The sequence below is a fragment of the Cylas formicarius genome, unplaced genomic scaffold (assembly GCF_029955315.1).
Source record: "Cylas formicarius isolate icCylForm1 unplaced genomic scaffold, icCylForm1.1 PGA_scaffold_3__17_contigs__length_32017465, whole genome shotgun sequence".
Classification (NCBI taxonomy): domain Eukaryota; kingdom Metazoa; phylum Arthropoda; class Insecta; order Coleoptera; family Brentidae; genus Cylas; species Cylas formicarius.
In genome coordinates, this window is record NW_026844326.1 from 10,477,250 (window position 1) to 10,549,338 (window position 72,089).

Here is a 72,089-nt window from a genome sequence, read left to right on the forward strand (position 1 = left end):
TAAGACCTTCAATTGGTTTCTGTTTAAGGCGAAAAATATGATCAGAAAGTTTCCGTACTTTTCAGAAAATTGCCCGCCTTTCTCGAAGCGTCTAATTTCGTAAATGCAGCATTGATTTAGTACATTGGAAAAAACACCCACATATAGACAGTGAATGGCTAAAATATGCAAAAAATTCATTGAAAGATCAGATATTGTATTTTTTGGAGTAAACAGAAAATATGCAGGGTGGGCCACAAGTAGATGTCGATAGCAAATTCCTTTTTCTAACTGACACATCATTTTCTGTGTCTGTGTCAAATTTCACCCATAATTTATGCAACAAGCGCTATATTTTTCTCTTACTTTTTATGAGCAAAATAATAAAAAACGAAAAGTTCTTAAATTGTCGTAATTACATTTCTGTCAGTAAAGGAAGTGAAAATGTAAGTGAAAAACAGGTAATTTAAAATATTCAGAACCAACCATTACAAGATCCATATTGAGTAAAATTGAGAGAAAATTTATAGAAACAGGGCATGAAAAAGATCGTCTACGTCTTGGTCGTCCAAAAAATATTGAGTACACAAGATTAGAAGTTGAGGACAATCACCATCGTGCATCTTGTGAACTAACTTTAGTCGTTCACTGTGTATATATAAAACATATACAAAAGATATACATATGAAGATATAAGAAGATAAGGTAAGTAAGTAATTTTAAAAATACAATGGAGTGGATATTTTTATTGAGGTTCCCCGAATTGCTATGTATCGTTTTCGGGTATTCCTTGAAGAGGGTTATAGATAAATTTGATATCACAAAAACATAATAATTTATTATAAAATACAAATTATTATTAAATAATGATAGATAACATGATAGATTTAAAACAATTTGATCGAATTTAATTAGTCAATTGACCAATTGACGGTTGAGTGATGTCAGGAACTTCCTCGTAGTTCAAATCCGACAAAACGTTGAGTAGGATCTTGGATCAGATTGTTTTCATCTGGGTCAATGTCGAAATTGTGTCTTACTAAATCTTCTCCTAATTTCCATGATATCTTGCGGGACCTTAGTAGTGACTGGAAAGTGAGGTCTTGGTGGATAGGGAGTTGTCTGTTGTCTTGACATTTTTCCCACTGTTATTATTATTTATTGTTATTATTGCAAAAGAATAAAGTGCAGAGGAGAACCTGTTATGCACATTGATAGTTATTAGCATAAGATTATTATACATATAATAAATATTTTGTTATTGCTGTGAAACAATACACTGTCCATGCGAAATTTAAATACAGTTAAGTTCAGCGCACACACAACATCCGGGGGTAAACTGTTCCAATAATCGAAAGTCCTGCTACTTACAAAATGCAGGTGATGCGAAGTCCTGCATTGTTCCTTTCTTATTTTAAATAGATGGCCACGTAGGCGTTCATCATTGGTTAAGACCACAAGGGGAACGTCATATGGAAATTGGTCATGCGCAAACCTATACATTTGAATAAGATCCCCTCGTTGCCGACGCTGACTTGAACGTTGACAGACTAAGTATTTTGAGACGGTCATCGTAAAGTGTATGTCTAAGTTGAAGTGACCAGCGCGTAGCGGCTCGTTGCACTCTTTCCAGAACATCATAGTTACGCAATAGCCATGGGTTCCAGACTGAGGAAGCAAATTCCAGGATGGGGCGAATGTAAGTGGTCAAAAGTCTGCAAGCGATGCGAGGACTAGGATTTTTTTAAATCGTTTTTGACAAAAATAACGCGCAGTTTGGTTTCTTTGCAATATTTGATACATGTACAGACCACGCAAGATCATTAGTTACTGTCACACCTAGGTCTATCTGAGAATCGACACTTGACACAAAGTTTCCATTAATATAATAGTTCACACCGGGATTGTTCTTGCCAACATGCAGCACAGAGCGCTTTTGAGCATTCAGCGGCAATAGACAATTTGAAAACCACTTGGAAATAGTATTCTCTGCAACACGTCCGCATGTGTTAAAAGATTTTCAAATAATTTATTGTCATCAGCATAAGTGCTCACATGAGAATCAATGTTGGAGAGCAAATCAACGGTATACACTAAAAATAGTACTAGTCCCATCACCGATCCCTGGAGAACACCACTAGGCACGTTTTGTGGCAATGAAAAAACGTTACCAATTCGAACTCTGAACGACCGGTGGCTTAAGAAAGCACTCTAGCAGTTTACGCAGCACTCCAACCTTTTCAAGTTTGAATAACAAGCGTCGATGTGGCACTTTGTCAAAAGCGAAGTCGAAGTAAATAATATCCACCGGATCACTTGAGTCAAGAGATAATGCAAAGTGATTCTAGCATGTCAATGTATTTGATATGACTGATCTGCCGGGAACAAAGCCATACTGCGATATAGATAAAATATGACAGTCGATCAAAAACGGTAACAGCTGATTTCTTTTCTTTTAATGTTAACTGTCAAGAAATTGAATAACAGCGCATCCTGATTGCGAACAATATTTGCAACCGTCCCAACTTTAGTTAAAAAGCAATTTAAATAAAATAAGGTTAATTATATAAAAAAAAGTTTCCGGGTCTTAGTACGATTAGTCGAAAAGTTGTAGCTACCGCACGAAAATTTAAGCTAAAAAAAAAATCGATTCATAAAATTTCCCATCAAAAATGTCTCTACAAAAATAAACGAAAACACGGTCGTCCAGAAATTTGCGTCACAGAACGTAGAAGGTGAAAATAATACTGAAAATACCCTGGACGCCGCACAGCAATTACCACGCAAACGTATCCCGAAGGGTGGCGAGATCAGGGAATTCTTGCGTAAAAAGTTTTTCAGTCGGGTTAAATTATTTTTAACGAAGTATCTCGCCTAGAAAACCCCCAAACGAGTTACGTGGCACATTGAAAAGGCGACTCATAACGCCCGAGATTTGGCGAGCACCATTTCCATTCTCTTTTTTGTTTCCGCCCGACTGAAACTTTAAAGAGTTAAACAGTTAAATGTCGCCGAAATACGTTTGCAATCAGAATTTAAATAGGACTTCAGCAATCAGCATTATTTGACGGGTGCAAGTGCTATAGTACTACGAAAAAATGTCAAACTTTGTCTTCAATTTATCCTACAAAACTTGTAAGAAAGAAATATTTATATTTTTTTCTCAAAAATAAAAATAAACACGAAAAAAGCCAGATGAATAAAGAAGATTGTTTTTTTTAAAAAAATCGTCGCTGGGCGAGGCAATTTCGTCGCACCTAGCGCGAAAAAGCTTTTTATTTTAAAAAGGAAGAGCTTCGCAGTTTGTTGTGGTAAAGGGTCGCATCATTTTTCTATCGTACTCCTGCGGACCACTATCTAACTTCCGCAAAATCGATGTAATTTTATTGAACATACACCCTGCATAAATGGTTTTTTACTTATCGCCGAAGTTCAAAGTCACAACAAACTTTGATAAATATAAAAAATTGTACAAGAAATAACGATTTTAAATTATACTTTTCGAAGTATCTCGCGCACCTTGTATGATAGACGAAACTTGAAACTCTCTCTCTCGACACAATATTCGAGACTGTTTAAACCAAATTATCCCCCATGTTTTATAGTTTTTCAGTCACGGCTAATAATTTATCCTCGAAAATGGCATTTTCAGGGTCTTTTAGATTTTTTTAACCATTATCGACACACCCTGTACATATTTGAAAAAAATCCGAAAATGAAGATTATAGCCCTGGATCTTCCACCTTTCCGAGTCCAACAATTTTCTAATATAGAAAATTGTATTCGAGAAAATAAGATTTTTCTCAAACCATGCAGTGGGCCGTAATAATCAATGACGTCGTCGCGCCTTGAGAGTCCCCGGAATAGTCATTTTCATATGGATTTCTCGAGCAGTATGTGTGATAGATGAAAACCGCAAAAAAAATTGTAGCCCTTGCTGCGGCCTTTGATACTATTTGATCCCATTAGTCATATTTTTTACGATTTTTGATTTGCGGTTAATAATTTACTCTGAAAAAGAACAATTTTCAAAGTTTTTTAGGTTTTTGGCAATAATTAAAAAACTCTGTATAAAATCTAAAAAATGCTTGTGCCAGTTAAAGAATTTTGCCGATCGGGTGAATGGTTATAGAGAAAAACATGTTTTTGTGGAAGCCAAAATTACCAAAAAAAAATTAAAAATAAAAAAAAAATACTGTGCGGTACTTAATTGCGCTCGACTTTAATAGTTTAAATGTGGATCTGAGCTTCTACTTCTCTGCCAAATCTGAAGTCGGTAGCTGCAAATTTAGTTATTATTATTATTACGTTTTTTAATATTGCACGGACTATCGCGAACACCCTGTACAATAGGTGAAAACCTTAAATGCAAAAATTTTAGCTGTGTTTGCGAGCTTTATTGCCTTGTAAATGAAACTGATATCTGAAACACATAATAATATAAATAACGATAATAGGGGGACCCATTTTTCAGTTTTTTTTTAATTTACACCCTGTACATTTTTGAAAAATTGTCAAAGAATAAATGTTTATACAGCCAAATTTTCAATGTGTTCTCGTTCAAGAATTTTTTCGGTTCCATAAACAGTTTTCGAGAAATTATCTTTCCCTTAGACCCTTGCAAACGCAATTTTCATTTTTTTTTAAATACTTACCTACCCCCAATTCGTCCAATTTCAATAGCTTCCGTTAGGAGACCAAATTCTATTTGTTCGCCAAATTTGAAGTCAAATTTCATACACTTACCGTGTTTCGAAAAAAAAAATGTACGCCGAAGCTTGAACGCATATATTATGCATCCCGTGGACGGTTAAAAAGGAGAAAAATTTGAAGCGTGTAGCTCAAACAGAGACGGAGAAATGGATCGATATCTTGAGTTTAGTGAAGAGCGCGTATGCTTTCGAAAAGAATCGATTTCATCGATTTTTCGCGAGGCGACTGCTACGCGGTTTTGTATTTCAAAAAAGCCACGTTTCCTAGTCCAAGTATTTTCCCATAGAGTAAATAGTTTTCAAGAAAATAATTCTTTTCTGAAACTATACAGCAGGCCGTAATAGGAGGAGCGTACGTGAACAGCAAATACAAAAATTGTAGCTCTTGATGGAGCATTTAATACTGTTTGAACTGATTAGCCATATTTTCTACAAATTTGGATTTACGGAAAATAATTTGCTCTGAAAAAGAATAGTTTTCAAGGTCTTTTAGATTTTCGTCTATAATTAAAAAACCAACTACATAATCAAAAAATGCCTGAAATAAAAGTTATAGCACCCAATGTTCCGCGTTTCCTGGTTAAATAATTTTGCCAATTGAGGTAATAGTTTTCGAGAAAATATTTTTTTATGGAAGACAAAATAACAAAAAAAAATATTTTTTTTTAAATACTTTGCGATATCCGAATGCGCCGAGTTTCAACATTTTAAATATGGGTGTGGACTTCTATCTGTCTACAAAATTTTAAGTCGATAGCGGCATGCTTGCTACATGTATTAATGTAGCACCAAATAAATTGAACACCCTGTACAATAGGTGAAAACCTTAAATATACAAGTTTTAGCTGTCCATACGGGCTATATGGCCATGTAAAAGAAACTGACTACTGAAACCCAACATTCTATTACCATGATTCGACGCTGATTCGTTCTGTACCAATGGCGGTCCCGTAGGACCTACCGTTACCGAAAAAGAATCGATTTAATCGATTTTGCGAAAGCTACAATTAGTGCAAAGAAAGGATATTTTTTGCTAAAAAACATTGATTAATAGAGGTCCATATATGAATGCTGGGAAAATGCGTTTTACAGGATTCTCTATAGTCCAAACCAAGAAGAATTCGGAGAGCTTTTTTTGAAGACGAAACACTCTGACTACATAACTAGATCCACCCCATATTGTGACCCCAGAGTGAAATAAACCGAAATACACACTTCTCATAACTGAAGTATTAAGAGATTAATTTAGCTTTCGCGGCATAAAGAGTGCGGATGACAATGATTTATAGAGGGAGTCAATATTAATAGACCAATTCAACCTATCGTCAATAGCGATACCGAGCAGATTGACGCTCGTGTCATTCGTAATATTAACGTTAGAGGAAACTAAAAGGTGTTGCGTTTTATTTCGGTTCAAAAGCAAGTCATTTCTACTGTTCAGTTCGTCTAGAGACGAATTTCCGCAGATAATTATGGTATCATTTGTAAATAGTGTGCACTTGATGTGCTTAATACAATGTGCAAAATTATTTATATAAATGAGGAAAAGGAGCGGACCCAAATCCGTTCTTTGCGGTTAAAAAAGAAGGGGTACTACCATCTACGCTCACTCTTTGACGGCGAGCATTAAAATAAGATTCGAAAAAAGATATGACGGACTATGACAAACCGATAGTAGACAACTTTTACAATAACAAACTATGATTGACACAGTTAGGTACTCAAACTAGCCTTTTACTGAAATACAACTGTCAAAAATATATAATGGGTGTTTTATTTCGATGTATAGAATTTTAAGTTGGCATTACTGTTCAAGATGGCGACCGATTTAACAGCTGTCAACTGATTTATTCTCAGTTTGGTGTGGCAATTCATCATGAATAGACTCACGCCTGAACAACGCTTGCAAATAGTGCAATTTTATTTCGAAAATAACGGTTCTGTGCGGAACACGTATCGCGCACTACGTCCATTTTATCGTCGACAAAATCGTCCATCAGAGCAGTTAATTCGATTAATCATGGAACGTTTTCGCACCACGTCTACTCTTATTGATAATTCGCATCCCCAGAGACGCCGTACGGTGCGTACAGAAGAAGCTATTGCTGCTGTAGAGCGTAGCACTGAGGAAGACCCGAATGAGTCCATCCGCCATCGAGCACAGGAATTGGACCTGTGTCCATCCACTTTATGGAAAGTTTTGCGGAAGGATCTTGGTTTACGTGCTTACAAAATCCAACTCTTGTCCAAAACGAAATTGCCGTTGTTCCCGATTTTCATAAGCGAATTTTGTTTAGCGATTAAGCGCACTTCTGGTTGAATGGCTACGTCAACAAACAAAACTGCCGCATTTGGAGCGAAGCTAATCCTCAAGTGTATGTCGAAACACCGTTACATCAAGAAAAACTGACTGTTTGGTGCGCTTTATGGGCTGGTGGAATCATTGGTCCGTACTTCTTCAAAAGCGATGATGGCCAGAACGTTAGAGTCAGTGGTGATCGGTATAGAGCTATGATTACTCTTTCATTCCTGAATTGAATAGCCATGATGTCCAGGAGATGCAGTTTCAACAAGACGGCGCAACATGTCACACAGCTCGTGCCACAATCGATTTATTGAAAGACACGTTTGGTGACCGCCTAATTTCACGTTTTGCACCTGTGAATTGGCCTCCAAGATCTTGTGATTTAACACCGCTAGACTACTTTCTGTGGGGCTATGTAAAGTCATTAGTCTATGCGGATAATCCATCGTTGTTTTATTGCAACTTAAAGTTCTATACATCGAAAAAAACACCCCTTACAATCAGCTAAAGATAAAGGCCTCATTAAACATTGCCGCGAGCCATTTGAGAAGTATCCAGTACTCTAGTCACAGGTTTGCGAGCGAGCAGTGATGCTATTTTGACGGTTGTCAATCGTAATATTCACGTCACTAGAGTTTTGAAAAAATGTACCAAAAAATTAATGACCTTAGAAAAAGTCGGGTAGGCTCGTAACTAAAGTCATCATATCATACTTATCGCATAATATGCTATTTTAAAGTGATATTTTTCGAGTTAAGATTAGGACAGATAATAACATTTTGTCGACCACCGGAAGACAATTTTTTTCCTCCCAAAACACTAGCAAATTTGTGTAAAATTCAGGTATTGGTTCGGAGAATAAACAGAAAACAAAACTATTCTAAACCTTAGAATGAATACAAAACGCCAGTAGACAAAATAATATAATACCTATAATAATAAAATGCATTCCCTCCCTTGGTATGTATATGTATGTATATTACTGCTATCTTTTTTAGGTTAATTTTGAGAGAGCTTTTTTTTTCACCACCAACCTGAAATACTTTGACACTGACTGCCATTGTTCATAAAAAATTAAAATTTTGTCGCCGGTGCATATAATATTGTAGTAACTAATTAATAAACAAGTTTGATATAAGGTTTTGCTGAATTTATATTATAAATTTTTGATACCAGAACCGCTCACAAAACCACTCTATGAAATCGCGAAATTCAAGTTTGACGTATTTTATGTTGCTAGGTGATAACACAAACGCGTCTGTCTGTTCTGACAAATATTGGATTATCAAGTCATGCACTCGGACTTGTCATCACAATTGCATTCGGAAAAATGCAACAAAATGATTTCGGTGCTCAAAAAATGTCACAGCGGGCATCCGATTGGAAAGTTTTTGGGAATGTGTAACGAGGCCTACAATCAAATGGTTAAATGTCTCAAACAAGAACGTTTGGCGAGACGGGAAGAAAATTGGAAAAAATCACTAGAAATGAAGAGACGAATACAAGCAACTTTGGAACGAGAAGAATAAATTCATTGAAACGGGCGACTGGAACCTTAGTACCTACCATTGTAGTTAGAATTAATGTAAAAGTTTATGGAATGCAAACATAAAACAGTTATATATCTCTGGTCTTTAACCTTTTTTATTGGGTTTATCACATTACTATTTACGTCATATGATAGATATCGAGGAAGCCCCGAAACAAACATCCACATGAAACTACTGGATGTTCTCGAATGCAATGGAATTAGAGGGCACTGTATTGATAGTCTTCACAAGCAGTCAAACATTGTACTTGTGTGCACCTATATAATATATTATGTTACCTTTTAAAATAAGACTGATACAATAAGTGCATTTTTAAAATGAAATTCATAAATTTATATTACAAAATTGAGAATTTAATTCTCCGTTGTTTTGAATTATAGTTTGTTTTATTTTTGTTGGATTACTTGAGTTTAGTTCCTAAAGTGGAAGCATCATAATCATTCTTCAACTTTCTGAAAATCAATGTTAAACTGAGGTAGAAAATTAAAAATAAATAATTGTGTTATTGTTCAATAATATGTGATTGGCAAAAATTTAAACATTTTATTAGATCTTAGTTAAATTACAAAAAACAACGGTATCAAGTTTAAATTTAATTAATTTTAATTAAATTTAATATAAATAAATAACAATAAATAAATCGCAGTCTGGTTGGGGAGAATTATTCAACGGGTTTAACCGAACGGGCACCCTGTATTATAACACTGAAACCCACGTCCAAAAACTTGTTCCAACTTTGCAGCTCGTCCGCTGTCATCGAACCGCCAAACAATTCCATTAGTACTTCCTTCAGCTCCTGCAAATAAACCCGGATTCAATACCACTCCATTTCGTATGATAAAAGGTATTTTAAACTTCAAACACACAACACTCGTTAAGAGCGCTGTTCAATCATGCATATAGGGTAATTCATAAATCTCTTAACTGGAGATCCTAGACACCAGAATATTATGATTGACATCAACATGTCTCTTATATTATAATAATAAAAATTATAACAATTATCAATTTTTTTTGTGCCATTCACCCAAATAATTTTTAAAATACAACGAAATTTATATTTATTTATTTATATTTATTCATATTCAGCGTTACTTCGCCATAGCGTCGTTCTGGGAACCAAATGGAGATATTATTGGGATTCAACGAATCGCCAAGTATCGTACTCGAATATTGCTTGAACACAGTTATAGGTAAATTGGATATCACAAACGCATAATAATTTATTATAAAATGCATATTAGTATTAAATAATGACAGATAACACTCTTTATTTAAAACATTTTTTGAATAGTCAATTAAGAAGTGGTCAATTGAGCTGTCAATTGACAACTGTCAATGAACCAATCCCAATACAAGTTGTATATGACCGACGCACTTTAAAATCTACCTTGAACACTCTCTAAATATATGGAAGAAAAAGTGCGCTAATATGGGTTTCGAATTGCGAAACACAACACTAATATGCACTAAGAGTTTCTGATGACCAAGTAGTAATGGCTCAATCAGAAGAAGACTTGGAATATATGACTTGAAAACTATTGGAGAAGTATCAAATATGGGGACTAATAGTTAATATCGAATAAAATTGAAATACGTGATCTGAAGATGGACCAAGAATAGAAAAGAGTGACAAACTTTTAGTGCTAGCAAAGTTCAGGTTAGTAGGGCAAATGTAGAAACATGCCCGGAAAATTACCTTCTCTACGAAATTTTTACCATAGTAGGGTCACTATATTATTTAATAGCTGTATGGTCTGATCACATGACTAGAGAAAGAACGAAAAACATATACAACACAGTGAATAAAAGTACACACCCGTATAACTAAAAGGGATCAAAATAAAATACTGCCCACATAAATGGATGCATAGTGAAGGCCGGCGAGAATATCAAGATTGAAGGCAGACACCACAATTATATCGGAGAACAAAAACAACGTAGAATGAATATAAAATACTACCATTACAAGTATTAGAATGGTCACCGCAAAGACGAAGAGGAAAGTCAAAGAAAAACTGGGCACAAAACCTCAAGTTCATGGAGTGTCTATTAGAAGATGACTGTCATGATAGGAAACATTGGAAGTTAAGTATCTTAAGGCGACACCAAATGATATAAAATGATCATATACTCATACAATTAAAAATTTGGAGCTTATTTGGGCGTGCTCCTAGCGGGCGCTAGTTTCACTTCCATAAATCGAATATATTTTTTCTAAAGTTCGAAGTATTTCTTTGTGTAGATGTTTAAAGATGAAATTTTGCTAATAGTAATAAAAGCAACAAATCAAATACTACCTCAATACATTCTACAATACATTTAAATTTATTATATTTATAAAACATCCACTCGCCACCACATTTTCCGTTGCCAGTACGAAAATCTGAACTCAATACCTGAAGGATTTGGTATACGCTAAAGAAGTTCATTCTTTGCAGGAGTTGGGGCAGAAACTCGAAGGAACCGCAAATGTTTTTAGAAATACAAAAAAATTTTGTTTTACATTCAAGAACAATTCTATCATTTGCTTTGAAGATTTTTTGATTACTGTTACGAAAATTATTTGCAGATTTCTTATTATTCCCAGCATGTAATGTAATGTAACGCAATGAAAAACTGACGGAGTTAGGCCGGCGAAACAAAAGTACCTTTTCTATTAAAAATTGAACGTTATTTCCGATTTTAATGACGTAATAACATGATTGAAAAAAATATGATTCGATTTATCAAAAAAAAGCGTCTTCTGGGCGAAACGTTGACATATGCTTCGTAATTGTCCATAAAGACTTCTTCAATTAATGAAAAAATTCAGAAACCAATGATATTTGAAGCCATGTTGAGCTCAATCATAACAATTTAGTACCTACTGTAGAGTTTACCAGTTCTTTATGAATCACCCTGTATGCGCAATAACACAAGCACGTTATGTACCCAATAGGACATTTCTTGAACCCCGCGTGGAACGTGAGCTACGCCTTGCTTTGAAAGGAGTTCCTGCAACAACTCAGTGTCCCCTACGTTATTGACGATCGCAGTGAATGCATACATCAGACTAATACAATGAGCCCTAAAGCGTTTGTTTTTGGGCAGTTCGTCCCTGGGAATGTCGCGGAAAGGGAATAATTTTTGGTAGTTTGGGTACTTCATGAACAATCTGGAAATACAACCCTTCTCAACGTATTGGACGGCTTATTTCTCCCGGGTTCAGTGGTCAAAACGCATTGACCGGGAAACACTTACGCCATGAAGATAGCGATGCCAGATTCTGCGCTGTTTTGATTCAATTTGTTCCAAGTGGATGAGATAAATCGTCGATCTTTGGAGGTCAAACCAGTCACTGGATCGGGGTCGTCGCTTCTAACATCGGTTTCCCATAGTAAACTTCCCACAGCTCCCATTGGCTGTAAAGAAAACGTATTCAGAGAGTCTTAATGACCAAGTAATTCGTCAAAAATAACTGTTGCAAATCATGTCAACCAGTATTTCATCAACCGAAATTGCTCAGTTTATTGCACTAGAGCATAAAACCGTTTAGGACTTATTTAAATCATTTCTGGTTGCCAAATTATTTTGATTTGTCTTTGAGAACGATTTTTACGTTAGCAATCTGATAAGCAAGTTGTTGAGTGTATAAAATATATATTTTGAGTATATATAATATATAATTGAGTCACGAAAGACTACAAGGTCTCATCCAATAACGTTTTCCCATTAGGATGGACACAATAGAATTGAACTTCCCAAACTGAATCAACAACCGAATCGTAATAAACAACAATACATTATTAATTACGTATTCTCTATTGATAATGCAGGATTGTCGATGTTATGTCAAGGCCCACATACTATCAAACAACAAATTACTGAAGACTGAAAATGATTTTCAAAGTTGTAAGAGCTGCAGATTGTTGTAGATTATATTTGTTTATCGTTTTTATTACTTTTAGTTTAAATTTTTTCCAAATATTTTGTAGTGTTTTTGTCATCCCTCAAATAGCAATTATCAAACAACGTCAATACCATCTTGACATACCTAAAACATTTAATAAAAATTCATTTCACTCCTCCAATGACAAACTGAAGAAAGAAATTAACGACGTTCTGTGAGACTTTACTGAAATCAGAAAGGAATTTAAAGTACTTTTAACCTATCAATAAACCAGGAGGTTTATATATGGTGTGCTATTAGTGATGTCCCTTGAATCTTTAGTTTCTGCTTGACCGTGAGACAGGAATTTTAGTATGTAACACCTGCTAATAATAATGTAATGTAATTTTCTTAATTATTATTGAAATTCATTGAAACTAAATACTCTAATAGTTATTACAAGCTTATAGCAGACATAAATGTATATAAATTATCGAGAATTGTTTGAAATAATATACTACATAAACCTTATAAAATATGGAATGTGTCGCATTTAAGATCTGTCGGCTATCTAAGTAAACACAGATTTGACATTTTGCACAATCATGCGAAGTTATTTGAGAGAGTTATTCGGAATACAACTCTAATCACATATACCATATTTCATGACAAAATTCGCATTTTTATTTTTTTCCATTACTTTGGTCAATAAATTACTGGAGCTTGGAAAGCAAAATCTCTACAATATGGTCAATTTAATTCATGTAATTTAAATTCTTTAGTAAAATAAATAAGAGTAATTTATTTTGAAAAATATAGAATTTTTAGTAGGCAACTGATCAAATTTAACGAAATAATTAAAATCACAATCTGTCAAATGTCATCTCGCTCGACTATTTTTCCACTTATTCCAATACATTTTTCAATTCTTTTACTATGAAAATCATGATTTTCCTAAACTTAATCAGTTACCTACTAAAAGTTATTATTTTCTTAAAATAAATTATGTTAGTGTTATTGTTATTGTGTTATAACACTATTAAATTGACCATATTGTAGAGATTTTTTTTCATTACATTTAAATTTAACAAATAAAAAAATCAACTTTTTTAACAATTTTGTGTATTGACCAAAATAATGAAAAAAAAAGGAAAAAAGGGATTATAATGTATTACAATCAATGGTTCGCAATAAGCCGCATTTAAAATTTAATCTTTGGTTGAATATCTTTAAAAATGTGAACTACCTACCTGTATGAAACTTCAAATTTGTATTTAATTAGATAGTCAAAATATAGCGGTGTTTTCATCTTAAATGCGACGCACTTGTACAAACCAGAAACGGCGAATGCCCACCGCAATGTAATTTTAGGAAAAAACTAGTTTTTCCTAGGCAAATCAGTTTATAAGAAACGAGGAAAGGAGCATATATATACCAAAAACTGAGTCAGGAAAGTATGATAATATGATACAAGATATAAATAAACCAATTTGGTCTGAGTTAAACTAGTATTTGCAACAACCCATCATCAAAGATGAATCTCTCAATTTTTGTTAATTCTGCATCAATTTATATATCGATTCGCATCCACCTGTAAAAGCAACTCTTATTTCACCCGATTCCTTACAATTATGTTCTATAATATTCTATAAAATTCCTAGATATTCCACGAAATATCTAAATGAACAATAAGAAGAAAACCTGGATTTTATAGATTGATAGATAGATAATTACTTATTTCTTCCAAATTATTTCACAAAAAAACATAGCTAAATGGCATGGCGCAGTTCCACGGATCATTGAAAATAAGTTTTAAAAAAAAGTATTTCCAAATGATTATCTGTATATTCAAATAAGAAATAGAGATAAAAACACATATTAATCTGAATATCATTTGAAATTTACAATTGTGCAATATTTGACATTTCTCTGAGTACAGGTGAGTTTACACCTCTCAAGTATCAGGTTTGATTTATACCTAGTGACATAATCATGTTTGTCTACCAAATCGATAAACATTTCTCTGTTTTTAAACACAAATATAAAAGAATGGAGTACATACATGCCAACAAAGTGTTCACAACTATCACTCTATCAATCATTCGATAGATACTAGATATACATACAGATTTTTCTTGTGGAAGCAAAATCCCGCAAACATTGGAAAAGTTATTCCAAAATAGAAGTCCATATCTAAATCTAGAATGAATGAAGGCATGGTAAGTACAGTGCCGTGCTGCCTTAATTTTATACTAAAGGTAAGGTTTAAAAATTTTGGCGACATCATCACAATATTCCGTTTTATTGCTTTCCCTTGTAGCGACAAAAAATATCTAAACTTGAACGTGCGTAGTTGAAATCCCACCCAAATCCGCCAATTCAAGCCCGGGTCGAAATATATAAACCTTTATAAATATTGCCACAATTTCGCCGAATAAATATCAAACACTGACCGTGTATACTTAAGAAATTATTTGTTGGTTAAATAAAAATCGAAATACCGACGTCATGATCCACACAATCGAATTGGTTCTGTTTACAGGGGAGGGCTTCGCCGCTAACGCCAATTTAAAACGTTATTTTCATTCACGCCAGTATCATAATTACGTAGGCGCAGTCGAAATGACACACGGGAATTCCGGTTCAAACTTTTAATTGGAAAAAGGTTTCTTGGTAGTCCGACGGACATTCATTAGACATTTTTTAACAGCGCAATTCATTTATTCGGTTTCAAGGTAATTCAGCAACGTATGTATTGTTGTCGCAAATTAAAAAGCTGTTAAAGGTAGAAATCCATTTTCGTTTACCTCTTTCGATTATTCACCTGTTTACTGGCAACAATAATTTGAAAACAAGCACTTCATTTATCGCGAAGTATATTACAACAGGGTACAAGTTTCGCGCTAGTTTTCCACCAAGAGTATAACGCTGCATGCAAAGCAGTTCTACATTTAAACTGCCTACCAAATGGGGAAATTCGCTATATATACCTACATCGTTTAAGAGATTGCGGTTAATTGCATTACATTGTGACATCGTCTGCTGGGTTTTCGCATACATATGGGGTTCATGGTTCCAACAGTATAGACCGAAGGTTCGTGGACAGTACAGTACAGAAAGCAAAAATATCAGACAAATTACAAACTTTTTAAGCGTTTCTCCTTTGCAAATATACTGGATGTTTCAAAAAACGTTCGGTGGACTTTTAGGATTTTAAAATAATGCCTCAAGAATGTAAAAAGGGGCGCCAAAAATTGTTTTTTTTTTTGCAATTTCTGAAACGGATTGAGACGAAAATATGAAATTTAGTCTATATGATTGAATGGACCATAAAGTAAAATTTTATGTTGTACCGTGTAGCCCATTTATAAAGGACGCCGGCCATATCTCAGGAACTGTTAAATCGGGCAAGAAAAAAACTGGTTCATAAAATGACTGCTAGGTGGCGTAACCTCTACTTTGAATTGAAAATACGGGGTTTCTCAAAACTATTCCAAATTCACCTATATCAACATTAGTTTTAGCGTAATCTATTCTAAATAAGGAAACTTTTTTGTTTGAAACATTTTTTTCTACCTCTTCAAATTAGGGGTTGGAGAAGGGTTAAATATTGGTTTATAAAAAGTTGAATAACTTTTATATCACTGCCGTTTCCACTACTTTCCTTGTTTTTTTTTTAGGCTCTTTCATGTTAGCTAAAAATACTTATACCATTATATTTAAAATTTTCGAGAAAATCATAAAAATAGCTGTTTTTAGCTAAAAAAAAGTTATTCTACTTTTTCTAAACCAATATTTGACCCTTCCAACACCCAGAATTTGACGAGATAGAAAAAATAGTTCAAACAAGACAGCTTCCCTATCTAGAGTAGATCACGTTAAAACTAATTTCGATATCGGCTAACTTCGAATATTTTATATTTTACAGTGCAGATTAAGTAGTAGAGATGCTAATGATTAGTTTGCCCATAGGGATATTTTTAATTCTTTGGACGAAAATTATATATTCTTTTAAAATTTAATATGCAAAAAATATTGTTAATTGTTATAAAATTACATTATGTAACCAGCAGGTTTTATGAAAGAATCAAAGGCATTTGTATACTATATTTCATTTAAGCATCTCAAACCGTTTTAGAAATAATGAAAAAAAAGAAGATTTTTAGGGTCCCGTTTTAAATATTCTCACACCTTGCATTATGAAAATTTCAATCCTTTAAGCGGTTATTTGTATACAGAATATACAGGTATGAAATTTTTGGATAGATTACTTATTGGAAAAGCTGATAACTGCTCCTTATATGACTCTTTGCGCAAAATTCGGTGCCACAAGCGGCTCAAGTCAAAAAAATTTTATATGATGCCCATAAATCAGACAAACGTTTATATCGCATCCAGTTTTCAAAATAAAATGCTTATATCCCGAATTAAATTTGCTATCAAAGGGTTAAGAAAGTCAGACTTCTGGTACAGTCCAAAATTTAGTATTAAACAGACACACAGAGGAACAGACAATGCTTGGAGTGTTAATGGGCGGAAAATAAGGACAAGGAAGTATCTAAGTAAATACTTAATTAGGTACAAACGAAAATGAAATATTGCTAGCAGGCATTTCGCTCAACTAAAAGGCAATTTTTATTTTTTTTTCAAGGCGAATACCGTCAGAAAAAAGTAGATTGAATATGTATGAGAAGGACGTTTTCAAATGCTCTTTTTGATACTGTGGCTCAAGTAAGGAGATCGCGTATATGGAGATTCGAATTATGGACATTTGTCCGAAATCTAATTTTATTGTACAGTCTGACTTTTTCGTCTAACCACATATACCAGTCTAAAACAGAAGTTCTCAACTTTTTGAATGTTATCTAAACAATGCGTGTTACAGTGAGTTGTTACAATGATTAAACTGTGATAGAACTAGATTATCGCAAAGAAACCTTTTAGTATTCTATCAGACATAGTGACGCAGTCCATTTTTTTTTTTGCAAAGAATTTAGAGGAAGCGGAGAAGGGTCAAATATTGCAACTTCTTCAAAAGGACAAAACAGAATTTTTTATAGAGAATGTTCCGTTGCTTTTAGTATTATCAATTTGATTGTCATTTTCAAATATCGTCACTAAGTAAGTAATTAATCTCTTTCGGAAAATGGGGTACCTAACCTAAGTATGGATGTTTTGGTTGGTTGACTCAACAGCCATCTGCTTCATCAATTATGGAAGCGAAAGCTTTCAGACGAGCGATAAAACTTATTTTCTCATACATAAAATAAAAACATTGTGGCAAGTAAATTATAATAATTTTACCTATTCCTAGAAGGGCCACAGTCCTTACACCGCAAGATTTATGTAAGCCTTTTTTACTAAAGTGCCAAATCAAGTAATATTCACTTTCACCTAGAGATTTAAATAATATATTACCTAATAGCGGTTAACCGCGATGACAAATTCATAAATATATTTTTAATTAAAGGAAATCGAAGGCGTCAGCAAAATTCCGTTTTAAGAAGAGCAGACCCCACCTTTCAGTATTAATGTACATACATACTCATATGGATTTCAACACGGAAAATTCTTCTATCCAAGTAGAAAAAGATTATTTATAAGTCATCTTATCCCAGGTTTTTAACATATTTTATCATTATTTATTTAAACCGATTAAAAATAAAATTCACAGACCCGGCACAAACTCCGAAATACCCTTGTTTCAGCAACTCCCCAGAATTTTTATTTTCAGATTTTCCTAATTCGATTACTTACAAAAGGGGCCCCTAAACACACGGGATCAAAGGGATGTTTGTGTGCGTTTGTGAACAGCAAAAACTTCGAAAGGCCGCTTATACTTTTGTTATGAGGCCTATGTGTTCAAATAGGAGATATATTGCAATTGCCGATAATGTAAAAAAAAGAGATAAAATCATTCTGTTTTTTTGTTTAGAATTTTTAAGATTGAAGCATCGGATGTTACTTTCTTAAGTTGTTTTTAGTCACTCGTTTACTAATGTGGGATTTATTACTCTCGTTGCCTATTTTACAAAGAATATATCTTTCATGTTCCATTCCCATTGTATGGGAACCGGCTGTAGAACTAGATTTAATCAAATGAAAATTTAGCACATTATAATTAAACCCTAGCAATTTTATTTAATTTTGATATGCTTAGAAACACAAAGTATACCTTGTGCCAAATAAAACGATCCACTATACAAACTAGAAACCCATAAGAGATACGAAAACAAGTTTCTTGGACTCTCCTGAAGATTTAGAATGTTATAATTTTGTTGATGTTGACTAACCAAAAGTCTTTCTCCCCCTTCCCCCCTGACATAAACTTTGTTATTTTAAAAGGAAAATCCTGTATATTTCGACATTTTTTAAATCCTTGCTTAAAATAAAGTTCACTTTCTTAAGAAATTCCTATTCGAACTTTGCATAATTTATGCAGACATTGAGGTTACGTGTTTTTTTTTTCATATGTTGATTGCCCCATATAAAATTGTATTGTGACGTTACTGATCCAGGCATTGCAACGAAAATTTAACCACAGAATAAGAAGATGATGCCCTACTCAATCAGTTTGACAGATGCCCCTCAGTTTATACAGAGTGTCCGAAATAGGTTAAGAGTTAACAAAATCTCAAGATTTTCAAATGGGACACCCTATATTTTTATTCAGACATCAATTCCAGGAGAAAAAATAAGGTAAGTTTGTAATTTATCTTATATTAAAATTTTACTTACTTTCTCAGATATTCGAGGTTTAAAATAGCACCCGTATAAAATCTTGTTCAATTTTAAGCTGCCCACACTAGGTCACTTCTTGGCAATTACAGGTAATTTTTAAATAGCAAAGACATGATACTACTTCTTTTAAAGACATAATACTCCAGATATATTGCTAAGAATATAGATTTAATAAAACTTCAGAATTCATATTTAAAGAAACATTGTCTAGCTTGACTGAAAATACCTAATAACACAAATAAAAAATTAAAGTTTATATTCTAACTAACCAAGGTAACAAAGTTGAATAAATAAATATATTAAAAAAAAGTTAACTAAAAAGGGTTCATTAGTTGTCAGGTTTTTTGTTAGTACATATTTTATTTGTATTTTAAAAAAGTTATAGTTTTTTAGTTAACCTATAAAATTTAATTATTTATTTTTGTTATTAGGTATTTTCAATCAAGCTAGATAATTAACTATTAACTGTTTCTAGAAATATGAATTCTGAAGTTTTATTAAATATGTGAATGTGTGTAGTATAAAGTCGTTTTTTTTTCATTGGGTGTCCATTGTGTGTGTGTATATTGTTAGCATATATTATATATTATATTTTTAAGAGAAGTAGTATCATGTCTTTGCTATTTAAAGCGTTTGCGAAATCCTGTATCAACAAAATTATAATATTTACATTTCCAGGAGAGTCCAAGAAACTTTTGTACGAAACTTTTTTTCGTATCTCCCATGGGTTTCCAGATCGTATAGTTTTATTTGGCACACAGTGTACAGTGAATTGAATGCCTTTGGATGAAGTATTAATGCTTGAGCAAGTAACAAACTAATAGATAATACTATCTTATGCAACTCGTTTTATGAACTAGACTTTAGATATGACTAAAGTGTGACGCGACCATCAAAACTTACAAGTTTCAAAATAATTTATATAATATATATAATAATATAGTTTTAAATCCATCGACAATATCCTGTCGCTTTCAACCAGTGACTAAAATAATAGAAGTCACAATACCCTTAACAACAGTATACAGTATACCAGGTAGAATAAAAAAGTAGGAACACTATATAACTTTAAATGTACATTCAATGACGATAAACTTGTTAATTTTTAATAGCACACATTGAACTCTGTTAAATTTTTGGATTTTTTTTTCCAACAACTAGAAAATCAATGAATAGTATTAATTAGTTACAGGTTATTCCCACTTTCTTGCATTAGTTTTGGTTGTGTTATCTTATATGTTAATTTATCTCACATCTGGGATTTTATAGTCCAATATAAGAAAATCTTAAATGAAATACTAACTAAAATTAACTAAAAAAAGTATAATGTTATAATTTTAGTTGCTTAATTATATTATTATTTAAAAAAAGTTGTTAAAAGGTATGGATGTTTTTGTCGATGTCCAACAAGGACATAAGAAAGAAGAGAAGAAAAAATATAACAACATTTATTGCTTGCCGATAATTGTTATATCTTTCTCTTCTCGTTGTCCAATGGTGGAAGCGTTTTGGAATGAGACCAAGCTCCATGAATAAACTGTTGGTGCAGTGAAGAAAGTGATGAAATTTGGTCAAGCTTGCAATTGCCGAACGACATACCAGCTACAGAAATGTTATAAGTGGAGCAGAGAGGTTAGCAATAAGTATAAGATTTCTATGAAATAGGCGACCACAGTGCAATATGTATATAAAAAGTATCAAAGTACAATTCCATTAATATGCAAGTATTTTCCATGTTACCGTTTTCCCCGATCTTTTGTCTACAATTTGTCGACAAATGTGCAGACAAAACAGAAGAAAAAGACAAAAATTTAGCAGAAATGTATCCGATTTGTTGATACTTTGTCGCGAAACATCAATACTTTTGTTTCGTCTGCTTCACGCGTACTCGGCACTATATTTTACATTCCACCATGCAGTGCACTCAAAATATTTTTCCTCCAAATCGTAACAGTAGACCAAAAAGATTCGTTCAACCTTAAACACTTTTATAGAGCACCAATTTCTGGCAGTAACGTTCAAACGAAACATCGTAAAGTCGAAAGTATGGTTTCCGGGTAAAGAAGTTACGAACGCTGCTGGGTAGGTAAATTGTTTCATCGAAAATTGGTTTCGACCGAAATCATAACCGCGATATAACAATTCGCGACATTGCGCAACTTTTTATACGATAAATACAGAGGTCAAGGCATATTTTTTTAAGAGATTGAACTAAATATTTATATGCAACAGTAGCTCGCAATTATTTTACGATTAACGGGAATTAACAAAACAGGAAAAATTAAATGCCGCTTCCAAAAAATGATAATGATCGGGAACTAAAATTAAATTTATGTCACACTTGATAAAACAACTATGTCTATCTTAAGCATAGAAAGAATCTTTTTGAAAATAGGAAAATCACTGATAGCAGTCGAGAAAGCCTATGGAATGAGTTGAAGATTGATGTGATAAATCATAATTTACTGGATCTGGCGCATTCACCAAAACTGAATAAAACGTGAACTATCTCAAGAACGATCTATTCCGACCGGCGTTTCAACGTTTAACACTGTTTAACTTAAAGACGAAAAACAAGAATGGCGCTCCTAGGTCCATCAAACTGTAACTTTGGTCCATAATTTCGTTAGCCGGGGTATTTTAAAAAGTTATATTGGCAAAATATCTTTCAAATTTCAAAACTTTCAAATATTATAATTATTATTTCTGTTTTTTGTTTCATGACCTACTGCATCCACCAAATATTTTTAAAGATACAACTTGAAAGACCTATATGAAAGATTAACGGAATTTATTGCACCTGCACTGCATGAAGTGTAATCTAGTCTACTGGATTTCACTTATGAAGTTTTATTTTCACACTTATATGTTCCAGATATGGCGTGCACATTGTATCAAATATTTAGTAGGTATTCATTAAATTCTCACTTTCTGGTCTTTTTTCTACGCCTTTTTTATGCTTAAAATAAAATATAATATAAAAAAAAGTACGAAAAACCCATTAACTTACTACCTACAACCTAAATACTACTAATACTAGAGTGACAGACTGCAATAAAAGCAGTGATACGATCTCGAAAATTAAAATCAAATTGGCCGGGGATTAATTGTTTTTGATAAATTGTTTGTCATTGTTATTCTATTGACACCAAACTAATTACATTTTAAATTGCGTCTACTGCTCCATTAAAAAAAAAACACAAACATAACGTGGATACAGCAACCCCTACTCTAACCTGCTTCATGGTTCATTCTGTTTCAAGATACTGACCCACCATGTATGGATAAAAGGAACAGACGAAGCGGAATTGGTCGTACTCTATAGACGATGGCAAATAACTTTAAACTTGTTCAGAATAAAGTTTTCAACAGCGCTGCGAGGAATGGGTTTTCAGGTAAGAATATGTTTTTTCCGGTACCTTCTATTTTACGTTTGGTAATCTTTTGGGAGTAAAATGGAATATCGCCAATGTACCCTTGTTATAACACAATGCCAGCAGAATGTTTTATATGGCAATATTTGATTTCAAAATACGAATTTCGACAATTTATGTGTTTATTCAATTGGTTTCCTGACAACGAAGGAAAATATTTATATAGTACACTGTTAACCAGATTGAAAAGGTAAAGCCATTTCGCAATTTATTGGGTTGTTCGGAAAGTCATTTCGTTTTTTTTGGGGAACATGAAAGACAGTTTTCGTATAATGAATAAATATTTTATTAAATTATATATTGGCCATTCTGGTCCAACACCTTTTGCCATCTTTCTGGCAGTAACATAATTCCCCTCTCCTAAAAGTTTTGGTCCTTGCTGGCAAAAAACTGGTTCAGGTGGTTTTTGACATCTTCATTTGAGGTAAAGGTTTTGCCATCCAAAAAATTTTGCAGGGACCGGACCAAATAGTAGTCGGAAGGCGCCAGATCTGGAGAATATGGTGGATGTTGCAGTACGTCCCATTCAAGCTGTAAAAGTTTTTGGCGAGTGACCAAACTTGTGTGAGGTCTCGCATTATCCTGGTGGGACACTACACCCTTCCTGTTGATTAATTCGGGCCTCTTCTCTTTAAGTGAATCATTCAATTTGTCCAGTTGATGACAATAGACTTCTGAATTAATCGTTGTATTGTCCGGCAAAAGCTCAAAAAAAACGATTCCTTTGACATCCCACCAAACGGAGAGCATCACCTTTTTTTGGTGAATGTTGGCTTTTGACACGCTTTGAGCCGGTTCACTTTTCTGCTCCATGACCTCTTGCATTTAACATTGTTGTATACAACCCATTTTTCGTCCTCAGTAATAATCCGCTTCAAAAATGGATCATTTTCTTGACGTTTGAGGAGCGAATCACACACGTCAACGCGACGACACAAATTTCGCTCGGTAAGGACATGGGGCACCCACACATCGAGCTTCGAGGTTAAGCCCATGCCTTTCAAATGGCCATAAACAGTCGAATTCGACAAATTTAATCTCTCACCGATCTCTCGTGTGGTTATTCGCCGATTTGCATCAACTAATGCCTTTATCGCATCTTTGTCAGCTTCGACCGGCCTTCCAGACCGTGGTGCATCTTCGACATCAAAATTACCGGATCGAAATTTTGCAAACCAGTTCTGGCACTGGCGTACTGTTAACACGCCTTCTCCATACACATCCGTCAATTTTTTTCTCGCTTGGACAGCATTTTTACCTTTTCTGAAGTAAAAAAGTGAAATATGACCAAAATGCTGCTTATTGCTCTCCATATTTAAAAGGGCACCAACCAAAAACTACTGCGTAGAATTAATAGAACTTTTTCACATACAAGCCTTGCAATATCAGCCCTCAAGACATATAATGGTTATGCGGCTTAAGTGTGAAGTTGGTTTCGAAAAAACGTAATTAAGTCCTCTGACGGGAAAAAACGAAATGACTTTCCGAACAACCTTATAGCTTTGCGTCAACATGCAATATAAGCATATATATTTAACTGTTAAGTAATCACCTTATACAGGGTATTTAACCAGGATGGATGTAGTGTACTCCAATATTATTTATTATTTTAGGCACTGAAATATATTTTAAGAAGATTTATATAGATTTTTTTTTAATTTTGCCAAATGACTAAGTAGAAATGATAACATAATATTAGTGAAACATTTCTACATTACTTAACTACTTAATTCAATGAATTACTGAAGAAGTTTATAAATATGTTGCGTACTTCACATACATACTTCACAATACATTCACTGAGTGATTGAGTTTTAATGCCGAGTTTATTTAGGGAAGAGGGCCGTGAGTATTTCTTAAGATGATAAGAGTGTTGTATGCTGTAGTTCTTCTTCAACAATTAGTTTATGGGTATATTTTTCTAAAAAGCACGAACTGAGAAACGTGTGACGCGACTGTAAGAATTTACAAACGTCAAGATATCCTAGCTAAAATGTACTGAAAATATTCGCTCATTCCCTTGACTAAAGTATAGAATATAATTAATTTATGGCAAATAAAATTAAAATGTATTCGTAAAAATTTTATAATTTTTAAATAAACTCGTAAACAAACAAGAGCTGAACACGTTTATGTTCAAAAGTACCCAAAATGTCGAAATCCCTTATGGGTGCCATTTTTTAAAATGTTTTGCAACAAAGAATGCCATTTGAAGCTTGAAAGTTATATACCAAAAATTAAAAAAAAAAGGAGTAATATCCAAGAAATTTAACAATCTGTATTTTGTATTTTTGTATTTTGTTTTGTATAATATAATATAATATTATAAATAGGCTTTCAAAAGATTTAGAATAATTGTATGTTTAATTAAGTTCAAATTAGTAAAATATTAAATAAAAAATTTGAAAATAGCAAAGTGTAAGTACCAAATTTGTTTGAAAATATGCTTAGAAGCCACATATAAGAACGTATTTTACAAGGTGTCTTGGTTTCTCTCATAATATGACCATCAAGAAATTTTAAATAAAATAGTTGTTTGTATTTAAGTTCCACAATTCATCAGTAACGACGTCAACTTCAGAATTTTAAATGAACCACCCTATAATTTATGCCGTTTTTGGATTCATTGGTATAAACAAAGGTAACTTTCTTTAGACAAACCTGTTTTATTTCCCCACAGTTTAGAAAATATTTATAGTTATGTGACTTTTTATTGAAACATCAGCATATGGCATATAGCGTTGCCACTGCAATTGCGTGAAATTCTGTTGTTGTGAAAAAGTCTTGCAGATTCTCTTAGATCAAGCTCTGATTTGTATTATTTTCAATATAGCTTTCATACAGATTCAATTTTTATTTTCTTGAACGAGTATGTATGTTGAATTCCTTGCATTATGCAGAATTGAAGTATTATTGAATAAATTTGCGAAATTGTTATAGTTTTTTGTGTTATTTAAACAGTTTTAATTTTTTTGCCAGAACACGGAAGTGTGTACATAATCAAATAATTACAAACTTGAAATAATTCTACAATTACTATATATAGGTATATGTAGGTATGCGCGTTCTACTATAATATACGCGGTATGCAGTTTTTGAAAAAATGCTCCTAAGTTCAAAGAACTTTCGTTTTTAAAATTGTCTTGATAGCTATTACAGGTTTTAAGGAAAATATATGGGTCACTTTATTTGAAACACCCGGTACAGGCTTCACATTGATGAGTGAAAGTAGCAAGTTAGCGAACTGCTTCTTTATTCTTTGTACCAACAACGTGTATTTTAAAAAGACGAATTTGCGTGATATGGGTACGTCTAGACAAGAATCATGTTACACACAGACAAACGGGTATAGAGTATCACGATAGAATCACAAATATGTTTAAAAAGATAAGCAAATGCAATTCCAGTAATTATCGAGTTACACACAAGAAACGGCCCATCGTATTCGCCGCAAGTAGCAATTGTTTCACGAAACTGTCTGATACCCGCGAGCATTTTGTAATTAAGGCAAGTATTTTGCAATCTTGCTAAAATAAGTGAGGACCACTAAATAATTAAAAGCAAGTTTTTGCTCGTACGCGTATACAAACTAGCCATCCATCGTTTTAATTGCCAAAGTCAAATCAATCAGCGAAGTGTTGGCGATCCTATGAGACGTGCAATAGTCAAATAAGGGTTATTAAAGGCAAATGTGCGGACAGTTACTCTAAAATAAACACCCAAAGATAAATATAGTAAAACAAAGAGCTAATTCCCCTTATCGCAATGGATGTAAAGCGAAACAACAGTGTCACCTACGTGTTCAATGCTCAAAATAACGCCATGTGCATGGGAGCTGCGTCCTGGGATGCTCGAAAGAATGTAATTTGGAAATTCTTGCCGTCTGTCGGAGGTAAGAATTTATTTTTTTTGCTTTTTTCTTTAAGCAGATGCTATTAATTCATTTTTGCTATTTAATAAAAGGGCCATAAGGCCACTAAATAATAGCTAAAATAGAAAATTAAATGCCCAAAAATATCTTTTTTATATGCTACCAAAAATATTTTCTATTTTATAAAATAAAAAATAACCCCAAGCAGTGGCTAATAAATAATAAAATAACTTAGTTCTGTGCTTAATACGAATTTTATATTCACGGCAGATCTAATCTCTGACTATTATTTTAAAACTCATTGGAATTAATCTTGGTGCAAATAAATTAAATGAAACCAAATTGTAGTTAATCTTGGTGGAAGTAAGTGAAGTTAGAATATTTTTTTTAAATATAATAGCTATAAACGATTCAGAATAAAACATAAATACAATTTAAAATCACCTTAAAAATGTTATTATTATGTATTTTAATTAAGGTTCCTACATTTTTATTTATTTCATAGTATTTTCATTATACACGCATGTATTTGGCTAGCGCATTTCGTTTCAGTTGCAGGTTTTGCTTTCTGTGTATAAAAAATTTATCCGGGTATGTAACATGCTTATAATTATAATATAAAATGATTTGTTTAACAATCGCGGTGTCAAATGCAACTCGTTAAAATGATACAGATGGTTGAAAATGAAAATTAACTTCCACTTGTAAAAGGAAACTTCGACATCTTGTACATTCACACGTAGTTATTTCAAAATTTCCATTGGTACAAGGCACGGTATTTATTTTCCATTACTGCCCATTTTCAACTGAAATTGGTTCTCATACCCATACTCATATATAATTCATTCGAATAATTCTAGAAATGTGCATCTTTTCCTATTCTATAATGAATAATAAATATTTGTTTCATTGCTTATATCTTACTATTCGCTGTAATCCAGAATATACGAGACTACCTTTACATTGAATATTAAAACATATATATTTCAACAGAATTTATAAGAATTAATAACATGATTAATAAATCAAGAGGCACCCTTACGGAGAATATAATAATAATTCACAATGGTCCCCTAAAAGGCGTGTACCGAGTTTAATGATAACATTTTTCATTTTAGTGAGTACTGAACTCTTAAAAGTTTTGAAAATATAAATTCAACAAAGTAGTGTTATAGGTATTTTGTAATACATTTGTCATCACAAATTACCTAGTTTTTATTCTCCAATGAGAAAAGTACTTTTACTGCCAAATATGTTCCTTAAACTGGATAACATTCCTTTATAATCTTTGTCAAATTGCATTAATACAACAAAAAAATCAGAACAAAATTTTCCTATCTCGGCAATGGCCAAACACATTGTTATATTTGAAGCTAGAAGTCTGTGCTATTGAAGCCACTTACCTACAACAGCTACTGCAACAAAGAAAACTTAGCAAAGTGAATTTTGCTACCACAAAAAAGCTATTGACTAGCGCCTATGGTTAGCAAATCATTTTTTAGCTATGTGGCAGAAATCTTCTCTTAGTGTATTAAATAACTCGTCCTTGTCCTTGTCCTTGAATTGCATTATTTTGTAAAAAGGCAGAGGCTTTGAACACTTTATCGTAAATTCCATAATTGAAAACTGCTTTTGTGCTTATTGTCTGATATTTAATTCAACTCACAATTCAAGTTGAGCGAAGTTTGAGGTTTTATTGAAGCTGAGAGATGAAACGGATCTTCCATATTTATCTCTATAACGTACACTGTTTAAAAAATACTTGCGCAAACACGCGAGTCAAGATTAACTTTTAATTGTTTCGTGGTGCACAATATTATTTAAATACCCGATTAAATATATAGGCTTTTATTTTCTCTGAGTAGTTTAAGTAAACCAATAAAAATGATTGCGCGTGGAACAGTGAAGACGTATTTTCACTTCAATATAAATTTACAACTCCGTTTAGGCTCTCAACTAAAAACCATCTAGTTATTTAATAACACTATTTTAACCAGACTCACGTCATTCAAGCTCAAACATATATATATTTTTTTTAAAAGTTGGTTAAGACCAAATACTACGTTTCACGAAAAATAAGAATAATTGAAATATAATTTAAGGTATCGAACATTACACATCTGACATTTTTTATAAACTTATCTGCATTGAAAATTTATCACTGGAGATAAACATTTAATGACCTGATAGATTTAGTATATTAGCAATTTGCATATTTTATCTAAATGGATAGTTTTTATAAAATACAAGAAATATAAACTTTTGAGGAGAAAATCTAAATAGGTTTGATTTTCTTCTATTTACGAGATTGGATTTGAGGTTATTGTCTTTTTTTCAATTCCGACCACTGATTTTTTCAAAATTCAAAATATATTTTGAAACAAATAAAATTTTAAACCAAAAATTACAGCGTTTTCGCCAATTTCAGGAAGTATCCTTCTGAACTGAATAGTTTAGTTCAAAATGTTTAAATGTTCTCTTTTGACTATTCTGTTGGCATTATTAATTGAATGGGAAGGAATTTTTATATAAATTCAATTTCAATTTATTTCTTGTTTTTTTTTTGCAAAAGTCAAGAGTCAAGTATTGCTTGGCAAGGAGACAGAAACGTTCACTGGGATTTCCCAGGGGAACTGGAATCTATTAATTGTTGTAACGTTTGCCCACCAAAATCCCAAAAAATTACAGTTGACCCACAAAAATTAGAGGAACTAACTGTAAATGTTTATAAAAAGTTAATAGCAACTTTAGGCATAACATAAAAATACCCCCAGTGCCGATATCATTTTATGTCTGAGTTATTGCTCATTGCTTGAAACACGCAATGAATGTAAAACATTTGCGATAATATGCTTTCGTGTTAGACAATGGTTCGTAAACTAAGATTGCTGGAAAATACGTTTTACCGAAACAACCATTTTGTATTAGGAAATCCTGCTCGATTAGAATGCATATTTTAAGCATAGCCGTCAGCAGTCGTGCATGAAACCGGTGAGTTGAAAGGTTGATATTAATATATATACACCTGGGCCTTAAATCAATAATTTATAAAATTCCGATCGATATAGAAAACTACACCGATTGGCTCAACAGGTAGACAAACGTTAAATCACTCCAAATCTCGCAGTTTACGTCGCAATAATCCAACCTACAGACCTAATTATAAAACTAGTTTATAGATTGTAGGATTTTCTTATCATAGCCACGTTGAGGCCGTCTCCTCACTGCTGAATTAAAATTTAAACTGTTCATGACGCGCTGTTATATTAAGTCGATAAAACCTTAATTAATGTGTATTTCGACATTAACTAAATACACGAAAATAATCGTATTACGTAGAACTATATGGGTTCTCGCAAAATTAACAGCATAAAATATGATTACTGCAGTGTGCAATTAATATAAAGCCAATTAAAATCTTATCGGCTACAGCCCCAAACACGCGTAACAGAAACAATTTTTAAACACTTATACAACAGCTGATCGCTGATTGTGGCCTCTCTTAACGGTAGATAATTATTTAGGATTTGATTTCAACCTGATTTTAGCGAATTATATAGGTTGTTAATAAGTGGCGAAATCGTATCAGGTGTAAAAGTCGACGAACTGTGGGCTGATTCTTTTTTGTGTTTTTCGCCGCCGAAATCTAAATCCAAAATATTTCTCCGGTTTGTCGCAGTGCCAAGATGTCGCTTAAAATTGACTCGGATGACGATGAAAATAGTGGCCACTTTACCTATAAGATAGAAGAATGGAATATAAAACGTGCAGGCAAACATCGGAAGTATACGGGAAATATTTTTGCAACGACTTGTGGTAAGAGTTAACTTTAATACTGATTAAATTCGAGTTTTCTTTGACTTTTTTCAAACCACATATTGAAGTGCATTTAGTTAAAACAACCTTTGCAGTAACGCTGCAAAACTGAATATTTTGTCTAAAGTGAGAGCCTAAACGATCAAGTTTGATTATTTCAACAAATGAAAATAATAATATACCAGGTCTATATCCAAGTCCATCTCTAACATATTTTGAATTTTATCTCAAAAGTACCATATGCAAGTTTAAATATATCTATTTGTCCAACTGAAAGACTGCTATACATTTGGATTCTCCTTGTAGAGGGGAAATCTACATTGGTGGACTGTGTTGATATTTCAAACATAAATAAGTACAGAGTGGTCAAAAACTAACATTAATAATTTAAATGAAAAAATCTTTTTTTTAAAATGGCACAACCCATTTTTGTGATTTCATCGTATTTAGCATTTAAAACCAAAGGTGACTTTGTATTTGTTTTTTTCTAAGAATGGAATATGTTTTCTCAAAAACATTTTGACATTTACCCAAAATTATCCACGTAAATAGAATCGGACAAGAAATAAAATGTTAAACGAATAATAGGAACATTTTCGGCTCGTGACGGTTAATTCAAAATATCTAAATAAAAAACTAGCTTTTCAGATTGCTTTTTTTTACTAGTACTATTTTCACATTTTTTTAATTTAGAAAAAGGTGTTAACACCTAATCATGTTTTTTATTGTTAAAACAACATTAACAATAAAAAATGACTCCGTCCGTAAAACTGTCAAGTATTGCTTTCCAAACTCACAGGAAGCCAAAAATTGTCTGAAATAGAAGACCTTATGCAGTCACTCCTTTATTTATGTCGGCAATTGATCACCATGCATTAACTTTTATTCATAACAACACAGGTCACTAAGGAATCCTTAAAACCTGAAAATATATTTTAATAAGGAAATACGTAACAACAGTTTACAAACTTTGTATGTTGTAAACACTGATTGGAAACAGACAACGAAAAAGACATCCCTGTAAAAAAACATTTGCAATAAATTAATATATGTTAAATAAACCACAAAAAAACAAATAACTAACAACAATATCTCCATCAACACAATGTATTGCAACATAATCAAATATTTTTTTCAAATTCTTAACGTTTATGAATGACCGTAATAATCTGTAGCAGATTATTTATTGTAAACTTGAGATCCTTAAAAATTTTTATCAACAGCCCTTTATAAGTTCTACTATTGCACTGATAAACATCCGCTTGTCATCTAGTATTGTGCCCATTAACCAAATTCAAAAATAGGTTTAAAACAGTAAAGCTTCGGTATCTATAGGATATTAAATATGAAAAATGTCCAGAAATTTCAGTGCAATTCAAAAATAACTTAATATACAGCGTGTTCCATTTATAACAAGGTTCACTAAAATACAAACATCCTGTATATTAGAAAAACATAATATTTTTAAAGTGAACCAACTCATTTTAAAATATTTTAGATATTTTTTAGAAGTCATTTTATAATAAATACATAGGAACACAGAAGACATTCGAAAATAATAAAATAATATTTGAACATGTTATAGTTTTTGACCAATATCTATATAATTTAGGACATTATATTCTGAAAGCGCTTTGGCGGTCGCACGAAGCAGTTTCGATGCCATCTGAAAAACGGGACACATTGTATGTAAATGTCATAAAGGTAAAATTTGATTACATAGACTGGTTCTAGTTGCTCATCAGCATTTAATAATAAAATCGCAAAATGCTGAACATGGGGAAATCCTAAAATAGCAGCTGCATTATTGTTGACAAGGAACCATGTTCTAATTTTAGTAGTAGAAAAAAATAGAGGTGAACTGCTACGCAACGCAATCATTTGTGACTGGCCGTTGTCCCATTCAAAAATGAATCTAGGTCAGAATAGAATCAGTCCTTGCTAGATACAATGCGGATAAGATTTGTAAAAGTACTTGTCGTTTCCCGCGAATGTGAATTAATGAAATTAAACATTTTCGATGCGCTTCTTCAATACCGCATGCTCTCAAATTTGGATAGCAAATGTAAATAACGGTTTGTGGCCAAAATATTATATTTCCGTCACTGTTTAATCTGATATTAGAGTCCATTAGCGGCAGATAATTTTTTGTGTACGCTGGGAAACGGCACAATAACCTCAGATAATGTTTGTCCAGTGTAACTTATTTGCATATAAATCTAGACCTATGCGACCTCATTAGCCTTAAAAAGTTTCAAATATTTCATTTCATTTCATTATGCCTTAGTCCAAGTTTTTCATTGACAATTTTTCTAATTTATTAAATTACTAGTAGATAATAAAAGGAATCATTTCAACTTAAAGCCGCGCGAGCTTTTAACGACTACTAATATTATTTGTTATACAGTCGTGACCATGGCGTATCGATAGTTGAAATTTGTTAAGTGCTTCGCAGTGATGTTATTGCACTGCGAAACTTAAAAATGGAAGCCATTTCGATCCTGTTCGGTACGAGGAATATTCGGTTTTATAGTGGTGCGAGATATGAGTGTCCCATCAACGAAGAAGTTACTTACCAAAATAAAAGCTACTGGGATTTACTATCGCGTACTATGCGTTACGCAATGCCTGGTAAGAACAGGACGTTTAAGAATGACGATATTACTTCTGTTTCCTATACCTATACAGATTAGACGTTTTGTGCTGAAAATTTGGTCTTATAAATTTTTTGACTCTATATTGCTGCTTGTATCGAACAATAGCGACTACTTTGATTTTTTAATTACATGGGATAACCTACATATTGTTCCAATTTTCTCTTCGCTGTCACTTATAATTTTTATATACTATGTCTAGATGTTTTCGCGATATAAATTTAATTCATAAATCAATTCAAATTCTTATCGCTGGGTTAATCATATATTTAGAAACCTAAAATTTTGTTGCAAATTGACGGTGTCGTGGGTGCTAATTCCCTATAGAGTCTTCGTCTTAGAGTGCCGTCTTCATCATTGAAGGTTGCCACAATCTCCTCGAAGCTCTGACGATCCTGGGCAGTTCGAAATAGTGAGTGAGCATCCATGCCTGTCCAATCTCTGATGTCCTTTAACCATGGATGCTTCTTTCTTCTACTTCCACGCATTATGTGATACACATGGCTGCTTAACTATGTGCACTAACTATCTTTCGCACTGGCCTCGCCTCAACACCTCCTCATTCGTGGTATGCGCCTTCCAAGGAATTTTGAAAAGTCTACGATGTATCCACATCTCAAAGGCTTCTATTTTGTTATATAACACTCCACAAATCTGTGTCTGAGCCTCAGGCTTAGGGTGGAATTACACAGGAATGGCCTCATCAGGTTAAAGGTGGCTCTTGCCTGCTCGATTCTGTTTCTGATTTCTATTTCTGTATCTAAGTTGTTGCTGATCCAGGTCACCAAATATTTGAAGTTTCTACCAGTTTTATTCATTTCCTATATTATATTAATGGGCGGCCCGGGAGATTTTGATATTATTAGTATTTTTGTTTTAGTGGTTATTATTTTAAGGTCGTAACCATCTCCGACTGCGGAAAGCTAATTTAGCAAGCGTTGCAGGGCTTCAGGGCTATCCCGTCACTATTGCCTTTTATTGCCTCTTCAAAAATGCGTTCGGAGTATAGATTAAATATAATTGGGGATAAAATACACTCCTGTCGAACACCCTTTAGTATGGTTGCAGCTGTTTGATCCCAATACAACTTTTTGATGATTGCAATAACGTTTTTAACTAAACAAAAAACCAAATGTATTGGATGTTTACAAAATAATGAGTTTACACTCCTACACAATAGTGGCGCAGTCAATTTCTTCATGTGGAACGGCCAATGTTCATTATCTCATTGGTTTCAAAAGTTTTTTCAAAATGCTGAATACGAAAGTTTGTAAATTATTTTAAAATATACAACCAATAAAACATACATTTTTTAATGGAGCAGGTTATTTTTATTTTTTTTTTAATTCTGTCTAAAATTCTTCAATTTTTTTATTAATAATAGCGCATACCTAAACCCAACTGTTTTTCCAATATTTTAATTTTTCGAAAAATATAGTTATCATCATATTGATAATAATGGCCTTATACGAAGATGTAAATGATATGCAAGGGAATCGGAATTATATGCTACAGGGTGTTCAAAATAAATGAATATATTTTAAATTGAAAAATCTGGATTTTCCTATATGACACACAAAAACGTACAACTTTTACTAAATATGACATAGACCTATTTTTAATACTTTGCGATTTTCCTAAAGCTGAATTAATTGATATCATTTACATAGTTCGTTCATAGTGAAACTTCACAAAGCGAAGTACACTAATAGACGTACTATGTAAACTAGACAATTTTCTCAGTGTTTAATGGAACCGTTTGATGCTAATGGGAGTATTGGATATGGAAAACGGAAAGTGCCAAAAAAATTGGACATTTTATTTCAAGTTCATAATCCTCCGGTCAGTAGCCGTCAAGCAGCTAGTTGATGTGACATATCCCAATCGGCCGTTAATCGCACCAATACGAAAATAGAAGCCGATCCAAATTTTTTGTCCAAAATAGTGTTTTCCGGTTATGGTGCAGTTAATTGTCATAACATTTAGTAATATTCAACAAGGAACCCATTGTGGGTACAAAAAGTCCAAAACTAATACCATATTTAACAGTTAACGGACCCAGGACCCAGATATGTAAACTTTTTGCAGAATGATTTAACTCAGTTTTAAAATTGAGATCCAACAAGTGTGGCTTCAGAAAGATGGAGCTCCTCCTCATTATCATTGAGAACTTCGAGGATTTTTAAATAATCGTTACCCCCAGAAATCGATCAGTAGAGGTGGATTCATTGAATGGCCCCCTCGATCATGTGGCTTAACACCACTAGATTTCTCTTTGTGGCCCTATTTTAAAGATCGTATTTATGTGCATCCCCCTGCAATACCAGAAGATATGAATGAATTGGGGACGCGTGCAGGAGAATACCACCGGATTTGCTAAGGCACGTCCAAAAAAATATACGAAAAAGACTAAACATGTATATCCAAGTAGAAGGGCATTTTTTGGACATTTATTGCGACATAATAACTAAAATTGTCTTAGACAGAAAGAAGGGCAAATATTAGAAAAATAATAATATATACGGTGTGCTATTTGGGAAAATCGAGATTTTTCAATTCATGATGACTCAAATATATTCGTCTATTGTGAATTCCAATTCCGTTGCATATATCTTTTACGATATCTTCGAATAGTGCTAATGTCAAATATTGGAAAAATTATGAAATTTAAGAAGAATTTCAAAATGAATTCAAAACAAAATTTAAAAATACGGTCTCAGATTTTTTTGAGTCACCCTGTATACTTTAAAATAATATAATAAATATAATAAAATTGTGCAGCCTAACAATTTTTGTATTTACCATTTTCAGTTGAAAAATGTGCAATATTAAATATTATCTCGAAAACCGCTAGAGATCAAGGTTGTCGCTACTTTTAGACAGAGAAAAAACATCAAAACGTCCAAAGGTTCATCAACCGTGAGACACTGTGTATATATTTTATGATTCGTGTTTCTATGATCAGACGAGACTCCATATTAGTGACAAATTTGAGTCCTCGGATCAAAGATACCATGTAGCTACTAGATATATACAGGGTGTTATTCAAATGACATTATATCATTTAATCAATGGATCACATGTTCGAGAGAGAGAGAGAGAGAGAGAGAGAGAGAGAGAGAGAGAGAGAGAGAGAGAGAGAGAGAGAGAGAGAGAGGAGGAAAAAAACTCATTATAACGATTGCTGGCTGGATCTTTCAGCGGAATGAAATAATGACAGCGATAAGCCATTCAATAAGATTTGCCATCTTGCTCTGAAATATAGTGGCTGCGTCTTTCTTTATTAAAAGTGAATTTCTGTTTTGAGTTTTTCTCAACGAAAATTCATTTCCTTCAAAGTTTTCCACACTTTCTTCTTACCCATGCAGTTTCTTTTCTTCTTATTACCTGATAGGGCCACTTTTCTCCTCGTGCACATATCCAACTATTTTGAGTTTAAGTTTTAGTGACGAAGAGCTTTGAAAAATGCCATTATTAACCTCAATTTTTTTTTCAATAATGAGATTGCTATTATTCTTCTACTTTTTTTTTAACTGTAAATAAGTACTCAAAAAGTAAATAATCGTACGTTATCGACTTTTTACGAATTCATAGCAGCTACAGTAGTCCGCCGTCCCTGTTTTTGTAACACATATCGGTCATTAGGTAGTCTGCACGTACAGTAGATGATCCTCTATGTTTCGTTTTCAATTTTCCTCCGCGGCTAGCTGAGAATCTTCCACAGCCGCAAGACCCTAGAGTCTCTGCAACGGCCTTGTCTGGATCAACGCTCTGTGATGCGTCTAATAGGAGCTGGTGATTCGCCACCAGCTTCGGATTTCTTCTATGACAGGAAGTACGACAGTCCAGTTTTTCCCCGCAAAGTTGTTTTCATAGTTCATTTATAGTTCAAAGCAAACGCATTAGTGGATAGCGAGCTCATACACTACATCTTCCAGGTTCTGCATTGCCTCCGCAATGCTCATTGAAAGCACCAGATATTCTGATGTACCAACTGTGACGTGTTTTGATCCTTCTTCAAATTGCATTTGATAGAAGCCGGATTTCATATCTAGTGTAGTGAAGTATTTTGAATATGCGGCAGCGGCTATCTTTCTCTGACGACTCTCTTGTTCACATCACGTAGGTCCAGGGACATTCGAACTTCACCATTATTTTTTTTATATTAGAACCATCGGGCTTGCATATTCTGAGCGACTTCCACGGATTATACCAGCCCTTAAAAGGTCATTAACTATTGTCTTAACTTGAAGTCTTTCTTGATATGCCAACCTACGAGGTCGAAACGCCACTGGATTAGTGTCCTTTAAGTTTATTGTCATTTCACCAATCATAATCTTGTCGGCAGTTTTATTTTTGTAAAACAATAAAAGACTTGCTATTCTTAATTTCAAGTCCTCTTTTAAGTAATGTTGATTAATCACAACCTTATCCACACTTTTTAAAGTCATTACTTTCGAAATATTGAGCAAGTTATGGTGCAATTCGAGCCCAAAATTGTTTTTTTTTTCGATTTGTAAACAAGGTCGACTGATGACATTCCATCCAATAATTAGGTCAGTGTTCCCTGGCGGACTAACATCTGGTACGACCGCATAAGTAATATCCAAACTCAACGTCGGCATAACAGTAATTAAATTACAAACACCAATAGCATAAACAATTTGGGCCCCAAATCCCGAGAAAGCACGAACTCTATCGTCTATTTTGACTATCGCATCGAGAGCGTACTATTTTCGAACAATTACGTCGCTGTACAGATATCGCTAACATGCTTTCTTTTCCATTTTCTTGTGGTCAATAATATATACGCCGCCGCTAAGTTATTTCTTCATCCGCAGCCATATTTCTACACTATGTTGCAATCAAGTGGCAACACTAGGTTATAGTGCAGAAACAACGTAAATTGTTTAGTCGACTAAGTGAAAAAAAAAAAGTTTACATGTATTGCTTATAAGTTAAACATGTCGCAAGAAACAGAAACATGGTGCAACAGAAATGCTTCTCCCTCAGTGGAAACCTGGCTTTAGACCTTGCTTGTTCCATTGTTTCAATTAATTAGGTGCATATTTTTTCGTTGCAGCTTCCTTGACGTGCGTGTCGTTCGGACTCATGCTAGGATGGCCTTCCCCAACTTACCCCGCACTATTGGAACCAGACTCCCGGATCAAAATCACAATGCCCCAAAGCGCTATGATTACCGGATTTTTGATGCTAGGCGTATCGATCGGTACGCCGCTGTCTTCGAAAAGGATCGTCCACGGGCCGAAATACGGAATTATTTTAGGAAATTGTTTAATGGTACTGGGGTGGATCCTAATGTGGCAGGCGAAAAGCGTATTGTGGCTGCTAGCTAGTAGGATTATATTAGGTCTCGGGCATGGTTTTGCCATGGGTCAAATCAAAATTTACATCAAAGAAATGTGCGACGAGTCGCTTGCGTCCAGCTTTTCAAAGCAACTAAACCTTTATGCGTTTTTCGGACTAGTAATTGCGTTCGTCATAGGACCATTTGTAGATTTTAAACAGTTTTCCTTGGTGTCGTTAGTTATTTCGGTTGTCATACTGTTCGTAACGATTTTCCTTCCCTGCACGCCTAGGGAACTTATCGAACTGAACAAAATTAAAGACGCCCAAAATTTATTACAATTTCTCAAACCGGACGCCAACGTAGAACAAGAGACGGACAAAATACTATACAGTTTAGGTGTCAAAACCGAAGAAAACGGGTTCATAAAAATTATCCGAAACCCCACCTTGAGGATAAATTTTGTCAAATTCTCGCTGCTAATATTTTGTCAGCAATTTAGTGGAGCGCCGCCCACACTAGTGTACACCCAAATTTTGTTTAGAGAATCTCTTGTGCCAAGTCCTGAATACGTAGCCATAGGGTACGCCATATTGTTTTTCATATCGAATGTAGTGGGTATTTACGTAACCCCAAAGTACAATAAAAAGACTGTGTTAGTTATATCTAGTATTAGTGTATCGATCCTATCCGTGTGTAACATACTTGTGATATTTTATAAAATTAACCACAAGTTTCCTTATGCGTCAGTGATCGTATTATATTTATTTATTTTTGTTCATACAGTAGGCTTGGGCAGTATTCCACTTACTCTGATAAACGACCTGTTCCCTAAAAGTTACAGGTTGTTTGTTACAAAATGTTTCATCGTTTATATATCTATGTTCGCATTGATTGTAACGAAGATATTCCAAGTTTTAGTAACGGAATACAGACTAGAGACGCCATTTTATTTGTTTCTTGCCGTTAGCGTCATGGCGGCAGTCCATGTATTAATTTTTATACCAAACGATGAGTTGGCATTAAAGGAAAGCTCAGGTCTGTATCAAATAAACATTACCCACAGTATTAATAATGCTCAATTTAAGAAATAAAACGATATTTTTAAGCGCTACATATTTTTTTTTATCGATGCGCATTAACTCCGATGCAATGGCAGAGTTTAACCACACGCCAAAGAAATGCTACCGACACCAAAGATGATAAAAAATTCATGGCTATGGGGAGATTTATTTGTGACTGCAATTATTTCCAATGTGTTAAGAATTCCTTGCTGCACCCCTTTTTGGAACCATTTTTTGTATTCAAACTAAATTTTTACTACTTTATTAGACGATTTTAGATTCATTATTCTTTATTTTTATGCAAATAACTTCTGTATTTGTAAATTATGTGCCACTTCACAAGTATAGTTCTAAATATTCAAAGACAATTTTTGCCACAGTGTATAAATGTTTCATTTGTTTTTTTTTTTCAAATATGATTTCCATAAGTAACTGGTTTTTGTAAAAATAAAAACAAAAATGATCTTTGTGTATTTTTGATGACAGTAGAAGAAAACATAACAAAAGTAAATAAAAGTTAAAAACAATGTGTGTACAAAATATATATTAGCTTTTAGACACCAACATATTGGCATATTGAAACTCTGGGCTATTTTCATATTCGCACATGTCTAGTGCCACTTCACAGCTTTCACGCACAACTCTCTTCTCATCATTTAAATATTTTTTGAGGATGTGCACACAGTCTTCAGACGCGATTGCTCCCAGAGCTTCAGCACATTCATGTCTAACCATTTCATTTTCATTTCCATCTTCAAGAGATTCTATCAGGTAACTTACACTTTGTTCATCTTGAAGTTGGCCCAAAACAAAAGCAACCTCATGTTTAAACAAAGCACTACCATATTTTAAACCTTCCCCAAGAGCTTCAATAGCCTCTTTAGATCTTAAATTTCTCAAGGCAAACATTGCACGGTATCTGTTAAACAATGATTCATTTTCACTAATTAACACTGATCTAAGTTTAACAACTGATTCCAACTCTGCTGGGGGGGCTGGATCAATGGAATGATATGGATTTTCTGAAACAGTTTCTCCTTGTGATTGCTGAAACCACTTAATCCTTTCCAAAGCCAGTTCACACGTCTCTGCTACTTCCACCACTGGATCAGTTTTAAACCTTTCTAGAACCTCTACATTTTCAAGACTTCCTATTGCGCCTAACGCTTCAGCTGAGAAGAAAAAATTTTAAATACCAGGGAAAATTTGACTTTTCATTAGCTTACCAGCTTCATGTCGAACCATTGGTTCTTGTGCAGTGTCGTTTAATACTCTAATTAAAATAGGATTTGAATTTTTATCTTGCATTTGTCCTAAACAATAAGCTAGCTCGTGCTTCAATAATACTGATGAATCCTGGAAACATTCTTCTATGCACTGAATTGCGACTGGACCCCTAATGTTTCGCAATGTAAACAAGGCGCGGAATCTCTCTTTCAAGGGTCGAGACGTATCATTTAATACTCCGCCTATTTTTTTAATTTGTTCTTCACTTATGCTTAACATTTTTGAAATATTTTAATTTCCTATCATAACATGTGACTAAAGAAAAACAAAAAGGATATAACCAGAAAAAAAACCACAGACAACAGAATACTGTTACCATGGATAAATTATAGTTTTGTGTCACAGACCAGGAATTTCTTCAAGTGTACAGTTGGCGAGTAATATGTACTACAAAATATATTTAGTTGAATAGAGTTGAACACTTGAACTGATTATAGATCTTATATATGAGATTTTTTTTGAAGGAAACTTTGAAGATAATGGAAATAATGAAGGGGAAGGCGAGAGAAATAGTTAAATTATTTTGTCCTATAACAATTGCGTGTAAGCGTAATAGTTGTTTCTGGATTGTACGAAAGTAGAATTTTAAATCAATTTAGCAAAATTTTAAACAATATATTAATTGACATATGAAGTCCCCAAACTTGAAAAATGATTTTATTTGTTCAATATAATTAGACAAAAAAGTGTATTTCAAAATGAAATGAAACTAATTAAAATTATATTTCACACACCAAATGCTAATAGAATAAGAAATAAAAATAGGTTATTTAAAAATAACATTTTATTACCTCTGCTTGATAAAAAAAAGATTAAAAACTGTTTCAAAAATAAAATTTATAATTGGAGAAGATGGAAAAGACAATTACTTAAACCAAATTCAAACACATTATTTCAAGGTGGCTTTTAAAAGTACAACGTTGTCCTCCTGATATTTTTGTTCCGAGGAAATAGCTATTAAATACATGTCTAAAATTATGCATCATAAATTTACAAAAAAATCAAAGCGGTGAAAAAAATATACAATATAGTAAATTTACAAACTGTTAGTGCTAGAACTGTTTCTTAGGAAGCGCACTGATGTAAGACTTAACTTTATGTACACATAATTCGATTTTTAGATACTAACATTTTAATCATATTATGCCCTACTAAAACACTAATTTTTGTCTCCAACTTCAATAGCTAGTTTTTTGAACATTTTTAACAGAAATCAAAACAAATACTGGTATTAAAAATAATATTAACATGATTAATTAAATAAATTATTGCAGCTAAGTATGTATGACAAAGTAATAGACATCCAGTTTTGATGATACCTTAATACATATGAACTCTGTGTCCCAGACAAAACTAGATGAAGACAATAGATCACACATATGTAATAGACATTATAAAACCGAGACAAACAAGCACTTGTGTGTCATGACTCTAGAACCTGAAATCATATCTGGAAACCCAGAATTGATAAAAAATAAACTTTATTATGCTAAAAACACATTGGCAGTTATTATAAGTTTCCAGGATGTGTGGAGAATGTTTTGCTATCTCTTGACAATTAATCTCTTCTAATAAATGTCCTTCCCCTAAAATTAAAACAAAATTGTTTTATAGTGTTATAATAATCAAATAAATCTGTAATACATTCTTTACAGTAAGAAAAAAATCATAGCAAAAATAGACATCTTGAACAATTTGTAGAAAGCATATTTATCACTTACGTAATAGTTTTCTTATCTGTAGATTTATTTTCTGGCCGAGCTCGATTCAGTACTTTCAAAAACTCCGAAGTCTTTGCTCTCATCCTACTGTGAATGTAAGCTTTGGAACATTTTATATGGTAATGTAGGTAATGCCTAAACATGTGAATCAAATTTATGGTATTGTCCCTTGTATTTCGGGCCGTGTGTCTAGGAAATAAAACAAATGTCACATAACCAACATTATTATCTACTTTGGCATCTGTATCTTGAAGTTCTAAAGGGGGTTCTCTGTGGCTGAAAAGTACTGGTGGAGCAGTATGGGAGGCTCTTAGACCTTCCTTGAGTTCCTGCATGAATACCTTGCCTATCACCACATCGTCTTCATCACGAAATCTTGTAGAGAACACTACTGTGACTCTATCTGCCTTTGCTTCAACATACCTGCAAAATGAGAATGTGCAGGTTTTTTCACTTAAAGAATTGATTGATTATGGATCATTCAATGTGTAGCATTAATACACTTACAGAGTTTCATCATCCCTGTAATGAATAACAGCCCTCTTTTGGCCTTCATCCCCTGCTTCTTGAAAATTGAAGTACTTTTCAAACACAGAAGCAAAGCAGTTCCTTTTAAGAAGTCCTATTTTTTTCACAACTTCAGGCCAATCTTGTGGAATGTTCTCCAAATCCAAAAGAAGTGAAACATTATACCCATTCTCAGCCGATATTAAAAAAGGGCCATACACCCTTTTCAACAACTCATCAGCACCATGCTCTTGCAATTGCTTATAAAATTTTAGAGATATACTAATCTGGAAAATCAAGGCTTTTACATTTGGTTAATAACAAAATGGATGATTTTATTACTCACCCTAATCTTAGACTTATCTCCATTTAGATTAGAAATGTGATATAAAACACCGTCGAAATCTGCTACTGTAACGTCTATGCTCTCATTTTTTAAGCTGAAAATGAAAAGAAAATTCTGTTTGGATTTGAAATCATCTATGAGTCATAGATATTTTTTAAGCAAAGGATAATATCACTAAAATGCTATTGGCCAACACAAAAGTATTTAAATGCTTATCAAGATCATTATTTTCCAAAATTAAACCGGCCCTTTGAAGCAATATAAACAGGATACATAAATATTTGCACTTACCCCGCCTGAGCGTTTTTAATTTTCACCGTCAACGTTTCTTCGACGACTCTGTTATTTATTTCTAATAAAATCATATTTTCATCTAAAAAAATAAATATTATTTTCTAAATTTGTGTTCCGTTTGATAAAACATGGGAGGTGGTGTGTCCGATTATATGCCAACTGTCATTTTAGATGAACCTAAAAACCGCAGTTAGGATTTGGTCAGTTGTGAAAATTAGTTGCAAAGAGACCAACAACAATAGTAATGGAGTTTTGGTGTTTAGTTCATAAGATTCTGCAAGGTGTGTCTATAACGTCGTCGACGGATATTATGAAATCTGGATTACAAGGCCCATTCCCCAAACTTAAGAACTTCAGGCAAAATTTGTTCAATCCCGTTTTTGTTTCTTAATTGCGTTTAATATCAAGAGTTCAGCATAACTGAGCATAATTTGCCCAATGCCGACATCGCTTAAATCTTACACTTTGATACCATTGTTTAAAGTTTTCGAGATCATCCGACTCTACTTCCAGCGAGGATCAAGAAAACAACAGAATCTTGAAACACTTAAAACATTACAAAGTTTTCACACCAAAGTCAAGCCGATATCAAAAATTTTCAGTGGTGGGCTGTCTGTGTCATTTCTATAATTCGTAACACGAGAAACTCTTAGGTGTCAGATCTATGGTATAACTTTTTTTTTCGAGAAACTAACCAATTTGTTTTAACAACTCATTGATTCATATAAAATGATAAATATTCACCTAATAGATTGTTATATCAAGATCTTAGATTTTTTCAATTAAATTTGGTGCATAGCAAATACATCAAAAATGTTTAATAAAAAGAGTGCTCTCTACTGGGCAAATATTGGCCCAAGTTCTGAGATTCCCGCTACTGCAGTTCGTGGAGGATTTGACGAAGATCAAAATCCGATATATGTTGGTTCCGTTATCCATAATGGTTGTCGCATTCCGGTCAAGGCCATTCCTAAAAAAGGGGGTGCATTTCTATGTGTGGAGGGAAAAGAGATTGTAAAATCGGAGTACCAAATTCTTTGTGAAAAACGTATAGAATGGGTACACGCATCCAAAGGAGTTGTACCTCCAGGAGCAATTGTAGGTGGAAAGACTATTAATGGTGAACCCTTGTACATTGCTAGGGCGAGACATGCAGGATATGTTGTTACAGTGGGAAAGTTGCAGGTCAGTAGTAAAGTTTGCCATATTGGATATGCAGGAAAAGAACATGCTTGTGAAGAGTATGAGGTTCTAGTGGCTAAGGAGTAATGAATATTTAAATCCTGACCATCCGTTTTATGTTTGTGATATTTCTTGTAATAAACATGTATTATGATGTATGATGTTAATATGTTTTTTATTCTACTTTTTATTTTTTCTTAGAAAATCATAATGCAAGTCAAATTAAGGAAATGACAACAATTCACAAGTGAAAGGAAGTCATTTAATAAATAAATATATCAAATAAATAAAAGATTTTTTTATACATTCACCAAGTTTTCAGACCTAAGAGTCAAGAATATTACAAAATTCATTTGCTTTGTTCAGAGCAGTATTTTGAATCTCAATCATTTCACCGAGCAGATTCTTCCAGTTTAGCGCATAATTGTGCTTATCAAAACTATTACTCTGACTGGACTGGTACAGTTGACAAGCAATTTTATGAAAATATACGCAACTCTCTATAACGTGTCTGTTACTCTCTAAAATTTCCCATTCCATCGACGAAATCTGAAGCCTTTTTTCTTCATCGTCCATGTCTATATTGTCTTCAGACGCTTCATCTTCATTGTTCTCAATGGAGTCATCATTACTGTAGTCGGTGGCAATTAATTCTTTAACCCGATCGGCGTATCTTAATGTATTCAAAGAGTGGTCAACGGAAAAATTTCCAGGGCTAATCAAAGCAATCATGCACGTTCGTGATTTATCACCTATAAAGGAGTCGCGAAGGACTTGAGTCAGCTTGCTTCCTCTAAAGGGCAAATGGGCCCCTTTCCTGCCCAATGCTCGAATGCATTCTTTCAGAGCTAGTAAACTTTTATTAATATCTGCACCTTCAATTTGAGTTTGTCTATTTGATTTGTTTGTGTCGGCACCTCTCTCATTGCCTGAAATAATAGAATTCTTATAACAAGCTAACTAAATACCCAGGAACAAAGTGATAGAATCTAACAAATATCTTATAATTACACATCCTAACTAGAATAAAAGGGGCACAGACTGTTGTATCCAAAAAGGCAATATTGTAGATTTTTATGGATTTTGAGTTTTCTGCTGATTCAATTTTTTTCACATAACAATGGTCTGGGGGCTGTTTATATAGAAAGAACAAAAAATAGACAGCATGGTTAGACAGTCAAACTTGATCAAATGCTATTAAAAAATGCAGTACTTCCAGAAACTTCTTTCGAGGTCGGTAGATGACGCCACTTTCTACCCTAATCCGGAGGAAATTTGTCAATTCGAGGTACGCAATAACGTAACAGACTTTAGGGGTAGAAAAATTAACTCATTTAAACATCAGATACCTGCTAAATCAATCAACGAGAATTTTCCTTCGATGCCCCTTGAACCAGCCTTGCGTAATATAATTTGGAAGACCGCGTGGGATCTGGAAGAATTGGTGTTGGCTGACGTCTGTCCGGAAGTTCTCTCCAAGCTCCCCTTCTGGATCAGGTCAATCACGTCCTCTACTCTGCTAACTACCCTTTCTGTGAGGCCGACGACTTGGACTTGCTGCTTGCCATCTTCCAGGACTCGCAGACGTTGTTTCTTCGCGAGCAAATCGAACACCAATTTGCCGTAGATCTCAAAAAAGCTCGCGGAAACTATGTAATTCATTTTCGCGTATTTCGGATGATTCAGTAGTTTGAACACGTCGCACGCAACCAAGCCGTAGATTCCGCTTTTAAAATTTTGTAATTTGCCTGTAAAACGTACCTCTTATCTATCAATATATATTCACCATAAGAAACGACGGCACTGAAAAATTTTGGATGGTTTTTATAAATTGTAGATTATTAGACATTTTTATTCAGACTAGAATTCGAGCATATATGGGGTGCAACAATGAGACGAAGATTTTTTCCCAAAATTTGGAACGCACTGCAGGATAGAAGAGTGGTGGCAGCTGTTATCAACTAAAAAATACACTGTGAAAAACGCAACAAATTGATATCAAACCTTAAGTTTAATTAGAATCATTTTAATGCTAAAGCTTATATGCCGCGAAATTCGGGGCAAAGTGTGTATCAAAGATGCTCAATTGAATAAAGGTCAAGCTGGTTAGACCATTTGTTCAATATCCACTTCGTCCTAAATATTCGTTAACTATTCAAAGAAACACAGACTGTAATGCTATTTACAAATCTAGGTTCCTCCTGTGTCGGTTGTTGATGAATCGAACTTGCGGACGTTTCGTCAATCATCTTGTTTGCTTCTTCAGAGCTAAACTGAAACTCCCAATTTCGATTTATCAACAACCTACGCAGGAGGAATCCAGAAGATTTGTAAATAGTATTTCTTAACTACTCATATCGTGAGGGGATGCTGATATTATTATCTTGCATTAATACGAATATCCCCGATAAAATGTGAATAGAGTACAACAGCGTTTTAGAAGAAGAAGAATTTGTTATAAATCTTATTTCTGGATATATTAGCCTTACCCTTAAAATGTTTTAACTTTTGAAATCTTTAGAGTGTATTTTCAATTAAAATATAGGTCATGCCCTGATTAAAAACGCAAAAACGTTTATAGAAGATCATGCCCCAATGTGACTTCAATTTTCAACAGGTGCGGTCGCTGTTACATTCTACAGGGTGTTCCAGATTTTACGACGAAAACGTCGTCTTTGACGTAGCGTCACTACTTTGAAATTGGGTTCAGTTTTCAGCGGCCGCATTTTTTATGGTGAGGTTAGAATTTAGAAGGGCAGGGGCGCGGGTTACCTCTAAATTCGCCACCCATTGTGTGGGTTTTCCCCGAGCCGGTCTGTCCATACGCAAAGCAAGTGGCCATTCCGCCTTCGAAGATCGTCTTGACCAACGGTTTGGCGGTAAACTTGTAGACAACGTCGTTTGTACAAGTTTCGTCAAACACGTAATCGAACCTAACAACCACATTTTCGCATAACACTACAACTTGAAACGGCGTACGTACTTTAATACCTGAAGTGCTGATTTTCCAAATATTTCGTCAGATCCACTTTGTGTTTGGGCTCGTGGACGATTAATTGGTTTTTGGTATTTACTGTTATAACATCGACTTCTTTCCTACGTTCTTCCTTTTCGTTTAGCGGCCTTTTTCGCACGCAAACCTGAAAGTCGATGGCGAAAAGGTTATTCTACGCAAAATTGTGGACTGCATCATAAGCGAAGAAAAGAAACACTGGGTGCTAAGGGGTATCTAGCTAAAAACTTGCTGTATAATGACTTTCCATATACAGGATGCATTTTTGTAGCACCACTGTCGTTTACAACTTATTATACAGGGTGATTTAGTAACTGGACATACTTTACGTACATCTTTGGGCGGTTCCAAATCACCAATTATTATGCATTATGTCTCAAATACCATGATGGTATATGGATTTGGTTAATTCTTTTCTTTAGCTGTAACTTAACTTTCTTAAGCTGTTAGCTTAAATACTGGCTTGGACTGGGATTTTAAAATTAGAAAAACAACATCTAGTATATTAAAATTTTGAGATATTCCTAGAGACAATAACAGGATTCGCTACAGAAGAACCTGTTGTTTAATTTAAACTTATGTTTTTCTACTAATAAGTTGGTTCTTATCAATATAATTAGTAGTAAATTTTAATATCAAAAAGATTGATCAACAGCAACAGCAAGCACAAGATTAAAATCATTATTTCTTGGTGGTCGTGGAATCCGGAAGTCATTAATTTTTAAACTTGTTCTAAAAAATCTACCTTTTGCGATTTTAATGCTGTCGGCAAAATTAAAAATGTCGGTTTATACCGAAGAAATTCACAACAGGAGGAAAAAATTTGAGGAGCATTTTGCCTAAAAGGGTTAGTATGTGTTTCTAATCATTTCGTCGCCTCAGAACAGTATAAAATTCAAGTTTCGATTTTAAAATATATTTTAATAATTCAACTATAGATAAGTTTTTCATTAAGTTACTGATGTAAAATTTTGGTCAGTATAAAACTTGCATTTAGATCAAAGCTTTTATAGCTGTTGCGCCGTCAAATATAAAAAACTGCATTATTAGTATCTTCTATTTATTATATTTTTCCTTATTTATGTAATTCTATAATTATTATCACTTTATTATTTTCATTACTATGATTTTATTGTATGGTGGTACAAGGGATATATTTTCCATTCGCTTTTTTTGTTGTTTTTATTTATGTCTAAAATAATACAAATGGTGAGATTTGTGCTGTATGCTTGGAAAAATGCTTGGCTTCCATCGAAAGATTTGCAGTATGTGAGAAGTGGCGCTATCCTGTTGAAACCAAGTGCTCTCTTGGAAACCAGCAAAATTATCGAGCTAGCTGTCGTCTCAGAAAATTGTTTGATATGTCCCTCCATCGAAAAGTGGAAAGAAAATCCATAAGTCCAGAGTCGGTCATTGCAGCCCGTACATGGGAGAGTGCAGTGTGTTTGATGTCTGTTTTGGGAATTTTCGGGGGACGAGTAACTACAGTTTTGTTTACTTGCAAAACCGTCAAAATGAAAATGCGCCTCCTCGTCGCTGAATAAGATACCGTTTAAAGTTTCAAAAGTGTCAAGTAGCGTATCCGCCACAGGAACGCAGCTCTGAAGGTCTGTACCAATTGCTTGCTTTATTTATGTCGTGCAGGTGATAATACGATCGACATAGGGGACAAACTGGTATGAAAGAATACTTGTTCTCGTAAAACGTTAAAATAGAAATAGCTGCTTCGAGTTTCAATGTATGCAAACCTTCCGGGAGTTATCTAAATAATACGGAAATAATATGGAACTAGAGCCCTCTAAGAGTAACATCCAGATAAGTTTCAAATTGGTAATGCCATGACAAAAATCCTAAAATTGTCAATTTTTATTATTATACCCTAAAAACTTTGTCAATTAATGAGAAAATTCAAAATCAAATTTAAGCTTTGTCATGTATGAGGGCATTTTAAGCTCTATCTTAATAGTGTGGTGTCTAATGTCCCCAGTTTAGAGATTTACACATATATCTCATTATTGTACTGGTGTATTTAAATAAGTTCGAGCCCTGGACCCTGGGAAATGATATGGCACCTACCGTTATTTGATTTTCGACGACGGCATCCGTCTCCCTGAGGGCTTTGAACTCAACGCTGCTCCTGAATTCGTTGATCATCTGAGCAAACTCCCAATACGGATTGTGTTGCTCCAGATGCATGAGCTGGTCCTTTATCGCTTTCTCGTCGGCCTGGCGTTGTCTTCGTTCGTCTCGGTTTTTCGCGATTTGTTCGACTTTTTTTGCAGCCTCCGACTTGTAATCGTAAATGGTCTCCCTACGCGTTCTGGATCCTTTTTTCGGACTAGGCGATTTCGGTGGACTCGGAGGAGGCGATGTTGACGCTTGAGACAGAATTAAAATTTGGCATGATTTGTATTTCGTAAGAGTGGTGTAATTTATAATAAGTAATTGTATCATATCCACATAAAGCATCGCGGTGGCTATAAAAACCGAATGTTTTGCTACCTGAAGTATTAAATAGTTAAATATTAAAATACGTATGCGGCCGCTGGCGAAAATGGCTTCGTTTTATTTGTCTATACAGGGTGTTATTGAAATAACATCATATAATTTAATTAGTGAATATCAATAGCTCCAAAGAATAAAAATCACCCGTGCCACTGGATCGGCCTGCTGAATAAGGCAAAATGTGAAAAAAAAAACGACTAAGAGGTTTTGTTACATTATTACATTTTTCTATCAGTGAAAATATTGATTCAGCATCAGTTTCTCTAGGCACGACAAAGTGTTAATGCTTTGTACAAAAATCAACACAGTTTTTAAAACAGAAAACATTCATGTAACTGTCTATTCCGAGTGTCAGCTACAAAAACTTTTGCACATAACAAAGCTACTTATTGCTTACATTAATAATAAATTATTAAACCACAAATACAATTTTTCTACTCCCGTCTGTAAAATACCTAATTACCCACCTATCTAGCGTGCGGGAAGTGTCACACCACGTCAAATTCATTTCCCATGAATCCGACCCACTTCGAACAATTCCGGAATTTTATCGCATGGATTTGTGAGCAATCGGATGTCTTCGGAGATATTTCCCACGCTTTGAGTTTTGACGTTTGTCAATTCTGACGCTCATGTCAGTGAATGTATTCGTGCTGTTTTGCGAAAATGTAACGAAAAACTAACGGTCGTAGAAAAAGTATAGTATGCAACATGTTCGGTAAACTTTTTACCTCACTCGTTTATTAAAAACTCGCTCAGCTGCGTCCGCTCGTGTCAAATAAACTCGTCAGTCAAATGACGTTTACCGCACTTGTTGCATAATATACTATTATGGTCCAGAAATACTGTCCTACTGCGGTATTCTGCCTTTGGCTTTTTGTGGTTCGTGACTGTTTTGCTCGACCTTTAAATTTTACTGTTTCACACTTTAATTACATCCATATCTAAACACATTTACGGGTATCGACCCTCTTCTGTTACCAGCTAAGTATTGTTTACTTAATTTTGTCCGTATGGTCTGTGTTGCGCAAATTTGAACTAAATAAAATTGCGACCATTTGTCTATGCCAATATTAACATGTATTTCAAAGGGCAAATCGTTTTATAAATATATTATAATACACAGGTAAATGTATTATATGATATGGTAATTAAATGCGACGTAAAAACTAATCTTAAATCTACTAATGTTATAACTAACAAAAATGAAAATGATAAGGCTTTTCAGTAACGATAACCCGATGCATCCCAGTGCGATTATAATTTGTTTGAAGTTCACATAAATATTGTAAATAGGGTTTTGAAAATGCATATTAGATCTGGGTAACTGCGGTAAGAAAGTCGATTGATGTCTCGCTTCCACCCGCGGCACATGAAAACGTAATTGTTTTAGAAGAAACGGACAATCGATTCCGTAATGAACTAACTTGTAGAGAAATGATAACTACAGTACAGCAGTACACCGCGTGCCAAATAAAACGACCCACTATACCATCTGGAAACCCATAGGTGATACGAAAAAAAATTTCTTACAAAAGTTTCTTGGACTCTCCTAAAGATTTAAAATATTATAATTTTGTTCGTGTACCAAACGTGTTCCCTCCGACATCAACTTTGTTATTTTAAATGGAACACCCTGTATATATATCGTCATTTTTGGAATCGTTGCTTAAATAAAGATCATCTTCTTAACAAATTCCTATTCAAATTATGCATAGTTTGAGCGGAATTTGAGGTTATGTGTTTTTTTTTCATATTTTGATTGTCCCATATAAAACTATGTTGTGCCGCTACTGATCCAAGTATTACAAAAAAAAATTAACCGCAGACTAAGGAGATAATGCACTACTCAATCAGTTTGACAGATGCGCCTCATCTTATACAAGGTGTGCCGAATAGGTGGTGCCGTTTTGGCGAATTTAATTAACGAAATCTCAAGATTTTCAAATAGAACACACTATTTTTTTAGTCAGATATCAATTCTAGGACAAAAAACAAGGTTAGTGTGTAATTTTTCTAATATTTAAATTTTACTTACTTTTTGAGATATTCGAGGTTTAAGACAACACCCGTATAAATTCTTGTTGAATTTAAAGCTACCCACAGCAAAGACACGATACTAAAAGATAATATACTTATAATAATATAAGATATAATACTCCTTAATAATAATACCTTAATGCGTAAAAAAAAGATTGTGATGTCATAGTCAACTGCATTCTTAAATATTTTGATATTTCTTTATTGTTTTGATGCCAGATGAAACGAGCATTTTAAGAGGAACAGTTTTAACGAATTGATAAACACATTTTAGTTAACTTTTTTTAAATAGATTTACTTATTCTAATTTGTTACCTTGGTTAGTTAACCTATAAAGCTTAATTACTTATTTTTGTCATTTGACATTTTTAGTCAAGCTAGATAATAAACCATGAAATGTTTCTTTAATGAACGAATTCTGAAGATTTATAAAATCTGTATTGTTAGCAATAGGTTTTATTCGTATATCTGGAGTATTATATATTTAAAAGAAGTAGTATCGTGTCTTTGCTATTTAAAAAATACCTAATATTGCCAACAAGCGACCTAATGGGGGCAGCTTCAAATTCAACAAGAATTTATAGGGGGGTTGTCTTAAACCTTGGATATCTCAAAAAGTAGATAGGTGAGTTTAAAATATAAGTTAAATTATAAAATAACCTTATTTTTTATCCTAGAATTAATATCTGATTAAAAATATATTGTGTTTTGAAAGTCTTGAGATTTTCTTAATTGACTTTGCCAAAACGGCACCACTTATTTGGAACGCCCTGTATAATCTTAAGCGCATCTGTCAAACGGATTGAGTACTGCATCATCTCCTTAGCATATGGTTAAATTGTGGTTGAAATGTCTGGATCGGTAGCGTCACAACACAATTTTATTAGGGGCAATCAAAATATGAAAAAAAAAAACACACATAACCCCAATTTCTGCCTAAACTATGTAAAATTCGAATAGGAATTTCATAAGCAAGTGAACTTTATTTTAATCAAAGATTCCAAAAATGTCGATATATACACGGTGCTCCATTTAAAATAACAAAGTTGATGTCGGAAGGGGACACTTTTAGGACTCCCTGTATCAACAAAATTATAATATTTTAAATCTTCAGGAGAGTCCAAGAATCTTTTGTACGAAATTTTTTTTCGGAACTCCTATGGGTTTACAGATCGTATAGTGGGTCGTTTTATTTGGCACACGATGTATATCAAATCTCAGTAGAAGAACATGATCAACGCTCTTCTCAGGATAGGAACCCTCCTCCCTAAACATTAGATATATAATCTTTTAATTTTAGTATTGTTTATGTTACAGCTCTTTTACAAAGCATGTTTTACATATCATGTTATATGCTTTAGCGTTTATAGTTAGAATAATAATTTGGCAATTGCTGGCAACGTCCATTCCTGGAAATAGTTAGTTTTTCTGATTTTATTGTTGCGAAATGGATTAGTAAAACTGGACATTCTCAAACTGAGAAACTTATTATTCTCAATATGTTCGACGCACTTTGCTACCAAAACTCAACATTCGAAGTTACAAAAATTGTTGGAATTTGTTCAAACATGATTGGACTTTTTCATGAGGAATACAGGAAGGAAAATATCTCCAGAAGTAAAACGAGTGTATTATTCGTTTTACTTAAAAAATAAATACCTACCTAGCGATTAGACTCATGAGAAAATCTCTTTTATTGGAGAAAAACAAAATTATCTAAAAGATAGCTAAAACGTGCCAGGATAAAAAAAAATTAAATGCGCCAAGCAAGCTTTGAAAATGGTCCACTCGACTAAAATCACCTTCGGGAAAAGGTAAAAGATTAATAATAAATAATAAAGATTAATAATTAGTCTCTGGTAAAGATGGATTTGTATGTACAATTATATTCAATCAATCAATTATTAACTTTCGTTTCCCAAGTTCGTCTTTCTATTGTTTGCAAATTAGTGTGCTCTAATTTGGAAGCGATTGGAGCAAACTGAAATACGGAATTTTTAAAAATTGCCATTGCAATATTCCTGAACTTTACTATATAATATTTAAGTTGTTCACCTTGTTTAATGATCCTTGCCATTGCAAATTTACATTTTATAACTTTCTTGCAAAACAGAGTATAATTAACAAAATTTTTGAAGTGGCTGTGATTTTATCTGGCTTTAATGTTGTATTTATGCTTATACTAGCCCAGATAGCACAAAATAACACTACGGCTGAACGTAAAATAGGATGTCTATTTTTTCCCAATGGCACAATTTTCGTTAGTTTTGGTTTTGGTAGATGAGGAAAATTCAAACAAAAAAACAAATTCTGAAGAATTTTCGTGTTCGATGATCTTTTTAAATCTGCTCAGTCAGATGTACCGATAACAAAATTGTGATCGATTTCATAAAGATATCCGTATGTGACAAATGGCAATACGTATACGCAAACGTTGAAAACGTATATGTATATACAATGTACTCAAATTGGATCTAAAAAGGAACCGAAGCATCCAGTTATTAACGGAAAACGGGGCTCACTATTGGAATATCTGAAATATAGAAGGTATATACAGTGACCAAACTTTCTGTCCGATCTCAAAACTCGAACTTTAAATTTGCAGCAACGGTGCGACTGTATGCGCATGCGCGGTAGTTGTGCGTATCACGCCACCCGTGGCGAGAAAAACAGTATGCGTATGAGTATGTATCCGTAAGGAGCATGAGTATGTATTCGTAAGGCATATGTACGAGTGTCAGGTAACAACAATAAATGTTCAGTTCACTTGTGAAGTATTCAATCAATCAATGGTCCTTCACCAGCGCAACCAGGTGGTTAATGGCAAGTGCGTAAATTAGTACGTGCACCATAAGACCCCACACTTTCTTATAACGCACGGAACAGACTTAAATTTTTCTAAACGAGACGGTTCATAAAGGTGCGCCTTTTTCGCTTAGGATTTGGGATAATTGTACAAAACGCGCTTAGATCATGTTTAATCAAGATGTTTGAAACAAAGAACTACCTTACAGAGTAACCTCGTTTGTCAAAGAAATAATACTTATAAATGTATGCATGTATCAATGTATGCAAAATCTTTTTTCGGACAATTTCCGCTTTTGTATGATCAAGTTTTACGTACACCTTTACGAAATGCTAAAAATTTTGTAGCGCCTGGACCTGACTTGAGCTGCACGAAACATCAGATCAGATTTTCACGAAATTATATATTTTCACATGACAATTGATAAAGACACGGTGTTGTTGAAACAAATGTCATGAAAATATATAATTTCATGAAAATCTGAACTTTTAGTTCTTATTTATTTTATTAAATGGATTTTCATCAAGTAAAAGCCACCTCAGTTCAATAATAAAATAGACTTACCAACGCACTATCTCACACTATCTGAGAGAGCATGCACTTCAACATTCTAGTGACCTTACCTTTGCTGCAATGCATCAGGATTTCTTAATGAAACGTCCAAATATAAAAAAATTCTTATGACAAGTACTATGCAGTGACCAGGAAAATTAACATATCGCTAGCAAATTTTAGGCACGAAGAATGGAAACATTGTGAAGAGTTTGCTCTACACCAGGGTCGGTATTCTACAACCCGCGGGATGCACGCAGCAAATCTAGAACGTGACAAAAATGGGCGCTAACAGACTCATATTTTACTGCCTAAGTCAGTCCCCATTTCCAAGCGAATGCGATGGCCTCGCTTAGTGTAGCATTCCTTGATTTAGCTAATTTAAATTTCATAAAATTAAAATATAGAATAAAACTTGTTGAGGTATCCCAAACACAACCGGACCTGAAGATAAACTATTTTATATTTATAATTTTATACGTATGTAATTGGAAATGTATTTTCCTTTGTCTGTTTTCTTTAGCTAAATAATTGTAACATTTTTGTTCTCTGGCATTATGGCTTGCCAATCGAAATTATTTCTTTTGAATATTTATACTAGTGTATGATAGAAAAGCACTATTTAAGTTACATTTAGATATGTGGCCCGCATGAATAGTTTCACTATGAAAAAAGTTGTCGGCCCCTGCTCTATATGACAAAAGTCACACAAAAGACAATCTGGAAGAAACGTGTAATGTTTGTAGTAGTTGAAAAAAACATATAGAGAGGGCAACAAAATCGCGTGAAAACAACAGAGATAATGGTAACCAACCAGAAGCAGTAAGGAAAGTTATGCACTGCGCAGACTTTGAAAAAGTTATGCAGCAATTTTCACAAACAGACTAACAGTTTATAACGAGATATTCCTACCAATTGGCAAAAAAAGAATGGCAAAACGTTTGCCGCTGTTTGTTAATACCAATTTTTCCTATTCAAGAGAGGGACTGTCAAAATAACAACGTGGCTTGATAATTGCTCCTTGCAAAATAAGAACAGGCCATTCTCATTTTTGCTCTACATGAAATTAATGCTAATAAATTTGTTATAAAATAAGCTGGGTTATACGATTTTGTTGATGCCGTAAAACTGGCTTTACGTATAAAGACATACCGAAACGACTTTTATGGTCCAACAATTGAACTTAATTTTTTCAATGCCAAAATTACGAAAACTAAAAAACTGCCCCCGCTAAATAAACAACCAAAGATTCTTAGAATTCCATTCCACTAACATTTTTGTATTTATTATTATTGTTTTTGTTGTAAGATTATAGTATAGTAGTATAGATTATAACAATAAATCTTTGTTAAAAAAATGTAATAAACCTGCGTATATTTTGAAAGAGTCAGTAGTTATAATATGAATGGTACACCATGGAATTAGACGTACCTCAAATTTGTACTAAAATCGTAAGCCCAATAGGCGCATCTTATTTTTAATTAATATATCATATACCTATACTACAAAGAACTGTTAAAAAAAAAAACAAAAAAATTACAAAATAATCAAAAAACCGATAAATCGCAATAACATAAAAAGTTGAAATATTAAGATGCGTTTTTTCGGCTTAGGACGGCAGTATAGATTCCCAATTGGTGTCAAAAACGTCAGACACCTACAAGAAGCACATAAATCCCACAAAGCTCGCGACTAAGCGATCGCTTACCGTTGTATCGAGGCGTAACGGTGCAAAATCTGACGGGAACATGGCTGCTCCCGGTTTTGTAGTTGCTTTCCTCCGTGGTTTTTCTAGTCGGTGACGGGGGTTTTGACGACTTTTTCGTTTCTTCTAAAAGATACGGAAACATCTTCCCTCCTGTCAAAACAAAATGTCAGTCAGTTTCGCTGACTTCGTCCGTTGGAACTCGTCTCCGAAAATTACCTACTTGGGCTACCGTACCCCGCGCCCATTTAAAATTTTCGCTTGAATTTGGTGTTCCGGACGAAACGTGCGTAACGTCAATTTTGTTGCATGCGTAACAGTGACCTTACCGTTTGTCAAATCCCGCGTAATTTTCAAACGTAGGAAAACGAAGCAGCAACAGCAAAAAAGCAAAATTACAACGAGCATATTGCGCGATTTGTTTATGGTTATGGATACTGTTTTGCGTGTATTTCGATATGCAGGTTCGAAAAGCGGTTTTCGTATACGAATAAATAAGGAAAACGCGTGGGGTTATATTGCGTTAACAACATTATGGAACGGATTCGATGGGACGCTGCTATAAACATCTTACTAAGGATATTTATGCAATACCGAATGAATTCTCGCTATACATACCTACCTCGCAAACGCGAACCATTTTGAAAACGGGAGATAAAAATTTGACGTTAGGTGGCTGTACAGGTCGACAATTTTATAAATAGCAACTCAACGAATGCGTTTACAAGCGAATATGTGACTCAGTAGTCATTGGAAACTTCGATGCGTACTTACGTTTATTGTCTTGAATTAATAAATACTTTCTGAGGAACATTATCGTTAAATTCACAAAATTAATTCGGAAACTATTTCAATTGACTAATTATAAATTAATAATCGGAGGTAGACTATAGCGTAAGGGCCTCTCTTGCAGGCGCCGCGACACCGAAAGTTATGATTCCGACCTTTGCAATTTTATTGACCAAACAAGGGGGCGGTTCTTTGAAAATTAATTTAATATCCATCGCGGAATGACGGAATTTCAGATAATGCTCGTGGAATTTGAGGAATGAAGTTTGCGAATTAGTTAAAGTTGCCAATCGATAAACATAATGCAGGTACCAGATCAACAAAATATTTATTTAAAAAATATTTTACTGGAAGGGGCTTTATTTTTAAATTGGTATAAAGATAAATGCTTTGCTGTAATGGATATAGGGAACAAGACCGTTATATATTTAAACCCATGAGTAATTGTTTATTGTTATTTTTAATTATTGTGACCCATTTTAGTTCCGGTAAATTTGAAATGCCCTAAATTAAACAATATAATTATTTATGTTATGCTATTAATCTTTCATTACTTATAAAGTCAATGAACAAGTACTTTAAAAAGAACGATGATTTGTTCTCCTTCCTAAAATTAATTAAAAAAATTCATAGAAATACAGGACAAACGGATCATTGTAGCGACCTCTAGCCGACAGAAGCTCACTTATGAACCGATGTTAATTTAGTCAATTCGCAGGTAAATAAAGAAACCTTTTAAACTAAAGATTTCCTTTCAAATTGGATTTCATCGGGAATTATTAAGGGTCCTGTAGTTTCTTCATATCCCGCTAGATGCCTGAAACAGTCATTTTTAAAGCAACCTGTTCCACTAAAAAAAAAAGTGATATGTGAGCGTATGTTCATCTTAGTTTCTTAATTTTTTTTAAAAGTGACAATTATTTAAAAAAAAACCTTATTCGTTATATTACATTTATCCAGAAATCTATATTTAAAAAGCAGTCAAAAACGAAAAAAGAGTTTGAAAAATGGCTTCTCTTTTCCTAATTTAGTGAAAACTCGCTATAAAAGAAAGCGCACTTGCAAGATGTGTAGGCTCTGATGGGTAGATAAGCTGAAATACTTCTCATAAAAAATTGCTCCAATGAAAATTTTTTATTTCATTTTTGCTATGACAACCAATTTTTTTATATATCACTTTCTGTGAAAAAATTGCAGTAATTTGAGCTTCTAACCACTAACATTAATTATTGTCAATTCAGTTAGATTTTGATTTGTTGCTGTGTTTAATCAAAGTTTTGTAAAACTGCGAATTGACGTTCAATTTTTTAAAATTATTTTGTTTGTTTCTGGCCAACATTAAAATTTTACAGCGATGTAGCAACGAAGAAAAATTAATTTCGGTTACCCCGGAAATGGATTTGTTTACTTTTCGCGGTGTGGTGAAAAGTTCTTTTTGGAGTAATATTTTGTTCACATCATATTATTCTAAATTTTGGTGCTAAATCCAATAATAGTAATTCTAAATAGCTTTCTTCTTGTCTTACTTCTCTTCTATTTAATTTTCTGACTCGCGTCACATTATTATGTTTAATCAAGCATCGTAGACAAAAAAATAATGAATTAAAAAAAAACACGAATGTTGTAAGTGTGTACAAATGGCGTTTTTTTTTATATTAGTATAGGTGTTTACAAGTAAGTTTGTTTAAACCAATATCAATGTATATTTCTAATGGCAAAGCGTTTTTTATTATTTTTTCACTACGTTTTCACATCCACTTTATATTACATTTTTGTTTTTTCTTTAACCTTTATTATTCCATGCAATGAAGAACATTTTTATTGAAAATTTTCTTGAATTTTGATATATAATTGATAAGTGAGTAATATGGTGCAATTGGCTAACCATGGGGATACGTAAAACAATATATAAAACCTTTTTGTGTAACAATGACCACCTTTCTTTGTTAATTGCAATTAAAATTAAAATTGCTTCTGTTAATTAATTCATATCAGTGTCTGAAAATGGCTTCTTTTTGCGGTAGATACCATTGATTCCTTCCATGATTATTAAAAAGATTTAAATACATAGGGATATTTACAACTAAGTTTCCGACACTTCCGACCTGAATCCTGATAACACGTGTCATTAGGCTTGGCGAATTCGTCTTAGCGGAGGAATCGTGTATTATTAGCAGATAAGGGTGCTTACAGAACTTCTTAATAGACACCTAAGGCTATACGGGGATGCTAAAATACTCATCCGAAAAGACCCTTGGTTTGTAGATTTATTCGGTCCGCCCTTCATAACCGTTCCGTTGCCGAACAATGTTCGTCTTATATTGCTACAGCTATAGCCTTCCGGACGAAAGTGGCATCGTTATTCTCCAAATTAATAGGCCATATCAGACACACTTGACAGGGAGATATTGGGAAATGGAAAGGTCGATTCTGGACGGCTTGTTCGCAAATAAATTGCTGGACAATAGATTGCAATAAATCAAATTTCTACGGTAAATTATAAAAAAAAAATTTTGTTTAAATTTTTGAATTAAATTAACACTAATTGCAGAGCGTAGTTTGAGATTTCCTGTAGTAGTTTCTGAGTGCTAAAATGTGGTAAAGAAAGAGAACCGATCGACAACCGAAAAACGCTCAATATTTCCAACACAACAAACCGGTCATATTCTCAACGCACACAATTCACTGACCTATCAAGGGAGATACTTTGCATTTTGATATTTTGCGATTGTTGCGCTTTTGAAAACGTTGTTTTTATTAACATTAATTATATATTGTACAGTTTTAACATACCAGACCATTCATGCATGTTGTGTGAGCTGTTGGTTCATACTTTTTTTTGAGGATAATCTGTGGATTTTGATATCTTTGTTAATTAGAAGCGTTTCTGTCTTAACATCAAAGAGTTTTCATAATTGTAATGTTATTTACACGATAGATAAGATATATATGTTTGACCAGACAATAAATGTGCAGAACACTGTATCTCTTAATGAACTCCAAAACAAATTTCTTAAAAAATTGAGTTGCGTAAAATTTCAATATTAAAAAATTATTATTGGTTTTCGTGACATGAATAGATTGATTATTCGTCGATGAATCCCACATAATAAACTATATTTTTGGATAATGGACACCTTAAATAAGTAAAACATCAATACTTAACAGGTTTTGAAAAAAGGGATACGAGGTTAGCACCAAAATTTCCCGGCCTGACATAGATGCAGCTCCAGTATCACGATAAAACTTTGTCTTCTTTTAAATATATATCTTAGTAGGCTGCGAAAAAAAAATTGAAGTCTTGCGTCAAATAATTTTTTATTGACAGCATTTTAAACAAGACGTGTCCGAAAAAATGTCGCAAATAACGCAAATTGAGTCAAAGTTTTTGACACAAGAAGGGTAAGCACCTAAAATTATTAAAAAAAGGCTGAGTGGTGTGAACGGCCAAAGTTCTCTTTCGTATTCTGTAGTGAAAGAATGGGAAAAACGTTTTCGAATGTTGCAGGAGTCTCTTGAAGATGATTCAAGAACTGGTCGAGGAGTGGAGGTCATAACGGAAAATATTGTTGCGATTGTGGAATAGATGGTATTGAGTGATCGACGTTTAAAGGTCCAGGAAATCTCAGAAATTACTAAGCTTTCTGATACAAGTGTTCGTCGAATCCTGCATGATCATTTAGGTATGCATAAGGCTATTCAAAAACAACGCCGTGTCGAGAATGCGCGGTGTTTTTTGGAACTCCGTGGGTCGGAACTGAAACCTGTAATAGAAACTATTGTGACGGGAGATGAAACTATGGTTCTCTATTATGAGCCCTTATCGAAAAAAGAATCAATGGAGTTGCGTCGTAAGGGTGAAGCACCTCCAAGAAAATTCAGAGTCTGCCAATCGACAAAAAAGGTGATGGCCACGATCTTTTGGGATTGTGAAAGAATTCTTTTGATAGATTTTAAAGAAACTAATACCACTGTTAATGGTAGATGTTACGCAACATTATTACATAAATTGCGAGACTACATACGTGTAAAACGTCAAGGAAAACTGACCAGAGGCGTGCGTCTTTTGCACGATAATGCACCTCTCCATACTGCTGGTGTTGCACAAGCTGCCATTTTGAGTGTGGGTTCCAATAGATAGATCATCCTCTCTATAGTCCAGATATGGCCCCTAGCGACTATTATTTGTTTGGATATTTGAAAAAGGACTTACGTGGAATGCGTTTTAACTACGAAGTTGAGTTAAAAGAGGCTGTTTTAGCTCATTTTGTGGATAAAATTGTGAGTTGTTAATAAGAAGATGTAATAAGTGTATTGGAGATAAGGGGGATTATATTGAAAAATAATAAAAAATTGTTTTGTTTTAGCGCTGCACTCTTACGTTTAATTTCAAAAAAAATTGTTGTTTTCCTAAAAACCTCATGTATTGAGATATAAAAAAATACACTCACTTTTTTTTTCAACAGGTGCATAAATTATTCCCAAAATGTTTAAATCGATTTTGACTTTTCCGAATTTTTGGTATGAACGAGCATTTGATTTTTTTTAATACCATAACACTTCAGTTTAAATTAACTAACTTGAAGAAAACCTTATCTCGAAATCTACCAACAAAGTTTGAATACAAAAGTGATCTTTAATTTTTTTTTGTATTATTTCAATTGTCACTCAATTACATCCAAGGTGTTCAAAACATTTTTTTTAAGGGAACACCCGATATTTTATTACATTTTTAAATACCCCTTTAAAAGAGGAATCCAACGATTTCTATAAATACCTATATATCAGTCTCTAATCCACCGCTATAGGCGAATATCTTCGGGATTTAGGTTATGTTGGAAAGGTTTTTGAAATGTTGCGTATTAACTTTTAAAATATATTTTTGCTCAATACATTTCAGAAAATAATACTTTTTCTCACACAGTACACAAAATTGGAATATTTTTATCCAATACGCGGTGTTGCGATGTTTTGCAAAATATGAACATTGATCTGCGATGCACCGTTTTGAATTTATTGATGAGGTTTATCAATTCCCAGAGCAAGGGCTGGATTTTTATTATTTGCAATTTGCAATCCATTAACCATGTCAAATTTTTCTTCTTTTCTATACTTTTTCAATAGAGAGAAAATGCTTGTAAGGAAAAACTTAAAAATGGAAATGTGAACGATACTGTCAAAATTTATTAATTGCAATGACAACGAAGAACGGTAATTATTTTAAATCGTACCAATGGTTTTTTGAAAACTCCTCAATGATTAAATGAAATACAATTTATTCATTTATAATAAAGAACTTTTATAATATTTAACGGGAATTTGAAATAACCAGTAATTTCATTAAAAAATATTAGAAACGCTTTCAGAAGTAAGCCACAAAGTTAAGAAATTTAATCAATTCTAATATTGCTTGGGAATTGATAAAAATCGTCAATGTTCGTATATATCCTTGGATTCGTCTCTTAAAGAGCTATTTGAAAATGCAAAAATATCTAGGGGGTACGATTACGATTATTTGATAAAAATATTTACCCTTTGAATACTCTCTGAGTATTATCTTCTAAAATATTTTCCGAAGTAAAATGTTTTAAAAGTTAATATGCAACGTGTGAAAAACATTTTCAATATCACCTTAATTTCGAAGATATTCGCTAAAAGCAATGCATTAGATATAGATATTTATGCATATCGACGGTTGGTTTCTATTACAAATTTGAGTTAGTTTTGGCTTATCAATAGCAAGTAAAATTTAATATCCAAGTAAGTATTTTTTTATTATGTCATTTATTGAATTTAGTCTTAGGAATTTTACATTTTCTCTGGGTAGTGGTTAGTGAATTGTTCAATTATTTATAAACTCTGCTGCTGTCATTGCATCTGTTTTGTATCGTGAATGCAACAGATAACATGATTTCTGATGACATGCTATTTTGCTAAATTATGTGAAGATTGTTGAAGCTGTGGTCAAACTGCTGGCTTTGCAAGGGACGTTAAGTATCACCCGGCGTATAAAAAAGAACCGGGAAATAGGGCACACGTTACGGATATGAAAATATACGTTAAGAAAGTAGTTGGTATAATCGGATTTTGAAAAAGGTAGCGGATCCATTGACGGGTCTAAATCAGGTAAATCAGAAACATCAGTCAATGCCGCGATTCATATGGTTTCTTGCCGTTTGTTCTGCATGGGGCGTCTTGAAATTGACGCTTGAACAAATTCACAAACATGTTTATGTCGAAGTTTCCTAAGGTAGCTTTCAAATGGCAAACGTGGCCCTTTATTAAGCGTTTGGTATGCCCGAGTTGAATTTTTATTTTCGCGAATATAACAAACAAATAAATATCGTAAGTAAAACAATTTGCACATACTCAAAGAGATTGTTTTTACAAAATTAAATACTCCAATTCCAATATAAATTCACAGTTTTGGTTAGTTATTGCTTTTTACTTGAAATTTGTTCGTACCAGGTGCTTTTATTATATTGCTTTAAAATAAATCACGTTTATTTATTTACATTTATGGGGCATTCGTACTAAGTGGAATCCGAGGACAACTTCTAAGTTAGACTAGATTGCGGTGCATCCCAGTTATTTTTTCGTTAAACTTTTTGCATTATACTTCAACTTTTTGTTAAGCAAAGTTTTAATTTTTGAGTACATTTTTGCAAAACTATTTTCCATAAGCTACCGAAAAGATCCGATAGCTCTTAAATTCGTGACTAAAGTACAGGAAAGGAAGTGACTCGCGACGGTGTGGGTAGTAGAAAAAGTTGTTGTGTAATTTTGTGCGAGAACTATAAAAAAAACAATATTGTCAATTATTGCTAACTTAAATTTTGTCAGAAGTAATTTTTAGGATTCAATCAATAGTATCTGTGCTTTAAATGTCACGTAGACATTTTAAACCGAGTCAGAAATAAGAGAAACAACAATTTTTTGTATCCTTTTTTACCGAGGAATTTTGTAAAAAGAGTCCCTTAAGGACATGTTGAATCAGACTAACATAATTTTTTAAAAATGTTTTGACCCTCGAAACTAGTTGAACATTTTTTGAAACACCATGTTTATTTTCTTTCTTATTAGCTAGATATTTTAGCTGGTATACTCGCTAAACCAATCAAATTCCAAAAGGCGCTAAATATCTCAAATAAAAACCAGTGATTCCCAAAGTGGTCTATATCGACAACCTACAAGGGGTGTACATCAGCGAAAAAAAAATTTGAGAGTCCATGAAATGAAAATGGGGGCCCACGATAGCGGATAGTATCTACTTAGTTGCATCATACAATGTTATAATATAAAGACATATACATTATCTATAAAAGTACCTACAAAGTAAAAAAATAAAAAATAAATAAAATTGTGTAAGTGGTAGGACGTAGACCTTCGCTTTGTGGTTGTAATAAATTTTGCACTTGTTAAAACGTGCACATAGTGATATAACGGTATCATCTTGTTACAAACACACGCGCAGTAAAAATTCTTGTCAATTTTAGTCTCAGAGCTTCGCGAACTTGCATAGACTTGTGTGAAGAAAATGAGGTCACATTCATCAGTTACCCCTTCTCACTCAAGTACGCTGGCTGTCGAAAGGCTTATGTTTGAAAAGATTTTTTGCACTTTTTGAGACTATTTTGGAATTTCTGGATACTAAAGATAAAAATTTAAAAGGGAATTTATTGAAAAGGAAAACAGACAACGCACATACAGGTTTATTTACAAAATTTAATATGGTTAATTTGCAGTTATCAGCATTGCTTTTGAGAGAGAATGAAACTAAATATTTGATGACGCAAATTTTTCCAGTTCCCCAATTTGTCAAAGACAAACTGCCAGGAAAACGACGTTTCAACCTACGTTCAACAATAAATGTCCTTTATTCAGATTCAGAAGTAACCAAAACTAGATTTGAGGATGTTTTGATTATGGTAATACCTCCATGGATAATTAACCCATATGGTGACAGAAGAAACAAATGTCATAATACAAGAAGAACTGATTGAATTAAGTGTAAACGAAAAACTTAAAGTTTAGTTTAAGAACACATATCAGCAATTATCTCGTATTACGGAATTTAGCGGAAAAATTTATAATTTCCTTTCCATCATCATACTTGCTAGAAAAGCGGTTTAGCGCTGCTAAAAATCTCCTAACGAAGCAAAGAAAGAGACTGGACATAATTAGCCGAGGAGATTTAAGATTAAAACTTACGAAATTGACGCCAAATGTTGATAATTTATTATTAAAGCATTAGGTTCATCCATCCCACTCAAAACGTTTACTTAGTGTTTAATTTATTTTAAGTTACGTATATTTTATATAATAAATTAATAAATGTGTAAAAGTTAATATGTGTTTTTACTTTTAGGAAGTTTTAAAATTAATGTTGCTGAAGTATTAACTCAAAATGTGATATCTATTATAATGATCTTATTTCCTACAGTACCTAGAATAAACAAAAACAGACAAAACCAATACCCACGACAAAAAATATGTTACATATATTAAAAATGGGAAAATTAGAAAAAACTGTTTTACGGGTCCTTTTCATATTAATTCTTATATTTGGTACCCTGATTTCGTTTCATTTTGTAGCAATTGTTGATGAGATTTCTAATTAGATGTTATAACTGTTTTTTGTGATGTAGAATCGGACCTACTTTCGAAAAGGTACAAATGGTGTGCATTTTTTACAAATGTAATGGGTATGCTTTGCTGTACACGGATGGGTGGGTAAGGGGGATAGTTTAAAATACAACTGAACAATGGGTACATCCGAATCCGAGAAATTCGAACCTTGGGCCTTAATAGAGCGGGATTTAGCGTTTCCATCTGAAAATCAGATTTTATGCACAATTGGTCTCAAAATCGTTTTCGGTACACTTTTTTCCGCCTTATTCGTTCATTTAAGATTGGAGATTAGCAAGATATCTGCTTACACTGTTGTTGTAAATTGAGAGCACTTTGTGGACGGGCACTCAACAAAAAATAAAAATATTGCGTCGGTAGCTTCGAATATTTTCAAAAAGTAAGTGAACGAAAACAGCTAGACCACTTTCGCAAAGTGAATTTGAAACAAGATTGCTTTCCAAAGATCGTGACTGCGCGAAGCGTCTGCTCCATACTATGCGATTTGAAGTATACAAAGTCACCACGCAGCTTTGTATTTTAAAAACTTTTGTTCCTAGAGGGACGCATTGCTTTTCTATCGTGCTCCTGCGGACCACTATGGAACTTTCGCGAAATCGATGTAATTTTATTGCGCATGCACCCTGTATAAAGTGATTTCCAAGTTTCGCCGAACTTCAAAGTCACGGCAAGCTTTGGTAAATACAAAAATCTGTACAATAGCGATTTCCAATGATATTTTTTCAAGTAACTCGCGCACCCTGTATGATAGACGAAACCTGAAACTCTCACTCGACTCAATTTACGATACTGTTTAAACCAAATTATACAACGTTTTATAATTATTCATTAATAAATAGGACTTATAGCCCTGGATCTCGCATATTTCCTGGTTGAAGAATTTTGCCCATAGAGTAAATGGTTTTTGAGAATTTCTTTTTTCTAAAACCGTAAACACAAAGATTGTTTGAACCGATTAGTCAGATTTTTTACGAATTTTGATTTACGGTTAATAATTTACTAACAAAAAGATATTTTTAGTGTTTCGTCTTGTCCATAACTAAAACACCCCATATATAATCCAAAAAATGCCTGTAATAAAAGTTATAGTCCCGGATCTTCCAGAGTTCGTGGTTCAAGAATTTTGCCGATCAGGTTAACAGTTTATGCAAAAAATTTTTTTCTTGATGGCAAAATAACCCAAAAATTTTTTCTAAAATTTAAAAAAAATGCTTGGCGACATTTGATTGCGTCCAGTTATTATATATAGGGAACCCCAATTTTCAGTTCACCCTGTACATTTTTGAAAATTTTGACGAATAAAGTTTTACAGAATTTGATCTTTTGGATGTTCTGGTTCAAAAATTTTTTTGATATCATAAACGGATTCGAGAATTATTTTTTTTCTTGGACAATTGCAAACGCGATTTTTAATTTTTTTAAAATACTTCCCTACCTCGAGCTCCCCCAATTTAAACAGGTTTTGTTAGGAAGTTAAACTCTATATGTACAAAAAATTGTAATTTTATAGCTTCAAATTTCGGACAATAACAGTCGCTACATATTCAACTATTTTTGAAAAAGAACTTTTTTGAATCGCTACACACTTATTTTTTGAATTTTTAATGATTTGGGGATGTGTGTCAAATGCCAAGTTGGTAGCAGCAAATTGCGGATGCTTAGTGTTCCGCAGTCAAAACTCGAGGAAAAGTAAACTAAAAATCTGGATTGCTGTGGTCGTACCGGACTAATTTCGTGCGATCTGAGAAATAATACTTTGCTTTGTAAAGTAATATTTTATATAAATAATAATAAAAATAATTTGTCAATATTTATTCAATATTAAATAGATTATCCCGCATGTTCATATGTGGTTTATAATGAATTGAAGAATGTCCTATTGATTTTATATGATTTTTCTTATTTGTGGGGGTAATTTTGACATGCAACTTTTTATGCATAATATTTGAAAACCAAACAGCAATTCTAGATTAAACTACAGAAAATAATGATTTTGCGCCTTGGCAAAATGATGCTAATTGAAGAGATAATTTAGATACAGCTTTCGAAATTGTTCGATGCTATCTTTAAAATATCTACATAAGAACTTGGATTCGAATGTTTTTGGTGATGAGGTACACAATTACATTCTATTTATTCTTCACGGTAGGGGCCGCAACTTACACAATAAAAAACGCTATTTTATAACAAACCTTTTTTGCTCTTTCTGTTTTGCGAGTTTTTTTTTTTACAAAATTATGATAGAGAGATAATCTTGAATGAGCATGACCAATGAGCATTGCACTTCCTCAAAAAACTGCCCCAATTTCAACGTTGTATACGTAAATCCAGCTTGAGTCACACTGTATAATAATGATAATATAATAATTAAACTATTACATAAGACTTTAAACTACAGTTGTGCTTAATTTTATTCAGACAATATATTGTTTTCATCCCTTATATTTATCACAAAGATGTTATAACCAAATAATCATTATATTTTTATGAATTAATTAAGAATATACTATCAGTAAAATAACCATTCTTTTGAAAAAAAAAGAATTCGTTTTTTTTAAACCATTCTATTTGTTTTTTACGATTTTTATATTTTCTAGACTGCGTATCGGAATCTGATTAGTAATGTAAAAATTTTGTTGTTGAAATGTCTTCATTAAATATCTTATATTTAAATATTATCTAGATTGAGATTTCTATCTGTGTTGTGTTAAATGCTTAGACTTTAACTTTATATGTACAATTAACTAAGATTCGAAAAATGGTTCAGAGAGTGCTAAATAAATCTATCTAATTGATTAATATAGATTCAGCTGTCACGATTTGCCAATTTTGGCAAAATAACGCGTCTAGCTCCGAGGCTGCACTCAATGACTAGAACGTTTTGGACAAGTTTTGAAGTAAAAAAAATTGATAAAGTAACGAACAGTCTTGTCGCTTCTGATTTTTTTGTTTGCTTTCTGTTTGAATTCTTTAAAATACTTCTCAAAATAAGTTAAAAATATATTGATTTGAAAAAAGATTTTTAAGAAGAAAAATAAATTATAAAACACAGCGTCTGCAAGGAGCTTTTTCTTCTGTAATGTTCCGTGTTAAAAACATAGGATTGCTATAAAAATTTGATTGTACAAATTTCGCAAAATGCTCAATTAGCGCTGTCGATTTTTTGATTTTGAATAGATTATGAAAAGATTAGCCAGAAAAGTACCTTCGGTTGGGCACTAAGTCTAACCGTTCATTCTATACATGAAGTTTTACATATAAATTTGTGACCTATTGAATATGTTTCGAATTGTTAGAGTTGCTTGAAATTTCAATGACGCTACGGCTCCTCGATAAAATTGACAACATTGCTTGTCCATCCAATTGTTCATAGTGGATCACCCTGTATATAAAGAAGCTCACAATACATGTCTTACATCTGCATGCTACCTACCACGTTTTCGTAAAATTTCTTATTTATTAAAAAAAAAAAGTTTAACAGGCATGAATCCTAACTAACAGGTAGGTTGCAGTATAAATTAGTATAATAGTTACGGAGTCATTGGACGGGATGAAATAAACCTTAAATCTAATCTAACGGAATCATCAAGCGACTAAAATTTATACTTAGTTAATTTAGCAATCACGTTTATAATTTATTAATAGATTGCGAAAAAATTGCAAATTGGTAGAGCATTATATTGGGAGCACATTGGGAAAATAGTTGAAACTTTTGTGGTGCTACGTCTAGAGTTTATAGGGGGAACAAATAAATTTGGTCTATACAATATGTTGGCCCAATCAAACAAGTTTTATTACAGTTTTAAATTAAGTCTTTATATAATGGTAGTCATGACAATCACTAAAAGACCAAAAACAAATTTATTTAATAATATTGCATGCGAAAAGCCTACGCTAAATGTTTTCTGTATTGTTCAAGTCTCTAATGCAACGTACGGTAAATCTATAGCTTTTTGAGGTATATGCAGTACCTTATTAACATGAGGAAGTCACCAATAATGTTAGAATGGAAGTGAGTTTTATTATTTACACTTGAATTGTTGATTTGCTCCAAACTCCGCTGGAGAGCGAGACGATCCTCTAAACACGGAATTTCTTGTTGTATAGTTCTACGTCGCCAGCCTGTAACAGAAAAGTGACATTAAGATTTTTAGTTAATAATGAAAATGTTGAATAATAATGGCCTCAGTATTGAGCCTTGAGGAACACCTGAGAAACTTATTCATCGCAGGTGTGGTCATAGAGTTGTACTGACTTCACTCAGTCTTCAGCCTCAGAAATTTACTGAGACATAGTAGTGATAGATAGTTTATGATTTGCGATCTACTGTTTTTGTTTTCTGTAAGCTACTTATTTTCCGCATAATAGCGTTTGTGCCAATGTGCGACGTTGCCGAGTTCTGGGGTTTTGTGAGGAGCTCGTATCATTTTTAAAAATTTGATTTTATGGATTTTTCGCCAGTCTGCAGATACGAAATCTGGGAGGGCAGTCGGTATCGTCGAATAATTTCGGGGGGTAACGAGAAGCGCGCGGTCCACATAAATTTCGTTCATGTCATTCTCCCATTTCGGAAAGGCTTTTCAGCTATTTAAAATTGCCTGCGTCACGTCCCCCATTCACTGCCTGCATTTTGCTTTAATTCCGGCATTATTTATTTGCCTCGGCCGGCTTATGAGGCAAAAGGGGTACGATTTCTTAAAGCCTAGCACGGGGGGGTTGTTAAATCCAGCAGGGGTCGGACCAGGGTTTGTTCGGTTTACCTTAGTGGTGACAACCTTCCCTTGCGTCGTTATTGAAGGCGATAATTTTTTATAATTTGGTTTGATGCGCGAGAGGCGCGCGTATTACGAAATTTTTAACGGTCATTGTCGGTCGTTTTAAACCCGGTTTTAGAACGTATTTTGTTCGAAAAATTTATTTTTATTGTCGAATAACGAAAAACGATTTTTTTGAAACTGTGGGATACGGCTTTTGGGCGATTATGTAATATGAATAACCATCGATGACTTTTTGATACAAAATTCTTGAAAGAAATTGAAATAAAAGTAAAACTTAAGGAATAACTAATAACTAATATTAGCACTACAAAATGGCAATATGCGCCTATTTAAAATTACAACCAATAGGATCAAACATATAAAGAAAGCTGCATGTATAAAGAGCACACTTAACAAATACAAAACAAAAGAACAATCAACGAAAGCTAAACAGTGGCAGAGTACAGGTCGGTCGCATCAGGTAAAGAGTTGGCTTTCCTTCAAATGTATTTGTAAACAGCTTCGAATTGTCTCTTCGCCTCTGTGACATCACGACCTTAAATAATTGGAGCTCCATTATTTAATTCGAGGTGAACAATAATTTGTCTGGACTAAAACAGACATCCCCGCC

At 33.5% G+C, this 72,089-nt stretch overlaps 6 protein-coding genes across 17 annotated transcripts; 2 read left to right on the plus strand and 4 right to left on the minus strand.

The window, feature by feature from the left end:
• Positions 1-9,125: 9,125 nt before the first annotated feature.
• Positions 9,126-15,362, minus strand: LOC132699447 (uncharacterized). 3 transcript variants are annotated; one of them, XM_060666162.1, is made up of 4 exons: positions 15,225-15,362; positions 11,790-11,950; positions 11,481-11,703; positions 9,126-9,342 (listed from the first exon to the last, which is right to left on the minus strand). In XM_060666162.1, the coding sequence occupies exons 2-4, from the start codon at positions 11,945-11,947 to the stop codon at positions 9,208-9,210; spliced, it is 516 nt and encodes a 171-aa protein (XP_060522145.1). In that variant the 5' UTR covers positions 11,948-11,950; positions 15,225-15,362; the 3' UTR covers positions 9,126-9,207. The 3 variants fall into 3 exon arrangements, with proteins under 3 accessions (XP_060522145.1, XP_060522147.1, XP_060522146.1); XM_060666164.1 differs by having other exon boundaries at positions 9,126-9,339; positions 15,242-15,355; XM_060666163.1 differs by having other exon boundaries at positions 15,242-15,355.
• Positions 15,363-22,525: 7,163 nt separating this feature from the next.
• On the plus strand, positions 22,526-39,355 carry LOC132699894 (uncharacterized). 6 transcript variants are annotated; one of them, XM_060666866.1, is made up of 3 exons: positions 22,526-22,553; positions 30,143-30,279; positions 38,017-39,355. In XM_060666866.1, the coding sequence occupies exons 2-3, from the start codon at positions 30,150-30,152 to the stop codon at positions 39,333-39,335; spliced, it is 1,449 nt and encodes a 482-aa protein (XP_060522849.1). In that variant the 5' UTR covers positions 22,526-22,553; positions 30,143-30,149; the 3' UTR covers positions 39,336-39,355. The 6 variants fall into 6 exon arrangements, with proteins under 6 accessions (XP_060522849.1, XP_060522853.1, XP_060522851.1 ...); XM_060666868.1 differs by lacking the exon at positions 22,526-22,553 and adding an exon at positions 26,343-26,484; XM_060666869.1 differs by lacking the exon at positions 22,526-22,553 and adding an exon at positions 29,337-29,454.
• Positions 39,356-39,487: 132 nt separating this feature from the next.
• On the minus strand, positions 39,488-40,896 carry LOC132699896 (deoxyhypusine hydroxylase). The gene is made up of 2 exons (XM_060666872.1): positions 40,532-40,896; positions 39,488-40,477 (listed from the first exon to the last, which is right to left on the minus strand). The coding sequence occupies exons 1-2, from the start codon at positions 40,809-40,811 to the stop codon at positions 39,852-39,854; spliced, it is 906 nt and encodes a 301-aa protein (XP_060522855.1). The 5' UTR covers positions 40,812-40,896; the 3' UTR covers positions 39,488-39,851.
• A 492-nt stretch (positions 40,897-41,388) lies between these two features.
• On the minus strand, positions 41,389-43,619 carry LOC132699305 (probable actin-related protein 2/3 complex subunit 2). The gene is made up of 5 exons (XM_060665944.1): positions 43,458-43,619; positions 43,167-43,260; positions 42,821-43,107; positions 42,314-42,736; positions 41,389-42,178 (listed from the first exon to the last, which is right to left on the minus strand). Exons 1-5 carry the CDS (start codon positions 43,529-43,531, stop codon positions 42,151-42,153), a joined length of 906 nt encoding a protein of 301 aa, XP_060521927.1. The 5' UTR covers positions 43,532-43,619; the 3' UTR covers positions 41,389-42,150.
• A 489-nt stretch (positions 43,620-44,108) lies between these two features.
• On the plus strand, positions 44,109-44,741 carry LOC132699810 (uncharacterized). The gene has a single exon (XM_060666711.1). It carries the CDS (start codon positions 44,274-44,276, stop codon positions 44,727-44,729), a length of 456 nt encoding a protein of 151 aa, XP_060522694.1. The 5' UTR covers positions 44,109-44,273; the 3' UTR covers positions 44,730-44,741.
• A 104-nt stretch (positions 44,742-44,845) lies between these two features.
• LOC132699809 (kinesin-like protein Klp10A) lies at positions 44,846-57,954 on the minus strand. Of its 5 annotated transcripts, none has more exons than XM_060666709.1 (7): positions 57,886-57,954; positions 57,267-57,416; positions 49,732-50,033; positions 47,634-47,782; positions 47,415-47,575; positions 45,992-46,390; positions 44,846-45,571 (listed from the first exon to the last, which is right to left on the minus strand). In XM_060666709.1, the coding sequence occupies exons 2-7, from the start codon at positions 57,406-57,408 to the stop codon at positions 44,967-44,969; spliced, it is 1,758 nt and encodes a 585-aa protein (XP_060522692.1). In that variant the 5' UTR covers positions 57,409-57,416; positions 57,886-57,954; the 3' UTR covers positions 44,846-44,966. The 5 variants fall into 5 exon arrangements, with proteins under 5 accessions (XP_060522692.1, XP_060522690.1, XP_060522688.1 ...); XM_060666707.1 differs by having other exon boundaries at positions 57,882-57,954; XM_060666705.1 differs by lacking the exon at positions 57,886-57,954 and adding an exon at positions 57,593-57,687.
• Between the last annotated feature and the right edge of the window lie 14,135 nt (positions 57,955-72,089).

Excerpts from the sequence above, each read along its gene's own strand:
- LOC132699894 (XM_060666866.1), top strand. The coding sequence starts at position 30,150 with ATGTCGCTTAAAATTGACTCGGATGACGATGAAAATAGTGGCCACTTT. Across the intron at positions 30,280-38,016 it reads TATTTTTGCAACGACTTGTG|CTTCCTTGACGTGCGTGTCG; the intron begins GTAAGAGTTAAC and ends TTTTCGTTGCAG.
- LOC132699447 (XM_060666162.1), bottom strand. The coding sequence starts at position 11,947 with ATGGGAGCTGTGGGAAGTTTACTATGGGAAACCGATGTTAGAAGCGAC. Across the intron at positions 11,704-11,789 it reads GGCATCGCTATCTTCATGGC|ATTGTTCATGAAGTACCCAA; the intron begins GTAAGTGTTTCC and ends TTGTATTTCCAG. Across the intron at positions 9,343-11,480 it reads TTCAAGAAATGTCCTATTGG|GAGCTGAAGGAAGTACTAAT; the intron begins GTACATAACGTG and ends GTTTATTTGCAG.
- LOC132699896 (XM_060666872.1), bottom strand. The coding sequence starts at position 40,811 with ATGTTAAGCATAAGTGAAGAACAAATTAAAAAAATAGGCGGAGTATTA. Across the intron at positions 40,478-40,531 it reads AATGGTTCGACATGAAGCTG|CTGAAGCGTTAGGCGCAATA; the intron begins GTAAGCTAATGA and ends TTTTCTTCTCAG.
- LOC132699810 (XM_060666711.1), top strand. The coding sequence starts at position 44,274 with ATGTTTAATAAAAAGAGTGCTCTCTACTGGGCAAATATTGGCCCAAGT.
- LOC132699809 (XM_060666705.1), bottom strand. The coding sequence starts at position 57,671 with ATGCTCGTTGTAATTTTGCTTTTTTGCTGTTGCTGCTTCGTTTTCCTA. Across the intron at positions 47,576-47,633 it reads TTGGAAAATCAGCACTTCAG|GTTCGATTACGTGTTTGACG; the intron begins GTATTAAAGTAC and ends TGTGGTTGTTAG. Across the intron at positions 45,572-45,991 it reads CTCGTTGATTGATTTAGCAG|GCAATGAGAGAGGTGCCGAC; the intron begins GTATCTGATGTT and ends CTATTATTTCAG.
- LOC132699305 (XM_060665944.1), bottom strand. The coding sequence starts at position 43,531 with ATGATTTTATTAGAAATAAATAACAGAGTCGTCGAAGAAACGTTGACG. Across the intron at positions 43,108-43,166 it reads GAGATAAGTCTAAGATTAGG|ATTAGTATATCTCTAAAATT; the intron begins GTGAGTAATAAA and ends TTGATTTTCCAG. Across the intron at positions 42,179-42,313 it reads ACAGATAAGAAAACTATTAC|GGGAAGGACATTTATTAGAA; the intron begins GTAAGTGATAAA and ends TTTTAATTTTAG.